This window comes from Quercus lobata, chromosome 1 (genome assembly GCF_001633185.2).
Source record: "Quercus lobata isolate SW786 chromosome 1, ValleyOak3.0 Primary Assembly, whole genome shotgun sequence".
Lineage (NCBI taxonomy): Eukaryota > Viridiplantae > Streptophyta > Magnoliopsida > Fagales > Fagaceae > Quercus > Quercus lobata.
The window spans coordinates 13,845,830-13,906,777 of NC_044904.1; the positions used below are offsets into that span (position 1 = coordinate 13,845,830).

General features: G+C 36.2%; 3 protein-coding genes across 3 annotated transcripts; all 3 read right to left on the reverse strand.

Annotated features, from left to right (window-relative positions):
• Positions 1 to 1,118: 1,118 nt before the first annotated feature.
• On the reverse strand, positions 1,119 to 8,328 carry LOC115980009 (glucomannan 4-beta-mannosyltransferase 2). The gene is made up of 9 exons (XM_031102186.1): positions 7,608 to 8,328; positions 7,384 to 7,482; positions 6,594 to 6,846; positions 4,510 to 4,620; positions 3,355 to 3,491; positions 3,082 to 3,195; positions 2,745 to 2,944; positions 2,420 to 2,644; positions 1,119 to 1,871 (listed from the first exon to the last, which is right to left on the reverse strand). The coding sequence occupies exons 1-9, from the start codon at positions 7,935 to 7,937 to the stop codon at positions 1,709 to 1,711; spliced, it is 1,632 nt and encodes a 543-aa protein (XP_030958046.1). The 5' UTR covers positions 7,938 to 8,328; the 3' UTR covers positions 1,119 to 1,708.
• A 42,127-nt stretch (positions 8,329 to 50,455) lies between these two features.
• Positions 50,456 to 57,691, reverse strand: LOC115980016. The gene is made up of 2 exons (XM_031102201.1): positions 57,553 to 57,691; positions 50,456 to 52,707 (listed from the first exon to the last, which is right to left on the reverse strand). The coding sequence occupies exon 2, from the start codon at positions 52,688 to 52,690 to the stop codon at positions 50,765 to 50,767; it is 1,926 nt and encodes a 641-aa protein (XP_030958061.1). The 5' UTR covers positions 52,691 to 52,707; positions 57,553 to 57,691; the 3' UTR covers positions 50,456 to 50,764.
• On the reverse strand, positions 55,587 to 56,344 carry LOC115995422. Its single transcript, XM_031119983.1, has 2 exons — positions 55,825 to 56,344; positions 55,587 to 55,693 (listed from the first exon to the last, which is right to left on the reverse strand). The coding sequence occupies exons 1-2, from the start codon at positions 56,342 to 56,344 to the stop codon at positions 55,587 to 55,589; spliced, it is 627 nt and encodes a 208-aa protein (XP_030975843.1).
• Positions 57,692 to 60,948: the final 3,257 nt, after the last annotated feature.

Below are 60,948 nucleotides of genomic sequence, written 5' to 3' on the forward strand. Positions count from 1 at the left end.
TATGCTTTATGTTTGTTTTTCCCTCTTTTATCAGAACCTATGGTGAATTACTTTGTTCTTTTCCTCTGCATTTTTTTTTTTTTGGGTTATGAGTTCCTAATGTGAGATAAATCACAAATGTACTTATTCAAAGGGCATAAAGGGCTAATGATTCATAGCAGTTGGACCCCTAAGTCCACTGTTTGTGACATTTATCTTTTCATGACAAGGCTATCAGAACAACTTGCTTTGGAAGTTTCCATAATATATGGCATGCATTAAAAAGTGATATTTTAAAGAAGCCAATTATTGGTATCTTTCCAAATTTTAATTAAAAACAATTCTTGCCCTTACCAGTGGTTCAAATAAACTAATGTGCCCTCTATGATACTAGCTCTAGTACCATAACTTTTGTACTACCTCCATTGGATATTATAATTGTGTGCAAGTCTCTCTCTGTCTCTCTCACTATCACTATCACTGGTTCAAGTAAAGGAAAAGGATACAAAAGATAATGACACTTCCACAAGAAGTAATGCATAAACCTCAAGTTTTAAAAATTCATTAAAAATTAAAAAGTAAAAACCCTCCCCAATTTTAAACAATGCTACCCGTGACATGATGGTAACAAGAAGTAAGCCAAAAGGTGACCACTGATAGCGTGGAATCATAAAACGCAATTCATGCCATCTTACCTATATATGATTGGGACAAGGCATGACAAGAGACATGAAAATGTTCCCTTATGCCCTCTTTTACATACAAATTAAGGGTACAGTTAATATATGTACATTAATCATCTATTTTAAGAAAGTTTTATGGAAAATTTAAAAAGTTATAAAAATAGTTAATCACTTTTTCATTTTTTCATAAAAAGTTACATAAAATGGTACACGTTAATAAAACCCAAAAATTAAAGCACATAATCTTATAGAAAGAGAGGTAATATGCCTAGAGAAAAAAACACCAACTGCAGAAAATATATCACATACTAGTTATCAATATCATTAACAACTTGGGAGCTTTTATATGATTGAGGAACGACTGATTTTTTTATAGGAGCAAAGAGTAAATATTCATTTGCAAGAAGAAAATCAGTTAAATTTGATTTTGATAAAAATAGACAAACTGTTGCAGTCTTTCAAAGGAAATCTAAGTAGCAATTGTTGCTTTTTGTAAAATATTCTCCACCCTTAACTATGGACTTTGAAACATTAAATACCAAAGCGGCATATGAAGGCTTAAGCCTATAAATACTTTGATTACAAGTTCACCCTTTTGATTGCTTGGATTATTCACCAAAACTAAGGAAAACTAACAAATAGAAAACCGAAAAAAGAAGAAAATCTCACAACTACAATCTATCAAAACAAATTAAATAACAGTCTCCTTGTTGTCTAAACAAATATGCTGTTTCAGCTTCTTCCTTGTACTTGGTTCTGTATAATGTGTTTTCCCAGTAATGTGAGCCTTTTCTTTTTGTTATTTTCCAATATCACTTGAGTAATTGCATGACATATCCTGAGGAAAGCACGGCAATAACCTTTCTTGTCAAATATGACGAATGAACTCTTCTTGAATAAGTTGACATACTACAAATCGCAATCAATGGTTGCTCAACCCCTATCCGCAATATATAATTCGGTGTTGGGATGAAAGATATGGACACGGCAGGACAAACACTAAAATGATGCACCAATTTAATGTATATAATTTAGGAATACAGCCACTAAGAGCTGGGGATGATGGTGCCAATGAAGCCAAAACCTGCAATGAGGAAGCTAAAGGTTTGGAGGAAAAGGTAGATGAAGTAGTTGTGCTTCCCATGGACATAGTCATAGCATCCACAGAAGAAGAGGAAAGCTGCAAATCCCAGCTCCAATGTGTTGAGCCTGTTCAAATTTAACCAAGAAAAAACAAAAAAAGGAAATGCATGTTAGGAAATATATACACACCCTTCACCTTGATTTTTACACTCACACACAACAATTGCATGGCCTAGAAGCAAAATTGTTGATGATAAACTATCATTTATACCAAAAGTTTAATTGCTGATGATGAACTATCACTTTAGGTGAAGATTAAATAGAAAAGAACTGTTGACTTTTTGCAATTGAAAATAGAAAAAGAAAAATAGGAAACTAATCACCACAAATTATTTTCTAGAGTTGTGGAGTTGGCTGTTTTGGAAAAATTTATTTTGGTCCAACACATGGAATTTCCTGTGTGGCCCTACATCATTTTGTGGCTAGTACATATTTCCCTCTCCCTGCCAGTATTCATGTGTGTCTCAAAAAGACTAGTAGAGAGGGGGGAGTACTATTTATTTATCAAGATCTCCAACCTGAAATGGTCGGAGAATCTTAAATTTTGTTTATACTAACTATCATGCTGATTGCAGTCTATACAGATAGATTTATGAGTTTAAACAAAATTTTACCTATCTGCAAATTTAAATCGTAGTCTTTTAGGAGCTGATTTGGCATTTGTCTTATTCTTTGAAGCATCTCCTGATTTGTTCTTGGTAGCAGAATCTCCAAGTTTTTCAGTGACAACCCATTCATTGGCCCTCCCAGCTTCTAGCAGACCAATCCAGGTTGCCTTGGTCCGGTGCATTGACATCACATTCTCAAAAAGAATCCAGTAGAAAAGTAAGTGAATTGACCTGCAAGTTTGAGACTACTTAAGCAAAAGGAGTTCTTGATTTGGGGACAAGAATATCTAAGAAAATGGATGATTAAACAAATTTATACAGTAAATCAGACCTTGGAGTTCCTACTGAATTAAGAATGGTGATGACTGAAGGAATATAAACAGCTCCCCAGATTGGAACATGAACTTCAGGAATCAAGATGGTCAGGGGAAGTACAACACAGTAAAAGGAGAAGGTAACCATATGGGCTATGATCTTCCGAACAAAGAAGAAACTGTAAATGACGTACACTTTCTTCCAAAACCCTACTTTCTGCAGCAATGTTTACAAAATAAATAACATTAGAACTTAGAAGCTAAGAAAAAGAAGGGCCCAAATTGTTTGCCAACAAAACTAGATAATTTTATAAGTCTTGTATTCTTCGATAGCATATCATAAATAGAACTGACCTTATTTCTAACTATCTCCATCACCATTTTCCTAAACAGATTAGCAGGACCACAGGACCACCGGTGCTGCTGGAAACGGAAGGCTTTGAAAGTACTAGGAAGCTCACTTTTCACCTACGATAAAGTTAATTGGTAATTTAGCAAATGCCATAACCCGCTAATATACAAGTTTATAAGATATGGCTAAGATACAATAGAAGGCAGAGTTCATTTTGTGACTTAGTTAAACTCAGACAAATAGAATAATAACTTCATTTTTGCAATGCTAGATACCTGGAGGTCGCCGAGGTACAAAAATTTCCACCCCTTAAGACTAGCGCGGACAGCAAGGTCCATATCCTCCACTGTAGTTCGGTCTTTCCAACCACCCGCATCATTGATAGCAGCAATTCTCCAGACACCAGCAGTCCCTTCATTAATTCATATGCATAAAACAATTCATTATAGATGGCAAAAACATTGCACATGATTGAAAGGGTGTGGTGATCGTCAATATAGAACTAATTTGAAATTTATCATCTCAGAATATTAGTGGTACACATATGAAGCTCTTTTTAAGTTATTGATATACATATAGCTTCCAAAGCACAGGTGTTCTGTCCTAGCAAATGCCTTTGGTTCATGGTTTATCGTTTGTGAGTCTTCTTAAGGTATTCTGAATGGTAGAATAATTTTGTTAGTGCTATACCATGTATAACATTAACATCGAAAGAAGTACATTGGAATTTTTAATAAATGCGATTTCTTATTATTTTCTTTAAATCCTTAACTACTCCTGGATAAGCAGTCAAAAATGAATTAAATTCCTGGTGGAAGTTAACAACATATGAGCACGACCATTGACCTAAATTTCCCCACAGATCATCATGACACATTCAATTTTGACTCATTGTGAAATTTCAAATCATTGCAATGGTTTAAATTTGAGCCCAAAAACATAAATTGCAAGAAAAATCGGTGTTCCAAGAATTTTACCTAAAATTCTTTCCAAGACTCATAATCCATATGTTGAATCATGATAATGATGATTATGACAATGACAGTGTTTACAAGAACATCATTTTCATACTCTGAGAAAATGGTATAAACCTACTAAATAATCTTATAGAGTTGGTGAATTCATCCTTTTCCTAAAGACTTGACCTCACCTGCTCCTATCACGTTCACTTACCAATAAATATATGTAGCTGTCCACATTATAAGTTCTCTTCAGTTCAAATACTTTGGACCAGTTCTGTCACATGATGTCCAATCTTGTAGGTTCTTTTTTTAATTATATACTATACTTTTAAAGCATAGTTGATATAGTCTACCTTGTGTCCACGGAACTAGTACATCAAAATCAATTCGATTCCTTAATCTAATCTGGCTTGTGAACATTGAACAAGTATAACTAGACATTAATTCATATTAATTTAAGGTGGTTACCATTAAAACCAAAGAAAGCATGTGTTGCAGACCCAACTTCTTGTTCAACTGTGAAATGGTAATCCAGTGACATCTCTTGCATCCTTGTCAACAGGCACTCATCAGCATTCACTGCAACCATTGAAATAAACAAAACCCATCACTACCACCTCGATATTGATTTCATTTATTATTAGATTAGATATCATAAAAATGGTACATATATTCATAAGCAAAGGCATGGTCAAAGAACTAGTACTTTGTGCTTAAAAGGTTTAAAAGCACACATAAAATGCCTATCTTGTTGTGCTAAAAAGAAGGGTCAAAGAGACTCAAAGTTAAACTAAACAAAGGGGGAGAAATCTGCCACGGACCCACCCTCACGAATCCCGTGAGACTGGTGGGCTGGCGATCTCCCATTTGATTCTAAACAATGTGACAAATACGCCATTGTCATTTGTTCACATATTAAAATAAAGATAAGAGAAAAAAAACAAAAAAAGAAGGAGAGGAAATAAAAAAAATCCTCACATGATGCTGAGCCATTTACGATTTGTCCTCACGTGACTCAAATTAAAATTTGCCACGTCATAGGGGAGCACGATGGAGTGAGCGTATACATTTCAAACAGTCCATGTGTCGGCAGCCAGAGTAAGGTCCACAACTGGGCCTATGGTACTGTCCACTTGCTATTTTTTCCCATTTTATTTTTTATATACCCCACTTTTTGTTCAATTATGTATCTCAAGAAGAATCACTTCTCTCCTCCCCACACCCCCAAAGAAGAAAAAGTATCACAAAAACTACCAAAATTGTCTGTTTTCACCTTTCATTAGCTATTTGGTAAAATCTCTAATGGTTAAATAAGAAATTTAAGGTTAAATTTCTAATTATATCAAAAATCAATTGATGTATTAGTCTAATGATAAAAATTATCATCATGCCATAAGTTATGAAACTCTTAAAAAAAACAAAACCTAGTAAAATATTTTGTGCTCGAATAAAAAATGTGAGTTTGTTCAATCCGAACCTAATTAAAAAAAAAAATTAATTGATATGAGAAAAATCTATGTAATACACTACCGACATAAGCTAAATCTATTTACCAAAACCTATCCAAATCATTTATTTATAATAAAGAGCACGTGGAAAGTGGTGCTGCTGAATTTGGTGCCCAAACTGAAATGACAAATTAACCCTTCAACCCATCAAAAAAAAAAAAATAACCCTTCAACTTTTACACTTTTCACTGTACCAAGAGAGTTGACCATGTGATCCGTACAACAGATCTGAATAGTTGGTAAAGGCAGTACATTTGCTACATTTTTACATAGAACCATTCTGGTTCTTTTCAACAAAATGACAAACCTACCCCAACTTTTAGTACTGTTATCCTGGAAAAAACTGAGTGATTCAACTCTTGGTCTAAGGTTTAGGACACTTGCGTCATTTCTGGACCAAAAAGAATTTCTCATTAACCTAATTAAGAGTTACAAAATTTGGTGTGGGGGGCATTTATGTCCAACAGATTAGCTGTTCCTAAGACTGGACACAAATCCTCATTATTAATTAATTAATGGTCACTAAATACTCCTAAGATTAAATAAAATACTATAACATAATATACTATAATACTATAATATATGTGTGTGTTTCTCAAATAAAAAAAAAAACTGATCATATTTTGTCTTTCTTTTTTTTTTCTTGAATCGTTGCGTACTTGCAAATCAAAGGGCTTAAGATGTATCCAATTATGGGACCCATGGCCCGTAATGTACGGCCTATAGACAAACAAGTGTCAAAATCAAGGAGCCCCAGGTCCCAGTGGACTCTACTGTTGGGTCCCACACCGTGATTTATGGTTGCACATTAGTGGGCCCCATCGCACGCCATTCAGGTCTGCAAACCATTCTAGCCGACTAGAAAGTAACAAAAAAATAAAAACTATGAAAGTCCAAATACTTATTATAAACCAAAAGAGAAAGAGAGAGCAAAGAGCACCGACACTTTATAATACAAATACCAAAGATAATAAAAACCTATTAAATGGACCGTGATTAATGGCCAAAATATGGATCAATATCTTTGTGTTTTTGAGGGCTTACCAAATCTCCAGCGAGCTTGAACCAGAGCAATTTCAGGGTTATGGATCAAGAAAGGAATGGCCCGCCTTAGAAAATCAGGCTCAGGCCTGAAATCAGCGTCGAAAATGACCACATATTCGCAGTGTTTAACGTAGCTTCTCTTGAGGCCTTCTTTGAGAGCACCAGCTTTGTATCCACCCCTGTTCTCTCTAATTTGGTACCTTATGTTTATGCCTTTGCTAGCCCATCTTTGGCATTCTAGCTCAATCATTTGCTGCAATTTTATTTTTTTTGGGTGATTAATATAATGCCAAAAATGAAACTTTTTTTTTTTAACATCATAAATTGGTCTTAGCAGTAGAACCCAGATCAGGAATTTGATGTTTACAAAACATTATAATGTTGGTTTTTAGAATTGGGCATGTAAAGGACTATGAAATGTGACACAACATAAGAGAAAATGCTCCTGTGAACTGAATTAAAAAAAAAAAGTCAAAAACAAATAGACCCAGAAGAGGAAAAAAGAAAAAAAAAAAAAAAAGACTGAAATCATTAGGAAGGAATGCAAAGATGCACAATTTGGGAATTGAATGCATATTTCAGCAAAAATGTAATTCAGAATTGACCCACACCACAGGAAAAAAGAAAATTGCAATACTTGTACAACAATTTAAGGAAAAGAAATTGTTAGTGCCAAATTAAAGACTAGCTAAGGCAAAATTAAATGACATTTTTTTTAATTTTAGGGAGTGATTTGATGGCTTTGACATATGGAGTACGTATACAGCAAAAAAAGACACACGGGAAATACCTTGACAGCAGGGTCAGTTGAATCGTCGAGGACTTGAATCACGAGACGATCCGACGGCCATGAAAGTCCGCATGCTGCTCCAATGGAGACCTTGTAAACCTGAGGTCAAAGACAACAAAAAGAACCAAACTTTAGAGCTTTCTCAGAAACCCAGAAACATAAAAACCATCAAAAAGAGAACTACAATGGTAAAAACAGCAAACCAAAGTAAACATAAACCGGACCTCTCTTTCATTGAACATTGGGATTTGGACAAGAACCACAGGGAAATTGGAGCTGCCCAGTTCCACATCATCTTGTATGAGCTCGTACTTGTAACGTTTTTCTGGTTTCTTCCAGAAGAGCTTGACTAGGATTATGACAATACCCATGTAAACTCTCTCCATGAAGAGCATGAGTGACATGGCTAAGCAAATGTACACACCGAGTCTCAGCAGAGGGACTATCAATGGTGCTTTGATAAGCTCCCACATCATCCCAATTTGTCCTGCAAGCTCATCTCTCACCCCTTGGAATGTCTCTGGCAACACAAGCTTTTGTGTAATTTCAGCCATTTCTCTCTCACTCTCTCACTGGTAAAAAGTTTTTTGTGCCTACTTAAAACCCCCCAAGTAGATCTCTCTAATTTGGGTTTATAAATGCACAGAATGTGGTAGAGTTGGGACACTAACAAGCGGCTCAGTGACTTAAATTGGTAAGGATATGCAGAAAAAAGTTGTGAGTACTAGTGCTACAGATCTCTCTCTTCCCAGAAATGGCAAGTACAGAAAAATCTCAATTTTCTGCTCTATTTAAGCCTCCTCTCTCACAATCTATGCCAGCCAATACTTACCCTTTCTTAATTTCTATAAATATGAAACAGAGGCAGAGCAATATTGGGGCATTGTAAGAGGGAGAGAGAGAGAGTGAGAGTTACAGAGAGGGAGAGAGAGAGATGAGCAATTGATAGAGAGAGAGACATAGGTTCTTTTATAGTCAGTTTCGGACTTTTTTAATACTATTTGATTTATGTTTTATTTCTTTTATTTCTTTTTTTGTCAGAATTTATTTTATTTTAATGGCTCTTTATAATCATTTTGTTGCCTTAAAAAAATTTGTAGAAAGCATAAAAACTAAAAAACTGTTCCAACCGCAAGTGTTGTTAGTGAATTGACTGCATAATTAATTGCAGTTTTTACCAGATTTGTCACTGATTTACAAGGGGGCACCATTGTCATTTATAGGGTCTGTTTGAGATTTGTTATTTTACTGGAGTTGAAATTTTTTGCTAAAAATACTATAAAGGTAAAAGTTAATTGAAATAGTTCAATGTACCCATAAATGAGTCAAAATCTTTTGTCTCACTTTTCCTACTACACATTATACTTCACCAATAAAAACTTGTCACATGTTCACCTAATTAATTAATTACTACCATTATTGATTTATTAATACTATTATTATTAATTAATGATAATAATTAATTAATTAATTATGTGAACATTTGTCAAGTTTTTATTAATAAAACATAAAGTGAGATAGGAAAAGTAAGACAAAAGATTTAAACTCTCTATAAATAGTAATAAAAATAAACTAATAATAAAATAAGTTGACTTTTTAACCGGTAAACAAACACACACTGAGGAAAGACATTGAAGTGAACCACTCCATGAAATTATTTAGTGGACCACTGCATGTTGCATGTGAATGAAGTGGCTTTGCACAGAAAAGAAAAACACAAAAAGAGAGTGTGGCTTCTTTTGATTGGCTAGTGATCTTGTCCAGTGGGGTAAAGAAGATGAAGCTCGTGGAATCCGCAAGTTTTAACTGTTAAAGACTGTCAGGTGTGCCAATTAATCGACAACTATAATTGCTTGATTTTTTAAGTGCATTGTGATTCTGTAACTGTAAAATGGGTCTAAACTTTAAACTCTTCATAATAAGAAGAAAATCACCATGAGTTCTCACATATCATGTAAAAGTACATTCTTTCCTTTTTCCACATTCATTCCAGAGAAGAAGTAGTATTCTTTAAGTTTCCTCCTTTTCTGGTTTTGAAAACAGAAAATTTGTCTTTAGGCAAGCAAATCTGGGACACTTCCTTTAGAAGTGACAAATTTCTTGATAAGATCTGACTTCATGAAAAGTACTAAATTTGGAGGGTGTAAGACGGTAAGCAATGTGTCACCATAGTTCGAATTTAACTCAATTTTGTAACAAAGAATATTGGGGGAGCAACAACAAATTTCACAACTTTTAAGATGACATTGTGATTGATATACAATAAAAATGATATAAGAGGTAATTTCATGTAAAAATGATATTGTATCTCACGTAAAAGAGATATTGCACTAATTAGGGCCAAAATGGGCATTTGCCCTTTTCGCCAAAACTTTCTAGCAAAATACTTATGTTTTGAAACTATTTAGCAAAATGTCCCTGTTAGTTTCAATGAAAAACTTGATTTTTAGAAAATCGAGTTTTGTGAAATCAAACTAAAAAAAAATACATGGAACTCGAGTTCCATGTAAAATTTCTCAAATTACTCGATTTTCATCAAATCAAGTTTTTCATTGAAACTCGATTTTCTAAAAATCGAGATTCAAAATCGAGGCATTTGGCTAGATAGTTTCAGAACAGTGGCATCTAAAAATCGAGTTTCAAAACAGGAGCATTTTTGCTAGATAGTTTCAGAACAGTAACATTTTGCTATATCTTTTGGGCAAAATGGGCAAATGCTCATTTTGGCCCACTAATTAGAAAATATCACATTTTAACAGTTATAAAATTTGTTATGTTTATAGCATTGTTGAAAAAAACTTTATACGAAGTACAACCACAATATATTAGTTCTATATTACAAATAGAATATCTCTCTAAATTGACTTGGGCAAAAATTCTCAATCACACTACGTGATAGTTCAAACGACTATTCATGTGTGTTTTTAAATTATGACTTATTTAACAGGTGTGCCCTTTGTTCAAGTGACTTAATAAGTCATGTGATTAAAATACACATGATTGATCATTCGAATTGTTGCCTAATGGATTAAAGGTGATTCATCCAAACTAGTTTCAAGGAATAATTTAACTATACTAAAGCACAAATAGGCTGACTCATTTTTATTTCCATGACAAGGAAGTCGTTTATTGCATTCTTTTGTTGATAATTTGATAGTCAATTTGAATTCTAGATATTTACGTTCAAAACATTAATAAATGTCAACCAATTGAATTACAAGGCTCTTCGTAATTACATAATATATAAAGTATAGTTTCCAATCAATTTCTTTTATATTTATATAAAAACATGGTTACTAAACACAAATTGACCCGATCAGTTGGATTGGTGAACTGTTGACTTGATATCTTGACTAGTACAAGTGTTTGATTAGACCATTTAATCGTATGAACTAGTTAATCCTAGTCAAAGTTGGTGAAAGTTCCTTGTAACCCGTTCAATTCGAAAAGGTTCTTTAAAATGTCCAAGTTTTTTCATGTACGCCAAATCACTTATCTACCTAATTTGACATTTTTCTTTTGAAAAAAAGAAAAAGAAAATCTATATTAAGGGGAAAAAAAATCAACTAATACAATATCTTCCACAATTTATTTGTGACTATGGGGAGTGGAACAGTCACCTCTCGGACAAACTAACCCAAGAAGCATTTGGGCCATGGGAAAGAATTGGGTCTAGCCTGTGTTTTGAAAGGAAGACTTAATGGGTAATAAACCCTGAAACGAGGGAAGCTGGGTCATCCCAAGTACCACGGAAAAAATGAGTCACACAAAAGATTATTTCTCGTGGAGATGGAAAGATGCCACCTTACCCGAAGTCCCGTGCACGAGTGATCCACGTGTGATTTCCAGGATATTCTTGGAACCATGGGAAAATTCTGGAACTTGCAAGAAGGTTGAAAATCTTTACCTCTGCATTAATGATGGAGCTCTAACCTCACCTCCACTGCATTAAATATAGAAGAGACAGCCTGAACAGTACCAACAACCCCCAAAAGTCAAAGTTCCAGGATAAAGGAAGAGAAATCCGGTAAAATTGAGAAAAATATCTTACGTAGATTGGTTAAGGAAGAATAAAATATTTTAATATTTTATGTTGTTTTCTTTTTCCTTGTTGAATTATGATTTTAATTGTTTTTCTTTTCCTAATTAAATTGTTTTTCCTTTCTTAAGTAGACGTAGAAGTAGGTTTATTATTTCTTTTCCTAAAAAGATTAGGAGAAATTCTATTCCTATAAATACTCTTTATAGAGGAGTTGATTATTGATGTTATGCGTTGATTAATAAAAGTTTGTTAGAGATGTTTTCTCTATTATTTTGCCTATTAGCCTAGTGTTCTTGTGGAACTTAGGTTTCGTGGAAAAGTTGTAGTAATTGTGTATTACAAATTCTACTTCTACACGCTCACACTGCATCAGTTGGTATCAGAGCCAGGCTAGGTTCCTACTATGCACAAAGAGGAGTACGTGGGGGAAAACCTGTTGTTGTAGATTACGTGTATGAACGCGATAAGGTTGCATGCAATGCGCAATTAGAGGCGTTCTTTCAACGAATAGAGCAGTGGTTTGATGCGCTTTCAAAGCAGCTCACTGCCTTAGTCGTTGGAATCAACCTCAAAACTACCATCCAAATCCATGTTTTGTGGAGGAGGAGGAGGATCTTGATATCAAGCAGGAGGGCTGCAATATCAAAGAGGATGATGAATATATTGAAAGAGTTTGTCTAGTAGATTGGGACTTTCCACCAATTTATGAAGACTATCCTGAAGATTTTAGTTAAGGAGAGAAGATTGAGCTTGATAAAAATAAAGTCATATACATACGAGTGAGCCCATAACTCACATCGTTGATAAGACTTTCGACATTCAGAAACAAAAGTTTATTGATCCCTTCTGGGAGGATTTTATTGAACAAGAATTGATAAAGGTCAACAAAAGGCGTGAACGAGTGATTTTAAATAATCTTTGTGGAGGAGGCAATATGAAGTTTATGGATGTGTGCATGAATTCTTTTTTAGTACTTGTTTCATATATCCCACCGTGGCAAAAGAGGTCAAGAATAAAAATCCGTGCATCAAGATTTATTATGAGTGATAAAAGATTGATAAGTAGTATATTGATTCGTCTTGTCTTGCACAGAAGAATAGGATGAAGAGGATTATTCAGGGTTCCAATTGATCGTGGAAGATTGCCACAAAACTCGAGGACGAGTTTTCCCCAACCCCGAGAGAATGACACAGATTGGTTAAGGAAGAATAAAATATTTTAATATTTTATGTTATTTTGTTTTTCCTTGTTGAATTAAGATTTTAATTGTTTTTCTTTTCCTAATTAAATTGTTTTTCCTTTCTCAAGTAGAAGTAGAAGTAGGTTTATTATTTCTTTTCCTAAAAGGAGTAGGAGAAATTCTATTCCTATAAATACTCTTTATAGAGGGGTTGATTATTGATGTTATGTGTTGATTAATAAAAGTTTGTTAGAGATGTTTTTTCTATTATTTTGCCTACTAGCCTAGTGTTCTTGTGGAACTTAGGTTTCGTGAAAGAGTTGTAGTAATTATGTGTTACAGATTTTACTTCTACACGCTCACGCTGCTTCTACCTGGCTCTGATACCAACCGATGCAGCGTGAGCGTGTAGAAGCAAAATCTGTAACACACAATTACTATAACTCTTCCACAAAACCTAAGTTCTACAAGAACACTAGGCTAGTAGGCAAAATAATAGAGAAAATATCTCTAACAAACTTTTATTAATCAATGCATAACATCAATAATCAACCCCTCTATAAAGAGTATTTATAGGAATAGAATTTCTCCTTCTCCTTTTAGGAAAAGAAATAATAAACTTACTTCTACTTCTACTTGAGAAAGGAAAAACAATTTAATTAGGAAAAGAAAAACAATTAAAATCCTAATTCAACAAGGAAAAAGAAAACAATATAAAATATTAAAATATTTTATTCTTCCTTAATCAATCTGCGTCAATATCCCTGAGATTTTGGCAGGCAACAAGACAACTGTAATGATAAGAATAAGGATGGAAGCTATAAAAGGGGGAGGAGAGGTAAAAGAAGAGGAGGCTAAAAAAAAGAAGGGAAAATGAACAAAAATAAGAAGAATAGAACAGAGAGAAAGAAAGAGAAAAGATAATACCACGGGTACATGAGAGTTGTTTATTGTCATATCTAACTTGAAGTTGTAACAGTTGAGTTTAGAAAAATCAACTGCTTGAGTTTTTTATTATGGAGTGTTTTTCCTTTTTGTTTACTTTTATATGCTGTTTAGATAATTCGAGTGAAAATCCGTGCTAAACTCCTTGGGGAATAGAATTTACGTCCCCATAGTGACTATTTCTAAAATTGTATCTATTAATTTACATAAACTTCCAATAAGTCTCATTGTATCTTTTACTTTATTTTATATAAAGTCTCAATATCTTCCTTGATTTGTTGTAATTATTTTTAAAAATTTGTAAAATATTCTTAATTTTTAATTAAATTGTACTTGAATCAGTGATATACTTTTTGAACTGGGCTAAGTTCTTGTCTCAATTTTAGTAACAATGTATAATAATAAGGAAATAAGGGAACTTTTTTTATCTCTGCTAAATGCTAATTTCATGGTTTGAACATTTTTCTCCTTAGATCTCCAAACACTTTGTGCATAGAGAGGTGTCAATTCAATTATAAGGCTCTTGACATCATTTTCCATTTTTCAAACGATGAATTTCAAATTTCATATTAACTATAAGAAATTTAAAGATATAACAACTATTACGTAATTTAAAATTATAATTGATATGAAAATTATGAAATAAAATTCATGAAATATAACCGTAGTAATCAAAGCAATTCTTGGTCTAGACCTGTTGACCCCCAATGAAAGCCATATTCTTGGCTTCATCCGGAAATTTTTGCAACGAAAGAAAGAGAGAGAAAGAGAGAGGTGGCTTATGAGAAGCTCGTCTGGGCACCCTCTGTGGCGCCTATTTGTCATTCAACCAAATATAGATCCATACTTCTGTCACGCCATTAAATTGTCTCAATTTTACTTTCACAATTTATATATATATGGGCCCTTGTCTTAGATTCTCATGTGCTTGAAAGCGATATGGGTGAGTATAAAACACTCCTAAATTTCTAATGGCTTATGCTTATTGACAAGCACGAGAGCTAAACCCCCTTAATTAGTGCCACTTCTTTCTGCCTGAATTTTTTTTTTTTCTTCCCATTTTCTTTTTGATAGGGAACTCAGGGAAACAATTGATAAATATTGTTTCAGTAATTTACGCTTTATAAAAAGAAAAGAAAAGGACATAACTAGGTATAGAGTTGTTAGCATTTATTGTAGTATTATTTTTATGGTCAATCCCATTTATTTGATTTTTATTTTTAATAATTCAACCAGAGAAATGTTATGTACAATATTTTCACAACAAATCATAATTGATAAGTTGTTACTAGTTACTATTGATGGATAAAAAATTAATTTTAGTTGTAGGTTTAAATTAGAATCAATAACAACTTACCACCTATAATTTGTTGTAAAAATATTGTGAATGTAGCACTTCTCATTTGATAATTGGGAGGAGAAAAGATTTTAAATTCGAACATATCTATCAAAAATACTAGAAAGTGCCATTTTTTTTTTTTTATTGAGAATCAAACACGCATATACAAGAGGGGGGAAATGAGTTTCTAATACAAAATACACTACAAACTCCACTTATAATCATTTTTAAGAAAATGCGAGGCAAGTTATATTACACACAATAATAAACTAACAAATATCATTTGATTCTAAAAAAAAAACAAAAAAACAAATATCATTTCAGCTACAATACTCTTTGGCTATTTATTTGAGATTGAAGTAATTGAGTTCAACCTGAGTTATTCTAGTCAGGGCTAAACCATCCAAAAATAAACTGAAACGAACATTAGTTCGATTTTCTCGGTATTCTATCACAATCGATGCAGTATTTTTTCTGTTTTAATTTTTTAAGAAGGAATTTCACGTTTTTGTCTATTTCATTCAATCACTCCGCCCTTGGTGGCATTTTATAAGCTGCTCAAATTCCTGTAGGTTTAATTCCAATAAAAAAGTCAAAAGTGGTGTAGTCAAAGTTTTGGTGACGGCGGTTGTTTAGATTTGCTTGCTACAACAAAGGTCACATCACATGCATTTGCAACGCAGCAAACATGATCACTATAGTTAAGTTCTATTCAATTTTATTACAAAGAAATATCAAAGTATTGTTATGCTTGTTTCGATATTAACATTTTCTGAAAAGTGAATTATTATTTTTTAAATATTTTCTAGAAAATTATCAAATTTTCTTATTGTGGGGCCCAAATGATTTACAGGTTAGGCCCATCTATCTGGGAAAAATCCGAAGGCCCAAGCCGAGGAGGGCTATGGCCCAAGCTCGACAAAATAGCCTGTGGATATCGCCGAGGACGGCTCAGTCCTCGGCAGACCCAAAGTTCCCCCCCCTGAAGGAAGGGTAAAAACGGTATAGGACCGAAATCAGGACGAAAGATCTAAAATATCCAGGGAAAGCTGCTCTCACTGCCATTCAATGCTCTGAACCTGACAGAGCCGCAGTCTTTGGCTTTTACAACCACCCCCAACGACTTTGAATATGGGCTGATAGGACAAGTATCAATTTTGGAAAGGTTGACCCTATACGTGGGCGAAGGACAGTGGACGCAGGCGAGTATAAAAGGAAAAATAAGTAACCTAAAGAAGGGGGTTGGGAAAAATGGCCAAAAACCAGAGCCTCCCAGCCCACCTCCAGGAGAAAGACTCCAGGGGTGTAGAAAAACTTAAACTGGTACGAACACCGCGAAAAACCCCACCGCCTATCGATCAAGGCCTAGCCTTCCAAACCCACGCTCTACAAATGATGTTGTTAGGGGCCTTTTCACGTGCAAACCCAACACTGTTACGATCCGCCACGAATCGCGTCCTTACAATTGGCGCCGTCTGTGGGGAAGGCTTGTGTGTTGGTATAGGAAGTGGGTCGATAGAGTTTCTTCGTTATATCTAACCGTTGGTTATAGAGTTCTAGTACAAAGTTCTGTTACGGACTACGTTTCTTGACTAGGGGCTTGGTTGAGGAGCTAACTCCCTTAAAGCCAAGGTCCCCCGTAAAGAGCAAACTAGGCACGTGGTAACGTTAACCGTATGGATAAACTCTAGGGGCTTGGCTGATGAGCTAACTCCCCTAGAGCTAAGACCCCGCACAAAGAGAAAACTAGGTTTTGGACAGAACCAAGGCATTGCATAGTCCTCGAACTCAAGCCTCTGGGGAAACCAACTACCTGGATGTGGAAAACTAGGTTTTGGACAGAACCAAGGCATTGCATGGTCTACGGACTCAAGCCTCTGGGGAAACCAACTACCTGGATGTGGAAAACTAGGTTTTGGACAGAACCAAGGCATTGCATGTCCTCGGACTCAAGCCTCTGGGGAAACCAACTACCTGGATGTGGAAAACTAGGTTTTGGACAGAACCAAGGCATTGCATGGTCTACGGACTCAAGCCTCTGGGGAAACCAACTACCTGGATGAGGAAAACTAGGTTTTGGACAGAACCAAGGCATTGCATAGTCCTCGGACTCAAGCCTCTGGGAAACCAACTACCTGGATGGGGAACCAACTATTTTAAAAAAAAACTATGGCACATAAACCTCAAAATTCATCCGAAGAGAGCTCTGCGTTAACAGATGGGTTAATACCTTGATTGCGCGGATTCCTCGGTCCACCCTCTGATCCCCCAATATCAAAGGGGTTGATGCGATACGGCGTAACATATTATCCAGAAGCACAACCAAAGCCCCTCGCTACTCGGCTACCCTCTCGGACGAATTACTTAGAGTTTGTCGTACTCGGACATCGCTCTTGCATGCATCGCGTAGCACTCAGCCGTTATCCCGGTTAGTTCCAAGAGTTTAATTTATTTGATGACTAACCTTGTTATGTTTGATAATATTTGTAAGTCTAAACTAGTAGGAATCTGTGTTAAGGCCTTTCTCTGCCTAGAATATCATTAAGGGCAAACTCATATTTAATATTCATGCATAAAGTAGTGGTTACGGAGAAGAAAGATATGTATAGAGAAATAAACACATATTTTATTAAGACAAAGGAACAGTACAGTGTACAATGGAAAGCTGAAACAAAGCCTACATCGAAGCTAACTACGTAAGTAATGAAGAATACAAGAGAGTAAAGATAAAGCCGAGGAGGCAGTTCAGAGGAGAGGTTGGCTACTGCCTCGAGACCTTATTCCCCCTCCATACTTTTGCACGCCCATAACTCAAGCAGCAAAAGAACCCAACTTGGGGCCTGCACCGGTACAGAAAAGGTGCAGGAAACCTGACCTCAGGCTAACACCATCTACAGAAAAGGTGCAGGGAGCCGGAAGTTGGGAAGCCCCCGCAAAAATTTGCCTGCTACAAGGCAGACGGCGCTGATGGCGGAAATTCCTTTTTCTGACATACCAAAAATCTGGCATGACCAGAACCTGCTTCGGATTTTGACTAAAAGAAGGAGGAATACCATCTTCCTCCTGTCAAGGCGGAGGACTGGCTTGAATCTGTGCCATCCTTGTCCATACCATATCACCTTGAGGATTCGGTGCCTCTGAAGCGCGCGGAGACCTTTCATCCCTATCCAAGCCTCAAACATCTTGCTTTGGGGCAGTGGCACTAGAAAGAGAGATCGCGGATATGGAAGAAATATAGTTCTGAAGGGAACGGGAGAGTTCATGTGCAAGTGAAGTGATCCCCTATCCCATTTATACCCAGAAGTAAACCGATGGCATTTAATTCGCGCAGCGTCCCAAGGAACGCTACAGACAAAATGTCTCTGGCTCGATTTCCAACGTCGTCTGCAACCCTGAGGATAAAGGAGTCTCGAGAGGGTGCACCTCGAACACTGGGACGCCAAAAGGTACCGCGTGATCAAAGGTTATGGAAACACCTCTTAATTTGTGGGCCCAGTAAATTCGCGGCCCAGGCCCGTTCAGCATATGGGCCCAGGGACAGAACCAAGGCCTTGTATGGTCCTCGGACCCAAGCCTATGGGGAAACCAAGTACAAAAAATTATAAAAATTACAAGTTTTGGACAGAACCAAGGCCTTGTATGGTCCTCGGACCCAAGCCTATGGGGAAACCAAGTACAAAAAATTATAAAAATTACAAGTTTTGGACAGAACCAAGGCCTTGTATGGTCCTCGGACCCAAGCCTATGGGGAAACCAAGTACAAAAAATTATAAAAATTACAAGTTTTGGACAGAACCAAGGCCTTGTATGGTCCTCGGACCCAAGCCAATGGGGAAACCAAATACTTGGATAAGAAAAGGTTTGAATCCCGTAAGATGGGTTACTTGATAAAAATGTCAGGTCACTTCATCCACGGCTTAAACACCATAAAAGGTTAAGGCCAATAAAGGTGTAAGGAAGGGGGTGGAAAGCCCCAGCACTTAGTCATATAAGAAGGCCGCTCATTTGGTGGGTGCTATATCTTCAAATGGTTATTCCTTACATGACATCAAGCCTTCGTTTCTCTCCTCGGCTAGCATGGGGTAAGTATTACTCTTCACTGATCGGCCTTATTATGTCAAGCATTTCTATTAAAGTTATGGCGACGTCTTTTTATTATCAAATCTTTTGGTCTTAGCCGTCATTGATTTAGATGCTATATTAATATGCCGAGCAGCGTTTGTAGATCCAAAAGAAAAAAAAAAGCATAGAGACAAAACATGCGAAATAAAATAACAACGATTTTTATTAATACGAAAAATTATTACAATGTACAAAGAAGGGCTTGAACGAGCCTATACAAAATGCGAACTGCCTAAGCGATAGTTACATCCGTAGTACAGATAACTAAACTCCCAGGCGTCTTCTAAACTCGTTTTCAAAGTCTCTCCAATCTTTGCCTCGATACTGCTCATATAATGATAAGAACCTTCTTTGGGAAGAAATGGCGGAGAAGGAAATAGTAAGGAAGAAATCAATGAAGAAGATGGAGGAGATGAATGAAGAAGATGGAGGACATGAGTAAAGAAGGAGGAGAAGAAGAGAGAAGAGATGAAAAGAAAGAAAAATGAGCAAAAGAGGGAGAAGTGAAAGCACCAGAATGGAACTGGTGCTGGGAAGACTAAGAAAGGGAGATGGAGAATAGCCCCAGTGAAGGAAGAGAGGAAGAAGTAGAGACGCTTAGTCCCTGCCTCGATCCTGACTCCCAACACACTGGAGCCATACTAGGTATGCTCATAGGAGAGCGGTTGGTACTGATGATGGGTGTTCTCGACTCAGTCACGCCGAAAGTTTGACGTGACGAGTCCCTGCTTCGGATTTTGACTGAAAGAAGGGTGAGGTTGATTTTGAGTCTTCGCCATCCCTGTCCCGATCGAGCCATAATGAGCTTTATTGGAACATGGCGTCTATGGGAGGGGTTTGGCTCCTACATCACTCGTTGTTATGATAAAGTGTATCACGATTTAGTTTGTGGACCAGTGGGTAAAATGAACCCTCGGGGAGGCCAAATATTTCAAATCTCAGAAAGATGAGAAGGAATTCTTTACAAAAACAATAACCTCCGCCTTTCCTTCTTATACTGAGGGTGGAGCGGGAGACATTTAATAGGTTCAGATATCCAAAGGAATCTGCCAACACGAACATGCCGGTTCCGTTTCTCCACCCCATCAAAACAAACCGCCAAATTAAAGCAGTCTCGTAAATAGTGGTCATTAAAAGCACGTTTTGGGATACCCAAACGATAAGAGCGCATCAAGCGCGAAATCAAAAGGCTGCCTCATAGACCGGCGCGTTTCTTGGACAGATGAGGAGCCGCCAGCATTATTAAAATGCCAAATTGATTGGGCCGTAGGAAGAGGTTTGGCATCACCAAAACCCCCCTTTCCAACCAAGAAGTTGGACAGCCGGGTTTTGAGGGGCTATTGTGGGGCCCAAATGATTTACGGGCCAGGCCCATCTATCTGGGAAAAATCCGAAGGCCCAAGCCGAGGAGGGCTATGGCCCAAGCTCGACAAAATAGCCTGTGGATATCGCCGAGGACGGCTCAGTCCTCGGCAGACCCAAAGTTCCCCCCCTGAAGGAAGGGTAAAAACGGTATAGGACCGAAATCAGGACGAAAGATCTAAAATATCCAAGGAAAGCTGCTCTCACTGCCATTCAATGCTCTGAACCTGACAGAGCCGCAGTCTTTGGCTTTTACAACCACCCCCAACGACTTTGAATATGGGCTGATGGGACAAGTATCAATTTTGGAAAGGTTGACCCTATACGTGGGCGAAGGACAGTGGACGCAGGCGAGTATAAAAGGAAAAATAAGTAACCTAAAGAAGGGTGTTGGGAAAAATGGCCAAAAACCAGAGCCTCCCAGCCCACCTCCAGGAGAAAGACTCCAAGGGTGTAGGAAAACTTAAACTGGTACGAACACCGCGAAAAACCCACCGCCTATCGATCAAGGCCTAGCCTTCCAAACCCATGCTCTACAAATGATGTTGTTAGGGGCCTTTTCACGTGCGAACCCGACACTGTTACGGTCCGCCACGAATCGCGTCCTTACACTTATATTTGATGGCAACCTTAAAATGAGTTGAAAAACTATCTTTACCTTAAAATGAGTTGAAAAACTATCTCTTTAACTTCCCTTATTTAGTTTCACGCAATATACAGTTGTTTTCCTTATTTACCTTAGCATGAGATATACTTTGTTTTCTATAACATTTTTTAGAAAACAACTTTATCTAATATGAAACTAAATAAGGAGAAATCATATCATATCATATCATATACTATATAATAAAAGTTGGGCTTAGAAACTGTGGTTGCGCCAAGTGGCTGCACTAAATTGCATAAATTTTTTTTAGAATTTAAAAAAAAATAAATATATATTTTTTTTGTACTTATCTTCTTCTCCTATAATTTCCAAATTATTGATAAAAAAATCTTAATTTGATTACAATTCAAACTCTTCATCTAATCCTTATATTATTATAATTTATAAGTTGATAAAAATTTCTAATTTGATTACAACTCAAACTCTTTATGCAATCCTATCAAAAAAAAAAAAAAAACTCTTTATGCAATACTTTTTTTATTTAAATTATATTACTGTGTAAAAAAAAAAGTACACGTAAAAGAACAAAAAACAACAACAATCTTCATCTATTCCTTTTTTTTAAATTTAAATTATATTACTTTGTGTAAAAAAAAAAATATTACCCGTAAAAAAAAAAGCAACGTATTCAATAACAAAATCTTTCTCTTCACACGAGACTTTTTTTTTTTTAGATAATTATTGTTTATACAAATTTACCAAAAATGTTTTGGATAAAGTTAAAAAAAAAAATTGTAAATAAGGTAATAAGTATTTAAGTTTAAACCAAACATCTTCTCTTTCTTCTCCCAAAAAAAAAAAATCTATATATAATAAACGTTTGTTCTTCTAAAAATAAAACGTTTTTTTTTTTTTTTTTGGTTATAAAAGAAAAGTTTCTTTTTTTCCATAAAAAAAAATGTTTTCTTTTTTCTTTCTATTCATATGACCTTTTTTTTATTCCACTTTTTATGGGATTTATGAGATAGCAACAAACAAATTGATTAGAAATCTTAATTCCAATTGGATTTAAATTCTATATCAAATGAAACTCTACCTATATATATATATATATCCTCTATAATAATTGGTTCAAATTTTAGTTACATACTCACACTTTCATCTCTCAAAATGATAGAGAAAACAAACAAATTTATTTTTTGTTCTTTTTCTAAATTTATATCTTAATTTATAATTTGTGTTAATTTCTTAATTTTAAATTATGAATAAGTTTGATTATATTCTTTATATTGAATGTAAATTGTTGTTTATAGGTTTTTGGTTGTGTTATATTCTTCGGAAAAAAATAAATAAATAAAATAAAAGAGTTTATATAAATTTGGCAACAAAGCTAAATAGATAAGCCTAAGAAATGTTTACTAATAATAGTTTTATCAGTAACTTTTTTATTAACATGATTTGTAAAAAATTGAATAGAGAGATAATTTATTAATGTGATTTAATTTTAAACTCTACTAAAACTTTTTTAAGGGATTTAAAAAAAAAAAATCAAAGCAATTTAACTACTATACGCTAATTTCTAACTACCAAAACCCACAATTGAAATACAAATTTGTATGAGATACCACTTCCAAAGATTAAATATCTTAGCTATTATATATTATACGTTGACTTTTTTTTTTCTTTTCAAAATAAGCGTTTCTCTCTCTCCCCGCAAAACAAAGGGATTATAATAAGAATTAACTAGACAGAGGTAAGACAACATCACCTCTTTTCTACAATAGATGTTAAATTTATATCATTTTTCATGCATATACACACGCTACACAAAGGGATTATAACAAGAATTAGCTAGATAAGGGTAAGACTATACCACCTATTTTCTACAATAGATATTAAATTCAGATCATTTTTCATGCATCTCTCCCCGCAAAACAAAGGGATTATAATAAGAATTAACTAGACAGGGGTAAGACTACACTACCTCTTTTCTACAATAAATGTTAAATTCATATCATTTTTCATGCATATACACACGCTACACAAAGGGATTATAACAAAAATTAGCTAGACAGGGGTAAGACTATACCACCTCTTTTCTACAATAGATGTTAAGTTCAGATCATTTTTCATGCATATCCATACACATGTAGTGTGCAACACACATGACTTAAACTTTAAGTTTAAATTTAAACTTGGTAGAGTGAAACTCACTCAAGTTTCAATATCTTCTTCCATGCTTTCAATGACAAAAATTAAATTCTCATGTGAGTCTCTCTACTTCAAATTTTTAAATGTTTAATAATTTAGATTGTTCGTAATTATTAAATTGAGGTTTCTACTTAAACATGATTTCAATTATTGTTTTGAATAGTTTTTAACTATTAAATTTAAGGGTTTTTCATTTAAATATATGTGATTAATTGAGCATTAAAGTTCAATGTATTATTGAAAATCATTTTATAAATATTTTTTAGATACCTCTATCATCTTCCATTCAATTATATATATTGTGGGGACGCAGGCCCAAATATATATTGGGCCTTAGGCCTTGTTCGAGGAGGCACAGTAGTCCGAGAATAGATCAATAGTGAGGAAGAAGTAAGATTTTGAACTTCACGAGCAAGCTATGACTATAAAGGTTGGGAGAGGTAGGCTGAAGAGGAGTATCTCCTCAACTAAATGAAGAAGGGGTCAGAAAGTGTGTTCTGTCGTCCAGAATGACGTTCTAGGAAGTTCTATTGATAAGGATATGCACTACGAACGTACAGGACAAATGGGAGCCAATAAATATCTTAGCAAAAGCTGTTATCACTGTATTAAATGCTCTGCAGCTAACTCTCTGGCCGCATTTATGTGGAGAAGACCCCTGAACAGTGTTGCCTTAGTCGTCCCAACTCACAGAAGGCCTTTAAGGGTGTCCGATGGGTTAAGCACTCAAGTAGTGGCTTGGATGATCGAAAAGTAGAGGGTCAATATCATTCAAAGGGAGATATATAATGTAAGAGACCCCTGAGGAAAGAGGGATCGAAAGATAGAAAGAGAAACACTGTAACAATCAAGAATTGAACTTGTAATCAAACTTGAGAATCAATATATAAGAATCGATCTTCTCGGACTGTGCCGATGACAGTTTTCTTTAGATTGAACCAATCTATTTACCTTTTCTTGTCATCTGAATTCACTTTATTTGTTGACCGATTCATTAAAACCCAATTTTCCAACCCACTCTCTATAAATTCATTGTATTGGCCTAAGTTCATTTATCCTTTGGGCTAGGGACTCAAATCTGGTCCTTACATATATATATATATATATATATATTTATGATACCTTAGTCTTACAAAACACGCATTCATTATGTAACTTAAAAGTAAAATATTCATTTATTTTTATTATTTATTTTAAGTAGATTAATAAAATAATTATTTACATATGAATTTTGATTAAGCCGTGCATCGCATGGGTATAATTTTCTTAGATTTTTTTAAAAAATAGATATAATTTTTTTATTCTTATCTTCTTCTCCTGTAATTTCTAATTTAATAAAAATCTTAATTTGATTATAATCCAAATTGTTATAACTTAGAAGTTGATGAAAAATCTTAATTGATAAAAAAAATTGGGTACTTATCAATTTGCCATATGTACTACTTTTTTTGAGATAGAAGATAGATATTGTATTGAGTAATAAATAAGTATTTTTTGTCCTTATCTTCTTCTCTTGTAATTTTTAATTTGATAAAACTTTTTATTTAATTATAATCCAAATTCTTCGTCTAATCTTTTTATTTAAAATAATAAAAACAGAGAGAGAGAGAGAGAGAGAGAGAGAGAGAGAGAGAGAGAGAGAGAGAGAGAGAGAGAGCATGTGGTAATTGACATTCATGTGACGTGAGTAATTGCAATGTCAATGTCATTGCATTACAAGTCAAGCTTAAGCAAAAGCTAACGTGTAGAGCTAAATCCAATCCATCTTACACCAAAACTTGAGAGGCTAAAAAAAAAAAAAAAAAAAATCAAACCTTAAAACTACTAGGAGAATTGTCTAAGTGTTTCAGATCATACACAATACACACAAACACTTTTTTTTTCCTCGTCATTCGAGGTCTTTCCGAAATCATAGGTTGCTGTACTGTGATTTCGCCACCACTGACCTACAAGTAAGATATTTTTTTTACAATCTATATGCACTTAATTCTTCTTTCAAATAATATTTACCGTTAGTTGTTTGCGGCATATATTGTTTGGGTTAAATAGTTGAACAATGTTAATATTACAAGACTGGCAAGATTAAAAAGAAGATTGATTATGAATGAACAATGATTTCTCTATTAGGAGTGACATTACCTAGAGTTACAAACAATTTCATGGTGTAGGTAGAATTAGAAAGACAGATCTACATAGTTCTAATTTGAAAGTAAGTCCATAAAACAAATATATATTTTTGGCTTTTAAATAATACTATTTAAACACTTTTAATGAACAATGTTTTTGGAGTGATTATATTTATATAAGATTATAATTATTTAATCGTTCTTTAGTCATTCAACAACATTAGTTATATTTTTAGACTAATATAAGTTCATTGAGTCGATGTTACACCAGCTTATGTCCTTAATCTTATTGGGGCATTTTGATTGAAAAATATAATATAGACATACATGTAGCATGATTTTTGCTTTCAATCATATAATAATAATAATTGTGAGGCACAAAAATTTAAATAAGGTACCTGTGCCACGTGTTGTATCCATGGCCAAGGAGTCCATTATCATGCCAAGGAGGCCACATGCTCAGACAGTAAAGCCACATTAGTGGCACATCGCTAGAGGAGGTCCTATTGTTGAGAAAAAGTTTCGGAGAGGGGGTTAGCCCTAATATAACTGAAGGGAACGTGGCCACTCCCACATTTAATGCATCCCACCAAACCTACTAGCTGCATTTATGTGGAGAAGACTCATGAACAGTGCTGCTTTGGTCGCTGCAACTCACAAGGGATTTGGAAAAGTGTCTGATGGGACAAGCACTCAAGTGGTGGACTGAACGATCAACAAATGAAAGGCCAAGATCGCCTAAAGTGAGCGATATAATGTGAGAGACCCTCCAAGCAGGAAGGGTAGAAAATCTGTAGAGAAACACTATAGCATTAAGAATAGCAACTATAATCAAATCTAAGAGAAATATATTCAATAACTACTCTCCTCGGACATTGCCGAAGAAGAATTTCTATGCACCACATTTGTCTATTCATTATTTTTCCTTGCTCTCCTACCATCTTTAGCCCATTAAGGGCGTTGTCCACTTTATTGAAACCTCTAGCTCACTCTCTATAAATTTATTGTATTGGGCTCTTTAGGCCTTAATCCATTTATCTTTTGGACCTAAGAACTAAAGCCCGCCCCTACAATAATAATAATTCATTTAGCTATTATTTTTTTAAATAAAATTATACGTTTTATGAGTTTACGCTTAACTTTGTTTCAATCGTTTTATGGATTCTTTCTAAATATTAAATTTATATTTTTTTCATGCATATATATGCACACACATGTAGCATGATTTTTACTTTCAATTATATAATAATAATTCATTTAGCTTTTTTTTAAAAATAAAATTATATTTTTTATGAGTTTATACCTAAAACCATGCAACACATGGGACTTAGATTTTTTTTTTTAAATAGATATTATGTTTTTTTGTTCTTATCTTTTTCTCCTATAATTTCTAAGTTAATAAGTCTCAATTTGATTAAAATCTAAATTCTTCATCTAATTTTTTTATTATTAAATAAATTATATAACAGTCATAAGAGAAAAAAAAAAAAAAAAAAAAAAACAGCAACGTTATTGGAAAAAACAAAAGATAGAAGTTTTTGTTCATACTTGTGGGGCCCGGCCCAGAAATAATGGGCTATTCCAAATTCAGGCCCGTCCGAGGAGCGTCCTGTCCGAAGAGAAACCACGTATGAAGCATTACTCAATCCCATAAACGCCAAGGAAACCTGTCCGAGGAGTAACTCCTCCTCGGACATCACGAAGCCCAGACGAGGAACTCTCCCCAGCCACTTCGGTTCGTCCTCCCAACATATAAAATGAATAAAATCCAAAATATCCCATGGAGAGCTACCACCACATTAATTGCACCCCAACCACCCTCTTGGCCGCATTAATGAGGAAATGACCCCTAAACAGTACCGCCTTGGCCTCTGCAACTCACATGGGGAGAGATGAAGGCGTCTGATGGGACAGCCACTCAAGTATGTGCTTAGATAGTCAACAAGTGTAGGGTTGAGATGAGAAAAGGGAACTATATAATGTAGTGGAGTCCCTTAAAGAGGGGGACGAAAATTTCTGTATGAGGAACTAAAGAAATAAACTTATACGGGAGAGATCCATTTTCATGTCTTTATTTTCTGCAACCATATTGCCCATGCATCAGACTGAATAGACACTCTGAGGCCAAGTTCTTTGACCCATCCTCTACAAATATTTATTGTGGGTTGCGCTTTGGGTCAGGACCTGATCAATCGAATTTGGGTCAGGAAAATCGTGCAACTACAATTGGCGCCGTCTGTGGGAAGAACTAGAGCATCAGCTAGCACAACAGTCAAGCATGGCAGAACTAGGTCCGCACCAGGAGAATCCTCACCAGGCTAACTCCCAACAGACACAACCCGCCGAGTCCCAAAGGCAAAATAATCCCGTCAACCCAGGCCGCAGGGGAAATCGTGAGGGAAGTGTGCATACTATCCGGACAAGCCAGAGTCACACTCAGATAGGTAGTCACGTGTCCCAGAAGCGAAATAGTCACCAGGCCATGCAGCGAGAGATAGATGATCTGAAGAGGAAGCTACGACGAGCACAGCGAAGGTGATCTCCTTCAGACTCAGACAAGTCCTCTAATGCGGAGGATGTGAGTTACCGACGGAGGTCAAGGACCCCTCTAAGTGAAACCTTTACCTACGAAAAGGAACTACGCCCTGTGCGGAAGTATGAGAGCCCATCTAGTAAGGGTTCGGGAAACGACGCCATGAAGAAGGCGTTGGATCAGGTTTCAAGGTCCCCCTTCACGTATAGAATTGAAGGGGCTGAGCTGCCTCGACGGTTCAACCAACCGGCGTTCGCCATCTATAGCGGTCGATCAGACCCGGTAGAGCATGTGAGTCAATTTAACCAAAAGATGGCGATCTACTCGCAAAATGAGGCCCTTATGTGTAAAATCTTCCCGTCCAGCTTGGGATCAATGGGGATGAGATGGTTCAACGGCCTGAAGACAAATTCCATAAGCTCTTACAAGCAGCTCACTCGGGATTTCTGCTCTCGCTTTATCACCAACACCAGAGTCCCCAGGCCCCTTGGTTCGCTATTGTCCTTATCCATGCACGAGGGAGAGACTCTGAAAGCATACTCCGATAGATACTGGGAAGTATATAATGACCTGGATGATAACCACGATGCTGTCGCTATCAGCACATTCAAAAGCGGCCTCCCCACCGACCATGGCTTAAGGAAATCCCTCACTGGTAAACCGGTTGCCAACGTTGATCAGTTAAGGGATAGGATAGACAAGTACAAAAGAGTGGAGGAAGATCAGCTGCAAAGGAGGGGGAAGGAGAAGGTTATCCACCCCAAAGCAAATGATTTCAGGTCGGAACGGCACAATCATGGTCAGCCGAGGAGAGATTTTTCGCGACAGGCTGGGCAGAGTAACCCGCAAACAGTGAATGCCATATTCAGAGAGCCCGTACAACAGGTACTGGAGAAAGTAAGAGATGAACCCTATTTCAGGTGGCCGGGAAAGATGGCTGGAGAACCTTCCAAACGTAACCAGAACCTGTACTGCCACTATCATCAAGACCATGGGCACACTACCGAGGACTGCAGGAATCTGTGGAATCATCTGGATCAGTTGGTCCGAGAAGGAAAGTTACGTCACCTGCTGCACCCATCGAGCGGCCACACCGGCCAAGCAACACAAGAACCTCGAAAGGACGTGACCTTAAGACCACCCACCGGGACGATACATGTCATCTTCGCTGCACCAGGAAGAACGGGACCACCCATCCCCAGGGTGTTAGCTGTTGATCGGCTCCCCTCCGGGAGCAGGCAGAGGGAACACAAAAGGTCAAAAAAGGGAAGCTCTTTGATACTGGGGTTCTCGGATGAGGATAAGAGAGGAACTATTCAACCTCACGATGATGCCTTGGTGGTCACTCTGAGGATTGGGGGCTTTGACGTGAAAAGGGTGTTGGTGGATTCGGGAAGTGCAGTAGAGATAATGTACCCTGATCTATACAAGGGGCTGAACCTGAAGCCAAAAGATTTGGCAGTTTATAACTCCCCCCTTCTTAGCTTCGAGGGAAGAATGGTTACGCCAAAAGGACAAATCCGACTACCCATACAGACTGGGACGGAGGTGGTGGAAGTGAATTTTATTGTCGTCGACGTTTACTCACCCTACACCGCGATAGTCGCCAGGTCATGGATCCACGCCCTGGAAGCCGTAACCTCCACACTTCATCAGAAGGTGAAATACCCATCCAAAGGACAAGTGGAAGAGATCCGAGGAGATCAGGCCGTGTCCAGGCAGTGTATGGTGGCCGTCGTCTTACATCGGCCCCATGCCGAGTCCTCGGCCCCTGAAAGTTTATAGCAATCAGCCGCCTCGGCAGAGCAAGACGACGAACTGGCCGAGGAGATAGGGTGTGAAAGTTTAGATAAAATCGCTGTCAACGACGACCCGGAGAAGTTCTTTCTGGTCGGCTCGGAATTGCCCTCTCAAGAAAAGGAGGAACTGGTCGGATTTCTTAGAGAAAATGTCGACGTGTTCGCATGGGAAGCCTACGACGCCCCGGGCGTCGATCCCAGCCTTATTTGTCACCACCTGAACGTCAACCCCTCTTCCACTCCGAAGAAGCAGCAACCCCGACGCCCTTCAAAGGAACATGCTAGTACCGTAAAAGACGAAGTGGCAAAGCTAAAAAGAGCGGGGGCTATCAAAGAGGTCTTTTACCCAGAGTGGTTGGCAAACACGGTGGTGGTAAAGAAGAAGACAGGGAAATGGAGGGTCTGCGTAGACTTCACGAACCTGAACAAGGCATGCCCAAAGGACCCATTCCCCCTACCCCGAATTGATCGATTGGTGGATGCAACCGTGGGGCACCCTCGAATGTGCTTCCTGGACGCCTTCCAAGGCTATCATCAGATACCCCTTGCGCTAGAGGACCAGGAGAAAACGGCTTTCATGACGCCCATCGGAAACTATCATTACAAGGTGATGCCGTTTGGGCTAAAGAACGCAGGCTCAACCTACCAAAGAATGATGACTCGGATGTTTGAACCACAACTGGGCAAGATTATTGAGGTTTATATAGATGATATGGTCGTCAAGAGTAGAAGGGCGTCCGAGCACGTGAAGGACCTCGGAACAATCTTCACCATATTAAGGGAGCACCGGTTGCGGCTGAATGCCTCCAAATGTTCATTCGGGGTCGGGTCTGGGAAATTCCTAGGGTATATGGTCACCCACAGGGGAATAGAAGTAAGTCCCGATCAAATCAAAGCCATTAATAGCCTACAGGCACCTCGGAATCCGAAGGAAGTACAGAAGCTCACTGGTATGATTGCGGCATTGAACCGGTTCATATCGAGATCGGCGGATCGATGTCGGCCTTTCTACCTCCTGATAAACAAGTGGAAAGGGTTTGCATGGTTGGAGGATTGCGTTCAGGCTTTCCAGCAACTTAAAGACTACCTGTCCCGACCACCCATCATGTCCAGCCCTGAGGCAGATGAGGTGCTGTTTGCCTACATCGCCGTAGCTCCCCACGCTGTAAGCCTGGTACTAATACGGGATGATAATGGGGTGCAGCGACCGGTGTACTATGTGAGCAAATCACTACATGAGGCCGAGGTGCGATACCTACCTTTAGAAAAGGCAATTCTGGCAATAGTGCATGCAACCCGAAAACTTCCTCATTACTTTCAGGCGCACACGGTCATCGTTCTGACTCAGCTTCCCCTCCGAGCAGTGCTTCGAAGCGCTGACTATACAGGAAGGATCGCCATGTGGAGTGCGCTCTTGGGAGCCTTTGATATAAAATATATGCCCAGATCCTCCATCAAAGGGCAGGTCCTCGCAGACTTGGTAGCGGAGTTTGCTGAGCCCTCCATAGAAACAATAACCGAGAAGAGGGACATGGATGGGAAGTCGGTTGGTGCGATCTCAACAGGGAGGAACACGCATTGGAAGATCTACGTAGATGGCGCAGCCAATCAGAGAGGGTCAGGAGTTGGGATAGTTTTAATATCCCCGGACGGTGCTGCCATTGAAAAATCATTAAGGCTCGGATTCTCGGCTACGAACAACGAAGCCGAATACGAAGCCTTACTTCAAGGGATGACGATGGTTCAAAGGTTGGGCGGAAAAATGATAGAAGCGTTCTCGGACTCCAGACTGGTAGTCGGACAGGTGATGGGTGAGCTGGAAGCCCGAGATACTAGGATGCAAGAGTATCTGGGATAAGTCAAGCGGCTGCAGACGAATTTTGAGTCCTTCAATCTGACACACATTTCCAGGAGTGGCAACACCCATGCGGACTCGCTGGCCACTCTCGCCACGTCCTCGGCACATAATCTGCCGCGAGTTATCCTGGTTGAAGATCTAGCCCAGGCAAGTCCCATCAGTAGAGGCCCTGCCAGAGTCCATCAGATCAGAAAGAGTCACAGCTGGATGGATCCCATAAAGAACTTCCTTCAAAACGACGTCTTTCCGGAAGAGAAATTGGAAGCCGAGAAGATACGAAGGAATGCTCCTCGGTTTTGGCTGTCAGAGGACCACAAACTATATCGGCGCTCCTATTCTGGACCGTACCTACTCTGCGTACACCCGGAAGAATCCGAATCTCTGCTTGAGGAGTTACACGAGGGGATTTGTGGAAGTCATACCGGAGGGAGATCGCTGGCGCACAGGGCACTTACCCAGGGGTACTGATGGCCGAACATGTAGAGAGAGGCCCAAGAATACGCTAAGAAGTGCGATCAGTGCCAAAAATTCGCCCCGAATATCCACCAACCCGGAGGAGTTCTCAACCCCCTCTCGAGTCCATGGCCGTTTGCACAATGGGGCCTTGATCTAGTTGGACCCTTCCCCAAGGCCGCAGGGAACAAGCGATACATAATAGTCGGAACGGACTACTTCACTAAATGGGTGGAGGCTGAACCATTGGCCAACATTAGGGACGTGGACGCCCAAAAATTCATCTGGAAGAACATCATCACCCGCTTCGGGACCCCGTGTACACTCATTTCCGACAATGGTCTGCAGTTCGACAGTAAAAACTTTAGGGAGTATTGCCGCGAGTTTAGAATCATCAACCGATATTCCACCCCCGCCTACCCTCAGGGAAATGGGCAGGTCGAAGCCGTGAACAAGGTCATAGTGAACGGACTGAAGAAGAGGTTGGACGAGGCGAAGGGGAGATGGGTAGAAGAACTCCCCCATGTCTTATGGACTTATCGGACGACGCTGCAACGATCGACCGGTGAGACCCCCTTCTCGATGACTTACGGGGCTGAGGCCGTGCTCCCGATTGAGAACAACTTTCCCACACTGAGGTCTAGATCGTTTACCCCAAGCGATAATGACGAGTTATTAGAACGGAGTCTAGACCTAGCCGAAGAAAGAAGGGAAAAAGCGATGATTCATGTGGCCTATTATCACCAGAAGCTGAGACAAGGGTATGATGCTAACGTCAAACCACGGCCTCTGGGGCCAGGTGATCTCATAATGAGGAAGATTCTTGGCAGCGCAAAGAACCCCTCTTGGGGCAAGTTGGGGCCCAATTGGGAGGGACCATACCGTGTCACATCCGTGGCCGGAATAGGCGCCTATTACCTAGAAGATTTAGATGAAAAAGCTGTACCTCGACCATGGAATGTAAATAACCTCAGAAGATATTATTATTAATGAGAATGGCTTAGCACACGTTTTCTTTCATGATTATCCGCTGCTTGTTGGGCTATTGACAACTATTCATAATTTTAAACAGAACCCAAGTCCTGCATGGCTCCTCGGACCACAGACTTGGGGGAAATTATTACTAATATAAGTTTTAAACAGAACCTAGTCCTGCATGGCTCCACGGACCACAGACTAAGGGGAAATTAATACTTAAGGCAACTATCCATAGTTTTAAACAGAACCCAAGTCCTGCATGGCTCCTCGGACCACAGACTTGGGGGAAATTATTACTAATATAAGTTTTAAACAGAACCTAGTCCTGCATGGCTCCACGGACCACAGACTAAGGGGAAATTAATACTTAAGGCAACTATCCATAGTTTTAAACAGAACCCAAGTCCTGCATGGCTCCTCGGACCACAGACTTGGGGGAAATTATTACTAATATAAGTTTTAAACAGAACCTAGTCCTGCATGGCTCCACGGACCACAGACTAAGGGGAAATTAATACTTAAGGCAACTATCCATAGTTTTAAACAGAACCCAAGTCCTGCATGGCTCCTCGGACCACAGACTTGGGGGAAATTATTACTAATATAAGTTTTAAACAGAACCTAGTCCTGCATGGCTCCACGGACCACAGACTAAGGGGAAATTAATACTTAAGGCAACTATCCATAGTTTTAAACAGAACCCAAGTCTGCATGGCTCCTCGGACCACAGACTTGGGGGAAATTATTACTAATATAAGTTTTAAACAGAACCTAGTCCTGCATGGCTCCACGGACCACAGACTAAGGGGAAATTAATACTTAAGGCAACTATCCATAGTTTTAAACAGAACCCAAGTCCTGCATGGCTCCTCGGACCACAGACTTGGGGAAAATTATTACTAATATAAGTTTTAAACAGAACCTAGTCCTGCATGGCTTCACGGACCACAGACTAAGGGGAAATTAATACTTAAGACAACTATTCATAACTCTAAACAGAACCTAAGTCCTGCATGGCTCCTCGGGCCACAGACTTGGGGGAAATTATTGCTTATGGTAGATTGGGAGATCATTACTTAAAGGGAACCATTTTAATACGTGCGCGCAGTCTGGCACCATCGCAACCCTCAGATGCGCAGCCCAAAAACCCATTTTTATCTTGACCGTTTATCTGTATCTACATAGTTACAAATGTTTAAAGAAGAGCGCTACTGACGTGCATCCATAGTAAGCAAAACGAACATTTTATATTAATATTCCGAGTACATTAGAAGGAGAGGTCCTTACAAAAGAGCGGGAAAATTGGACGACTCTCGGTCAAAAAAGGAAAGAGTACAAAGATCAAAAGCCTAGAAGGCTAAGCCTCAGCAGGAGGATCTCCTTTCTGCTCGGGCTGAGGAGGCGGAACCTCGATGGTAGAGTCTGCGACGGGATCATCCGCCATATTGGGCACAAGGACAGCATCAGGCGTCGCCAGATCCTGCTCAGAGGCAGCTTGAACACCATCAGGATGCGCTCGGATCTCTTTAGGATAGAAGATGCTCTCGAGCAGTCTCAGCGCCGAGTCAGCAGGAACTCCTGCAGCGTCGAGGGCACGAGACCATGAGATATCGCAATACTCCCGGCATACCTCGGGGATTTCCTCGGATAGCCTGGCCTCCGTCTCTTCTGCCCCGAGCTGGCGTGCGACACTCTTCTCAGCCTCTGTGGCTTCTCGGATCAGTTGGGCCTCCTCTTTGGCCCGTCGCAGCTCATCCTCGACCCTTTGCAGAGCGGTCTTGAGATCCTGCACTGCCTGTTTCTCGGTGGCAAGGTTAATCTGGGTCGAGAACAGCTCCTTGCGCTGGTCCTCCGCCTGGGCCTCAGCACTCTTCAAACCAGCCTCTGCAGACTTGCGCCGGTTCTCCGACTCCTTGAACTTGTCCATAAGTTCAGTGTAATCGTGCTGGAGGGACCCCAAGGTTTTCTCCACCTCCGCTCGCGCCTGGTTCTCGACCTTAGCCTGACTACTATTACCACGGCAAAATTCCTCAGCCACGAACACCTGCTGGGTAATCTACAAACGAAACAAGATTGCTGTAATCTAAGGTCAAAGAAATTAATGAAACAGTAAAAGGATTACTTACCATCGCGAGATCCCTTTTAAGGGATAGGAAGATCTCGGGCTGAGAGAACCGCCTATAAGCCTCCATATCCCGAGGAAGGAGTAGGGGCTGCTCTAAGGCCTCGGCCACGTAGCCCGCCCGGCCTCGATTGTACTCTCGGATCGAAGCATTGTAGGGAATGGCCACCCCATCCAGCTCCTATCTGGGGCCCCATACACGCGGGGTAGCACGTACATCCGCAAGAGTCTCCTCGTCTCGACTCTCCGAGGAGTTTCCCCTTCTGCTCCTTGGCGCGCGAGTGGTTTTTTACTGCTTGGTCGGTTGGGCAACCACCTCGCCCTCCTCAGGAGTGTCGGCCGGCTTTTTCTTCTTTAAGTCCGGATTAACCTTAAGGCCAAGGTCTGAGGTGTCCGTAGGAACCACAGGAGGGAAGGTCTTGCCCTGTGGTGGAGTTGGTGCCTTCGAGGACTGTCCTTTCGGCAACCAGCCTTTCCCTCGGGAGGCCATCAGCTCCTTTAGAGTTTTTCCCTTTTCTGCCATGGGCTCTACCTCCTCGTCCGAAGTATCGTCCGAGCAGAGAACGATGGAAGGAACACCAACTGCAGAATGTCGGTCCCGCTCTCCTTCGGGATCAGAAAATTCCACCAGGGGGGTCTGTTGAACTTCCTCAAAATAAAACTCGTCTATTTCTGCCTCAAGGGAAAGACGAGATGATTCAGCTTCCTCTTCGACCTGAGCGGCAGCACCAGGCTCGTTTGGCGGAGGTAGCTGCTCTGCCAAGTAGGGATCTCTAACACCGGGCAACACAACTGGTGGCAGATCGTGTTCAGCTAGGAGCCCGTCCCTGGACACGTCAATCCGAGCCAACCTCGGACTACCAGCCCTTATGGCGTGACCGATAGCTTGGAAAGAGCTGCTCAGGGGTTGATAGCCCAGAACCAGATGGGCAGCACGCAACTGCCCGTCCTCGGAAACGTAGATCTCCGACCTAAGAAGATAGTTCAGCGCTGGCACGTTCACAAAGTTTAGCCGAGGGGCGACGTGAATTTTATCTGCAAACAATCAAGGAAAAGGGGATTAGTCCACGAAATCTTCCAGTTATAAAGAAAGCAAAAAGTGTAACCCCTCAATGCTAAATCCTATCCCAAAAGGGACCGATCCTAGAAACGCCGCACCTGGGTTTCCTGCCCGAGTTGGACAATGAATACCGTCGAACCACTCCCCAGAAGCAATAAGGAAATCATTCTTCACTGTCTTATTGGATATTGGGAGACAAGAGATCAACCTAACGTCCTCGCTTCGGGATTTAAGATAATACCCCTCATCCCCGAGGCGGTGACATTCGTACAGATAAGCCACATCGTGCCAAGTAAGGCCTAGATTCATCCGCTCGTTTAAGACATCTACACAGCCTAGTATCTTGAACATATTCGGGGCACACTGGTACGACGTCAACCTATGGTTGAACAAGTACTCCCTTGTAATCCTACGCATGGGAAGTGTCATCCCTCCCTCTATGAAGGCAATCATGGGGATAACGACTTCTCCCGCACGCCTATCTGTCAATATTCCTTCAAGAGGACAATACCGCAGCCCAACCCCCGGGGGAATGTGATATTTAGCCCTAAAGGCTTCCATAGCGGCGGGGGTGTTAACTAATTTCTCAAATCTACCCATCTGGACTGAACCGAGGAACAAAAGTAAAGACTCAGAAAAAAAAAGTAGAGTCCGAGGAGGAAATTGAAACAGCAAGATGAACGAAATGTACTGGTACCTTCACAAAACGTTCAATGAGGTGCCTGGGAATCTATCGTGGACGAAACGCTTCACAAAAACGGCTACGATGGCGTAACGGTCGCAAGTGTTCGTGTATCTCTGGGGTTCGATGGAGTTCTCTGGAAGCCTCTAAGGTTTGTGAAATGCAGATAAAAGAAGAAACTGAACCCTTATGACGTCTTATATAGCCAGGAGGAGCGAGAAAAGATCGCTCCTGCCTAAAAATACGGGAAAAAACGATAGCCGTTCGATCTACGCCACACCGTTGGATGAGGGAACATAACGCCTCCAGAAGTTAATGGCCGCGCCTCGTAAATTGCAGCGCGTCAGAAGTAACGGTCCGCACGCGCGCCACACGCTCTCCTTATTTCCACCCTCTCCCAAAATATCAAAACCCCGTCTTTTCCTCCTCGGAGGGAGATAGAAACCGGAGTTTTGAGGGGCTAATGTGGGGCCCGGCCCAGAAATAATGGGCTATTCCAAATTCAGGCCCGTCCGAGGAGCGTCCTGTCCGAAGAGAAACCACGTATGAAGCATTACTCAATCCCATAAACGCCAAGGAAACCTGTCCGAGGAGTAACTCCTCCTCGGACATCACGAAGCCCAGACGAGGAACTCTCCCCAGCCACTTCGGTTCGTCCTCCCAACATATAAAATGAATAAAATCCAAAATATCCCATGGAGAGCTACCACCACATTAATTGCGCCCCAACCACCCTCTTGGCCGCATTAATGAGGAAATGACCCCTGAACAGTACCGCCTTGGCCTCTGCAACTCACATGGGGAGAGATGAAGGCGTCTGATGGGACAGCCACTCAAGTATGTGCTTAGATAGTCAACAAGTGTAGGGTTGAGATGAGAAAAGGGAACTATATAATGTAGTGGAGTCCCTTAAAGAGGGAGTCGAAAATTTCTGTATGAGGAACTAAAGAAATAAACTTATACGGGAGAGATCCATTTTCATGTCTTTATTTTCTGCAACCATATTGCCCATGCATCAGACTGAATAGACACGCTGAGGCCAAGTTCTTTGACCCATCCTCTACAAATATTTATTGTGGGTTGCGCTTTGGGCCAGGACCTGATCAATCGAATTTGGGCCAGGAAAATCATGCAACTACAATACTGATTTAGCAAAAATGTTTTTGGATAAAGTTAAAAAAAATTGTAAATAAAGTAATAAGTATTTGAGTTTAAAGTAAACATCTTCTCTTTCTTCTCAAAAAAAAAAAGTATCTATAGATAATAAACGTTTTTTTCTTCTTAAAAAAAAAAAAAGTGTTTGTTGTTTTCTATTTTGGTTATAAAAAATAAAATAAAAAAGTTTCCTTTTTTCAATAAAAAAGGGTTTTCGTTTTTCTTTCTACTCATATGACATTTTTTTTATTCCACTTTTTTATGGGATTTATGAGATAGCAATTGTTGGAGCATTTTAATATTAAATAATTAAAATGAATAAATGCTACAACATAAATGTAAAGATGTGGGAGTGAATATGGAAGATGAGGAATTAGTGAAAATGTTTAATCCCACATTGAAAATGAGAGAGACTATTTTATTCTTTTTAATTGTGGTAATTAATGGACTAATATGAATTGTCTCAGATATTGGGCTAGATACATGCACAAGGGGGAGGTGAAGAGTGGAGGTATAAAAAAAATAGACTCATTCAGACCCAATCCAAGTTACTGCAATATATACTAAAAATAAATAATAAATAATAATAGAGAGGTTCTTGGCAATGAAGGGTGTTCTTTCTGGTGGATCTTTGGGTTCGCACCTCAGTCCAAATAGTGTTGTGCAATTTCTCTCTTTAAATTAATAAAATTGAGAAGTATTATTCAGTTTCTCTTTGTCTTATTTCCATTATCATTGTATTTTCACCAATAGCAACAAAAAAATTGATTAGAAATCTTAATTCTAATAGGATTTAAATTCTATATCAAATGAAACTCTACATATATATATATATATATTTATATATATATATATCATTTTTGAAGTGAAGTTTATTCCAATATGTAAACACCTAAATCCCATGACAGGTATACATTCTTTCTTCATTATTATTTTTTCATTCTATTTAAGCTATTTTTCTTTAACTTCAAAAAAATTAATAAAAATGTCTCACATACGTTTTAACCCAATTCATAATATTAAACTTTTGTATTCATTTATTCTCTTCTACAATAACTGGTTCAGGTTTTAGTTACATACTCACACTTTCATTTCTCAAAGTGATAAAGGAAACAAACAGGTTTATTCTTTATTCATTTTCTACATTTATATCTTAATTTATAATTTGTGTTAATTTTTTTTAATTTTAAATTATGAATAAGTTTGATTATATTCTTTATTTTGAATTTAAATTGTTGTTTATAGGTTTTTGGTTGTGTTATATGCTTCGTAAAAAAAGGAAAAAAAAGGAAAAAAAAAGAGGTTATATAAATTTGGCAACAAAGCTAAATAGATAAGTCTAATAAACGTTTACTAATAATAGTTTTATCAGTAACTTTTTATTAACGAAATTTAAAAAAAAATAAAAAATTGAATAGAGAGTTAATTTATTAACATGATTTAAACTCTACTAAATTTTTTTTAAGGGATTGGTTTAAAAAAATTTCAAAGTAATTTTCTAATTATTAACTACTATGCACTAACTTCTAACTACCAAAACCCACAATTGAAATACTAATCCGTATGAGATATCACTTCCAAAGATTAATATCTTAGCCATTATATATTATACACTAACTTTTTTTTTTTTTTCAAAAGAAGCGTTTCTCTCTCTCCTGCAAAACAAATGGATTATAATAAGAATTAGCTAAACAAGGGTAAGACTACATCATCTAAGACTACACCACCTCTTTTCAGCAATAAACGTTAAATTCAAATCATTTTTCATGCACATAGACACACATGTAGCATGCAACACACAAGACTTAAACTTTAAGTTTAAACTTAAACTTGGTAGGGTGAAACTCACTCAAGTTTTAGTGTCTTCTTCCATACTTTCAAGGACAAAGATTAAATTCTTATGTGAGTCTCTCTCTACTTCAAATTTTTAAATGTTTAGTAATTTAGATTGTTCTTAATTATTGAATTGAGATTTCTACTTAAACATGATTTCAATCATTGTTTTGGATAGTTTTTACTATTAAATTCAAGGGTTTTCCATTTAAATATATGTGATTAATTGAGTCTTAAAGTTCGATGTATTATTAAAAATCATTATATATATTTAGGTACCTCTACCATCTTCCATTCAATTTTATATATATATATATATATATATATATATATGTATTTTATGATATATTAGTCTCACACAATATGCATTTATTATGTAACTTAAAAGTAAAATATTCATTGATTTTTATTATTTATTTTAAGTAAATTAATAAAAAAATTATTTACATATGAATTTTGATTAAGTTGTGCATTGCACGGGTATAATGCTAGTTAAAAGATAATTTTCCCTTAATTCATATATTTTTTATACTAACAAACATAAGAAAATGCAAAACAATTATCTTAATATAAGGATTTCCATGAAAAAAAAAATGGAGTTCTTGTTAATAAGATGATAAATACATTGTTCATTAAAAAAGAAGAAGTTTTGGTCTTAGTAGCAATTTAGCAAGGTAAAATTACATATGCAGGACCTAATCTACATCTATCAATTTGGGCTTGAAAAATAGGTTGTAAGGTATGAAGATATTAAACACCCACATATCTTGATGTTAAGATTAGTATCCTACTATTTAACAGTCCATAAATCTATTAAGCAACTAAATGCATTCACATCATGTATTCCTAAAGATAAAAGAACATTACTTCAATAAAGGACAAAATAGAAAAGCATATTTTGAGAATTTTAATTGATAAAAGAAATCCCTCTCAAAGAATCTCAAGGTTTAAACTGTAGATATCGACATATCGAGTTTGTTTGGGATCCGTTTATTTTGCTGAAACTAAAAACTTTTTGATGAAAGTACGGTAGATAAAGGTAAAAGTTAACTGAAATAGTATAATGAGACTTATGAATAGTACCAAATAGTATAGTGGGGCTCATGAATAGTAAGAAAAATAAGTTGAATAGTAAAATAAGCTAACTTTTTAATTTTTGCCAAACACACACATCATCCTCGTATCTTAAGGGACTTACAATCAGTACAAATTTAATTACAAAAAAAAAATAGATTCTATATTAAAAAAAAATAGTTACAAGAAAAATTAAAAGCAATATGTAATTAATATGTAAATAAATGTCGTTATAATACTGTTGTAACATTATATCAAAGTTATGAAATTTCATAAAAATAAGTAATTTTGTTATTACCACTAAAACGCACACTATATATTCTTTAAAAAAAACACACATACTATGAGTTCGTTTGGGAACAACTTATTTAGCTGAAACTGAAATTTTTTTGTTAAAAGTATTGTAGGTAAAACTAAAAATTAGCTGAAATATTATAATGGACTTATAAATAATATCAAAAAGTGCAATAAGACATATAAATAGTAGTAAAAATAAACAAAATAGTAAAAGAAACTGTCTTTTCTCAACATATCCCAAACGCAACCTATATATTATATATTATGTAAGCTCATTTTTGAAACCATACAACATCACCTTCAACTACTATCTTACTAAGGGTAAGATATTCCGATGGAAAATTTTGGAAGGAAAAGTGGAAAGGAAAATTTGGAAGAACTAAAGAGATATGAATGGGATGAAAAAATCATTATTCCACCATTGATCAGAAACATGAGAAATTGAGAATTACTTTTTAGAAAAATTAATCATAAAACAGTTTCAAATTTTCAAATGGTTTTCCATAGAGTCCTATTTTACCATTTTCCATTTTTTTTCTTAAAAATAATTCTCATATTTCTCTGAAATATTGTATATCTTTTCATAATTTTCTGAGTCAGCCTCAAGATTTCTTGATACAAAATACACCTTGAAATCTTTAGGGATCTTTGCGTAAGCAAACTAATTCAATATCCAATTTATGAAATTTCTTTGTATAATATAACATCAAAGCATGAAATATAAAATATCATTAATATTAATAACATAATTGGTTAGCCAAAAGCAAAATCCCTAGCACGATTATCCTCACCGCCTACATGATCTTGTTTGGCATTCGAACTCAATTCGATGAACATATAAAAAATCTCTTGAAATCCACGTGTCAATCTCTCATTGTTAGCTTGAATTGCCGCCCCAAAGGTTTGCACGCATCAAATACGGAAGTTACTTTTGTCGTTGCCTTTTATCATATCATGATGCTAATGAGCTCTAATACAAAAATGATGCAAAACAAAACCACTATAAGAATTAAATCTCGTTATAGCTAAACACAAACCCTTTGATTCATAAAAGATTCCTCGAATCCACAATTAAGAACTCTAAATCCACCAAAGATAAATTAAAAATAAATATAAATAAAAAAATAAAATAAAAACTTCAATTTTATCAAAAGTAAATTGTTATTTATTCATTTTATATATTACAAGCTCCAAAAAAACTTATTTTCAAAGTAAAAATATTCCTAAACATATCTTAATTGATACATTAACATAACAAGACTCTATTTTGACCTGCAGAAAAAAACTTTAAAAAATCTAAAATCAAGGAAATAAAAACCTATATCCTAATATTACGAAAATACATCAAATAATAATAATAATAAATTCCTACATAAAAAAAAAATGTGGTATTTAATAGTTTGTTGACATGTGTCCACTGGCTGCAGTATGGTTATCTTGGAGTGTTGGTTTCTTATCTCATATTTACGATCCATGAAAAGTGATTAGTGCAAACTCCGGCGTGTTTTAAGCCTAGAGCCCTGTGTCAATTCTCTGGGCTATGTCTCCAGTCAGCAATAGCATACTGCATATCTTCCTCTTCTGGATTTGATTTCTTATCTTTATGAGGAAAAAAAATCCAATTTTTGCACAAAAAAGCTAAACACAATTTGGCAAATACATTTTAATATATTATTTTTCCAAGTGCCCACTTCCGAGTAAGGTTTTTTTTTTTTTCATTTTCCATAAGGAAAAGGAATACCAAACAGACAAAAAGGGACCACAAATTAGGTATTTATGTCCAAAGCAATTCTATACACTTTGGAGAAATCCCTCTGAGTCATCTCAGAGCCCATTTAAGAGGACAATTAACAGCAATGTTAATACCCTTGTCTGATTCAACAAAAGGTGAAGTTACTTTTAGTGCACGAAATCAATATTCATAATTTATATTCGCTTCCCACAAAGTTTGGTTACAAATTTGAAGATGACATGTATTGATGCATGTGACTCACTTAAAATAATTGTATACAATCACTAAAATATAATTTAGTAAATCATATACATTACATATGATAACTACTCATGTTATCTTTCTATTATTAGTTGTAGTATTTGTAGTCAAATTTTGTTCATTGACTTCTATTCTTTATTTTAATTTCCTTTTCTTTTTTTGGTACATAGAGTTACAATAAGATTATGTAATCTACAAATGTCATAATTATTTTCTTAAACTTTTGTTTACATCTTTTTCTTTTTTGAATAATACAATAATTTCAATGAAAAAGTACAAGTATGTGAAGCAGAAAATCATATATAATTCTTACTTAGTAGCCTCCAAAGCCCTAATTTGCTAAGATTTTGCCCTTAGAAAGTCCACAACTGCGGCGCACATAGAGTGTGCATGCAATTTCTACCATTTTTTTTTGCTTCTTTCTCTAGTAACCCTACTCATGATCATGCCGAGTGCCGACCATTAATGACATAGATTTTAGAGCTCGGGCTTAATGACATTGATTTTAGCAAAAAAGAAAATGTCTAGTGTTGGAATATATTAGGGAATATCCTAATACTAATTCCAACATCCAGAATGGTTTTATATACAAGCCTTACCAATTAAGCTTGCTAAAGCCCTGATTTAGGGATCCTATTGCTTGTATGTTAGTGTGTGAACATTTTTTTGGTCCTCTGTGTGTTTCTCTTTCTAGATTAAAATAAAGAGTCATATTAACAGGTGCCTTTAGGATAATTGTTAATAAACCATATTAAGGGTTAAATCATTTTGAATTAGATTAGACTAATATCGTAGGAAAATTTTGACACCATTTTTATGAGAAATATAAAAATTTATCAAAAAAATTAATTATTTTATCATTTTCTCATAATATATTTCTAAATATGGTTCATAAACCAATGTCCTTAGGGTATCAGTTAACTTAATTGGTAAGATATTTTATTGTTAAATAAAATATTTGAGGTTTGAAATTTGCCTACATAAAAAAAGCAATTAGTGTCTTGGACCCTTGGTCAATGATAAAGAGCAATCATCATTGACTAAAATGTTCATTTTTAGGAGTTCTTCTATAAACACGATAATAATTTACAACATTTTAAAATTAACTTTCCCCCATACACATGGAATATTAAATAAATAAAAAAATTTAATTACATATTGTGATAGATCTATGTGTAAGATGGTTGGTAATTTTTTTTAAAAAAAATTGTGAATTTTTATTATGTATACAGTATATGTATTAATTTGAGAGACAAATATCGGGAGTGCATTAAAATTGAGAAAAACCAAAACATGTGCGAGCGAGGCCTACCATTTGCCAATTGCTGACTAATCAAAGATCTACCATAACACAGCCACCGACAAAGTGAGCGGCTTAAAAATCTGATGCACCATGACAACTGACAAGAAAGAAGGCAAATGAAAAGTGAAAACCTAGGACAAATATTAAGCAGTTTATAGCATGATGAATATGCAAAGTAATTAATCAGTCATATAATAGACCCTAAGGACAACAATTCACAACTAAACTGTCGGTGGATGTATAGTAAGGGTCCTTATCTTGGTGTGGCAGCTAACTCCGAATTCTTCCAATGCTTGGGGAATGACGGAAGGTGGAGGGTAATAACAAAGATAATGCCAAAAGTGAGACATGCGGACCTACCACACTTTGATTTTTGACACTCTCTCTCATGGGAGAGGGGATGTCTTTTTTTTTTTTTTTTTTCATTTATATAATAAATAATTAATAACTAGAGGTCAAAGTTTTTCATTTATAAGATTATTTGTGTTAGAGATATATTATCACGTTAAATATTAGTATTGTTACACTATATTGAACAAACTTATTCATGTGTAAACAAACTTCTAATATATAAATACAATATAACAAATATATTATTTTTATGTGGATTTTGTTTTATCAAATATTGTTTGGTATTCCTACCAATGGACTTCTATTATTCAATTTTTTTTAAAGAATAACTATTATTCACATTGGTTACAAGTACTGGTATGTGTATCTGTGAGTCACTTCTAAGTTTTGACACCTTGAAATCATATCCAGGCTCCATCGCTGAATATATGATAAGGAAAAAAAAAAACCAAACAAACAAACAGCATCATCTTTTTTTAAAGAAAAGAAAAGGCATTGACAAGAATTTTATAAAGAAACATGAGGTGGGCTTCAAGTACACTAATATTACATGTGTTTCTTGTACAAAAAACCAAGGTAAATAATCTAACAAAGAAAGATACCATCATACTATACTAGTGAAGCTTCCATCAACAACTTTTATGACCTTTTACTTTTCTTAATAGGTCAGGACTTTGCCACTCAACTGACTTTCCATATGGTCTATTATTTAACCATGGATGACTATTCAATGTTCTGGTTCTTTTTCATTCTTGGTTGTGATTTTTTTTCCTTACTGAAATATTAAAAAAAAAAAAAATTAAAGAAAGCCTTATATAATGCATGGAATAAAGTGGAAAAGGAAGCTTTTTTTGGACAAAGTAATCAGATAAAGAACCATCGGCACAGGTTTTGTCATTTATCATGGAGTCATGATTATTGATAATATGAATGCAACGTTGATGAGCTAGTTTTTGAGATAAGAAAAGTATATAAAGTTTTCCATCAAATGTGAGAAAGACGTGAGAGGAATTATTAGATTCTATTTAGTTTAACTGGTAAAATATTTGATGATTGAATAAGAGATTTGAGATTTAATTTTAACTTACACAAAAAATCGATTGGTGTCTTGATCTGATAATAAAGATCACAATTATCATAAGCGGACGAGATATATTGAAATTCTATCAAAAATAAAAAGAGTTTATTAAAAAAAAAATGTGAGAGGGATTAACCTTGGTATGTAATATGTATGGGCAGACACTCTTGCTTTGACATCGACTTCTTCTTCTTCTTACTTACATGTTAGCATTTGGGCCTTTTGGGAAGACTAAAATTGGAGCCCAATGTGGGCAACCCAATTAGACAAAATCATAGATCTAGGTTTCACAACGTGTGCTATATTGCTTTGTAAGTGTACTGTTATGGACAGTCTAATAATGTGGCGCACACAAACTCTAGCCTTCATCCTCACCTATAATAAAATTAATTTTAAATTGTAAGAACAATAAAATCTAATTTATTAAAGAATTATTGCAACTCTACTTAAATGGGTTGGAATTTTTGTGTTCGGAGTCCGACTTTTCAAGATATTAATTGATTATTATTATTATTAATTTTTTTTTTTTTTCTGTGTGGAGATGGATTGGAATTTTGGTAGTTTGGATTCAAGATTCTGGGGCAACACATCTATTCACTTAATAACTACTTGGACTAAGCCCACTAAGGCTGGGGCCTGAGGCCTAAGGCCCCTTATTATAAAAGGCCCAAATTTATGAAATGATAATTTTTTTTTTTAAATTAAAAAAAATTAGGTGGGTTGTGCATGTTTTCTCTCACCTTCAAGAAATTCATCAAAATATTAAATCAATAGAAATCTAATTTTATTGAAATTCTTTTAAATTTTTTTAAAAATGTGATATATATATATATAACAAATTTTGATTATATAAAAAAGGTTTGTGTTTTTTTTTTTTTCCAAAATGCATGTTTTTACATAAAAATCCTACTTAAGATTGTATCACAAGGAAGTTAAGTAGATTAGCTATTATCAATTGAAAATACGATTGCAAAACATAATGACAAAAATATAATTAGTAATTTTGCATCAAAAAAACAAGAAAAATGGTTTTAAATAAGAAAATATATAATATAAAATGTTTTATAAATATTATTTAATTTAATTAATATTTAATTTTTTTAAAATGATCTATTCACATTACCTTAGGCCTCAAAATTATATCAAGTAAACCCTATCCCAAAGGTTTGAAGTTTTTATGAGATTACACTTTATGCGTCTAAACATCTTTTTTTTTTTTTTTAATACTTTAAAAAAAAAAATAATTTATAACTTGGGTACAACATTAAAGCGACTTTTAGGTTATCATTAGGTATTTAATTATTTATCCATATTTTTTGTGATTCTAGTTGGTAAAATCTAGTATTTTTGAATTAAAGATATGAGTTTTGAATCCATCTATCTAGAAAAGAGAATCATTGGTGTTTTAACCTAATGATAACGAACAATAATCATAAATCGTTATAAATTTAAATATTATCATATTGATAATTGTAAGGGCACAATTTTTATCCCTAAGTCCAAAGGGTTAAAGGATTTAGGCCCAAAGAGCCCAATACAATAAATTTGTAGAGAATTGATTAGAAAATTAGACTCTAATGAATTAGACAACAACTATAGTTGGACCAGATGACAAGAAAGCAAAAATAAACTAGTTTTATCCAAAGAAAATCGTCATCTACGCAATCCGAGGAGATCAGTTCTTGTATATATCTCTTTTGAATTTGGTTACAAGTCTAGTTCTTGTTTCTACAATGTTTTTCTCTTAATTCTCCGATCCCCACTCCTCAAGGTATTCTTTCTCTTTTATATTGTCTTCCCTTTTCCATCTTCACCCTCCACATGTAGATCAAGTTTCTGATATTGATTCATATCCCATCAGCACATTCTTGAAATCTCTAGGAGTAGTTGTAAGGTTGAAAATTACTGTTCAGGTATTACTTCCACATTAATACGGCTAGAGAGTTAGCTACAGAGCATTCAATGCGGTGGTGGCAGCTTTCTCTTAGATATTTCATAGTTCCCTTTTGTCCTGTGCCTTCATGACGTGTATCTTTTTCAATAGAATCTCTCAGAACGTTGCCTTGGATGGCAGACCACACTTTCGGACCTCTACTTTGCTTAGTCGAGAAGGCATTACTCCTTGGACCACCTTCTTTGACTCTTATGACCAAACCCCACCTCTTCATTCACTAACGCGGACTCCCATAACAGCATTTATCCGTCCTCGGACTACTAGTTGTCCTCGGATTGGGCCCTCGGCCTAACATATATATAAATATATACTACTGGGCCTATCACACCTACAATAATAATAAATATATTGATAATAATAAAGAATTAATCATTTTCGTCATGTGAAAACAAAGAAAGCCAACAATTACTATACATAAGTAGACAAGTCCTTTTTCTTTTTGGCTCTCTCTCTCTCTTCTTTTTATCTCATTTCCAGATTCCTCACATTGAATTCTTTATCTGCTTTATCAGTGCTTCGACTTTATTTCCATTGAAAAAGCAAGCTAGCTTTGATTTTCAACATCCCACAACCATAACCCCCCCATTTATTTTGACTTTTTATTAATGAAAACCGTCCTACTTCGTGATGTCGTATAGCCTCTAATCCTTTTTTTTTTTTTTTTTTTTGGGCCTCTAATCCTTTAGATATCATTCCACTCTCCATTTCTTTATAGCTTATCTACTAGCACTTTTTCAATTTTTCAACCACATTTTTGTTTGTTAATAGGTGATTTTCTTTTATATATTGGAAAATTCTGCCTTTTCTTTGTATATGTGTAAAGTAGATTTCTTTGTCATATAGCCACAACAATATTTAAATACCACTTTTCATTAGCACTAGCACAAGAATATATATATATATATATATATATGCTTGTATAATTTTTTTTTTAAAGCTTATAAAAAAAAAGCACAAGAATATATATATAAAATAAGCAAATAGTATATATTTATCTAGTGACTATATCACGTTACATGAAAATCAACAAGAATAACCATTTCTCATTTCTCATTCTATTAAGTTAAGTATATATAGTTCATTGAATCTAAATCACTAAACAACATGTTTCCTCTAACTTTTGAGGGGTTTTTAGGTCCTCCAACCTAAATTAGATAGTGTCGAACTAGAAACAAAAGTTTCAAAGATTAGGTACACATGAGAAAAGCGTTAAAAACCCAATAACATTTGTCATCAGATGGTACCTTATTTTGACTATCCATTGTGATGCTATATAATGAAAATTAAATTAGGGCATCTAACCTAGTTTTTGGGGCCCATAAGGCCATGATACATTGCCTACAGTCGAAACAAAGAGAAATGATATGTTTACAATATTTTTACAATAAATCCTAAGTAGCAGGTTGTTATTGGTTGTTATTGTTGGGGCAAAAAAGTAATTTTAGTGTTAGTTTCAAATTTAAACCAATAACTAATCACTTGTGATTTGTTGTAAAAATGTTGTAAACATCGCATATCTTTGAAACAAAACATGTCTATGTATTTTTTTAAGGGAAAAGTTAACAGATGTCCAAAGGGTATTGATTTAGAAACTATTTTTAGAAGCTTTTTATTGAAAAAGAAAAAGAAAAATTGACTTTTTTAAAAGTTTTTTATATTTCCTATAAAAGTTTTATTAAAACTTTCTTAAAATGGTTTATTAATAATTGTCATAAGGACACATGTTAACCTAACTATTTTTTTAGACATTTGAAATAGGTGAGTTTTTAAAGAGTTTGCGATAGAATTTACTCAAAATTCTCAAGCAACCCAAAGCAACTACACCTTTCATTTTACTTATCATAATCTAGATCTCATTGCCTGATTAGGAATGATGTGGGCCATCCTTTGATGACGATTGGATTTACTTTATTGCCAAGCACACAAGGAATACCCACTATTACTCCTTTATATCATTTCAGCAGCAAAAATCCACCAAAATTTGGCATTTGGTGCGTAAACGTTGTATAGGCAGAGTCGGCAGAGTTTTGCGTGTGTATTCAGAAAATGCACTGATAGCATTCCTTATTGAGTAATGCTAGGACCATATAAAATGGCACAATTTGTGTCACAACTCACCCATGTGGTAAATTGTGAGTAATAAAGATGTAATGATAGTGGGATAGTTGTGACACAAGTTATGCAATTTTATGCGGCGGTAGTGGGATAGTCTTCCTTATATATTGCACTAATGTGCACCTACAATGTTTCAAGCGGGTGAGCACTGTGCTCGCTGTTGGACTACGAATCTTGGTGAATGCATGCATACACGTCGAATGGTGCCCTCAAATTGCTTTTGGGCTCAACGAGTATGCTTTCAGATTTTACCTTAAGCATATGCACGAGCCACACTGCTAGGAATTCCTCAGTACCCAATCCATTATTAGCTTTCATGGGTTCAGAAATTCCATTGTCCAGAGCCATGGGCCCAGTTTTTATGCCACAATAAATTAGTCCTTTGATAAGTTTCTCTTTTCTTATTCGGTTATTCCTTCACCAAGTTTTTTAATCTTAGGGATAGCAAAATACACAACTAGCCACCAAGCCAAAGAAGGTTGTTTACTTCTTCGATAATGTCATAACTCATAACACAAAACTCAGTTATTCTTCAACGGGAACATAAGGCAAAGAGAAATGTTCCAGGATATTACATATTACTCCAAAAAGAGTACAAACTGACCATGCATTTCTCAAATTAATCACATTTTGTATTAATAATTTTCTAGTAATGAGAACATGTATAGTATTTTAGCCACTAATTCTCAGGTTAATGACCTGTATTTTTTGTTTATAGCTGATGACAAGGGAAAAGATATCCCACTGACCTTTTCAGATCTTCAATAAGCTAGGCTCCAATTAAGCAAAAAACCAAAAGAGCACATAATCTATCACAAAGTGTCATGAATACTAAATATGCCCTTTGTTTGATCAAGAAGAGTGCTATCCCGCATCTTAATTCTGGATGGGCTGCTTGAGCTTAAGTTTCTTTTACCAGATGGGGAGCTTGAAATTCCATTTCTTTGTCTATGAAGTCTAAGGTTGTTTCTAACAAAAACAAGATCTTCCACTCTCTCCACCCCCAACCTGTTGGCTGTTTCTTGACATGGAAAATCATTATCTTGCCATATCTCTTCACATGTCCCAACACTTGAAACCTGACTCAGAACTTTCATGGCTAGTGTCTGTAAGTGGGGTGTTTCAAAACCAAAGTTCTCCCACCAAGCAACAGGGTCCATTTTATCTCTACAATCCACAGCATCTTCCTCTCCTAAGGATCCTTCCTGTCTCCAGTAAGAGCTAAACTGCTCTCTAAGAACCCGTCTCACTGCACTGTCACCCTCATATCTTTCTAGAGTGGCTTTCCAACCCCGCATTACAGTTCTATCCTTTGTTTGACCTTTCCCAAAATATTTAGGATTAAGAATATAACCTGCAGCATGAAGAGGAGAAAATAACACATCCCATCTGTTTTCTATCAACTCCTCCAATTGATTCAATGCACTTTCCTCAATTCCTTTACTTCTCATGGCTTCAAGAGCCTGAACTCGCCAATCATAAACATCACCCATTACAGATCGATCAATATTAAGCACAGCAAGGAACCTCAGGTAAGGCTCACATAACTGCAAGAATAAATGGGCCCTGCTCCAGAAATCATCCCCTGTAATGGCAGCTTCAACCTCAATACCTATAATGTCCTCTGGAATACAAAGCTTCCATTGCTTCCAGTCTTCACCAACAACTACCTGTTGAAGTTCTTCCTTTAGCTGAAAAATTCTCTGGATAATGCCATAGGAAGGTGCAAACTTAGTAGAAATTAAGTCAGAGCTCCCTTTCAATTTTTGAATTAAAATACCTGGAGAAGAACGCTGAAATGTCATGATGCATTCCTCAATTTCCTTAGCACACAAGATAGCAGGTTTAATCCACTCCAATTCAGCTATTTCTTCCATTAGCATGCAGATAGAATGTGATGTGCAAGGAGACCAGAATAAGTGAGGAAACTTTGACAATATAAGGGATTCAGAAGATTTACAACAGGCTTGGCCTAGCTGTGAGCCTAGATGTGAAATTATCTGAACCACATTTGTAGGCCCAACTTCTTCGATTGCATCACTAAGGACACCAGATAACACATCATCCCCCTCATCAATAACATCTATATCTACTGCTTTCAAAAATATAAGCCCCCGTGGGCTAGAGACAAATACATCAATGCGGAAGCAGCCCTGCAAGCCATCTAAGTGGCCGAGACAAAGTATCGTGCATCCTGTGTGAGGCCAGGACTCCCTAACTAGACCAACAGATTTTTCAATTCTTCCTTTCTCTTTACTTAGAAAAGAATCAGACAGTTCATCTTTTGTTGGGGGTTCATATCCAGGGCCAAAAGCAGCAATTGCTTTTGCCATTTCAAGAAAGTAAGGAGAGTTGACAACTTTGATATTCAATCCATCAGCATAGAAAAATCTTGCTAAAATGTCATCCACATCTTCTTTGGTGACACAGGTAAGACTTGGTCGTGAAGTACGAATGCGCTTCCCAGGCTTCCCATTTCCAGAATTCCTTTTCTTTTTCCGAGCAAGGCGCTCCTCCTCTAATATCTGAAATGCCTCTCTCAAAGACCGGTCTATTGCTGGGCAGCTTTTGACCCCAACACCAGTGAACCCGAGAAGGTGTGCTCTAACACGTGAATAAGATCCATTATACCGTAGATTACAGTGGTTGCATTTCCACCTTTTTGTACCACTTCCCTTGTCAAATCCACCAAACACACTGACGTGCTTCCATCCCCACTTATCAGATTCCGATGGCATAATCTCAATCCAAAAATCTGTATAAAATAAAATGGGGTTGAAAAATAAGAACAAAATAAATATGTTAAAATAAGTACACCAAGGTGAAATGTTGTACTTAGATCTTCAAAAACCACTGCTCATATTCCCAATCAGGCTACAAATCTAAGGCAGTAAACTTCTTAGATCTTCTCATCAAAATAAAGAAAATATGGCAGATAACCATAGCCAAGAAGGAAAGGGAGTCTGATGCCTACTACTTTTCACAGATAATCTCACACAATTTCTAAATACTTGAAATAGAATTAGATATATTCTGTTAATAGGAATGCCATAAAAGCTTTGAAAAACTAACGTCTGTCATAAAAGCTTAAACGGATTATAATCATTTAACTATCATTCTAACACCACCTCGCTTATGGGCCTAGACTCCCCCCGATAAGTGGGGTCCTATAAGTGAAATTTTTAAATCTTTTAAAATGGGAGGTAGAGTGGGGAATGGGGACAAAGTTCAAATTAAATCCATCATTTCCTATCGACTCAAGCTTTTGGAACAAGCTGTAATTTTTCATTCTTCCTCCCATATAGGCATATAGAGTAGCATCAACTATATTAGCCAACTCTTACATGACAAAAATTGGAATGTTAGGCCATTTATATAATTGGAGAAAGTGGCTATTTCTTTTCTACGCCTCCAGTCCCCCCTAAAAAAAAAACACAAATTTGCCGCTATTGATCTTGGATTACTTGGAACCTGACTCCTAGTGGTTTTCATTTGATTGTGTGTGTACATTTGAAAAGCTGTGATGTGTTAAAAAAAAAATTGTTCTTAAAATATTCATCCATGCACAGGTGCTGGCTATTAATTAATTTCTTGCTCCTCTATACATTTCTACTCCTAAAAATTACAACCAATATAATTTACTTATAATACAATAAAAATTATATTAGCTGCAGGTATTGGAGGTTCTGCAGCATGAACAATAGCAGCAGCAACAACAAGAAGCCTTGATCCCAGTTCAGTATGTCAACCCTGAATCCTTTATCAACTAATTGGGTAGAAATATTAATGAAATACTAATCATACCAGACAGAATGCCACTCTCACAACGACACATTTTTATTGTGAATTTGGTACTTATCCTCTACCAACTGGAAAGACAAGATGGCACAACTTTGAAGCCATTGCCATAGTATTCTATACAAAGTTTTCTAAACACATAGATCTAAGTGCATTATTTCAAGATGCAAGATAACAGAATGCTACACAAATTCTACAACACATTGGTAAATCAGTAGAGGGGCTGGTTTCCATAAGATGGTAAATCAGGTTCAGCTCAGTCTAAGAAATTTTAAGAACAAAATGAACAATACCAGAACCAAGGGAAACAGAATGCCTCAAAAAGCTATTCTTCTGTTTCTTTACACCAACTATTGTAGTGACTAGCCTAAAATAACTACACTTAGTGCTTGACAATCTCTGAGCAATGGAAATCATGTGGCTGGTCATTCATGATCTTCAACCAATACAACAAGTTATTATTATCCATTACAAGGTGCCACATCCAAGACACATTATACAAAGAACTCTTACCTTCGCCCTTCTCATTGATTCTTGGGTTATTATGATGTTATTTATTGAGAAGTCATTAATAAATAAGCAAGAATAAGATCTTAGAAGAAAATTCTTTCATTCTTAGGATCTGAAGCAATAATCATCACATGTTCTCTACGTGAAGCCAAGTATAGTAGTGTATTCCATAAAACAGCAGTGAAATTAGTCAATAAAAGAAAAAAAGAAAAAAAAAGTCAGTGCAGTTGATGTTTGGCTGCAAGCCTGTAATAAGTCCCATCTGCCCTCTAGACGACACAACTCAACTCAATTCAACAAGGCCTTAATCCCTTTTTTTTTTTTTGATAGGTAAGACAAAATTATATTAAAAGAGAAGAAGCAAGTAAAAAATACAAGATTCACAATAGTGAACAAGTAGAAAAGAGGGAAAAGAACAGCAAACAGGCATTAAGTTAGACTAAGAGACAAAAGAAAATCCGTGATAGTAGAAAGAGGCCCCAACACCGAGACCAATCAAAGAGGGTCCGTCTGCATAAATCTAGCAACTGATCCAATAATTTTGCCATATCCTCAAAAGAACGCCGATTCCGTTCAACCCAAATATTCCACATTAAACAACCCGGAACCAGATTCCAAATATCAGAATTATGTTTCCCAAGCCACTGATACCAACAAAAAAATAAGTCTATAACGGAACCTGGCATGACCCAATCAATGCCAAACAGCTGAAGCATATATATCCACAGAGCATGAGTAACCGGACAAGAAATCAACAGGTGATCCACAGATTTCTCATCACAGCAACACAAACAACAATGATTTACCAAAGTAAGGATCTGACCATGAGCTACTGTCCACATAAAGAACGCCACCCTTTTAGGAACCTTTACTTTCCAAATGCCTTTCCAAGGGAAAGAAGAAAGAGTTTCATTTCGAATCTAATGATAAAAAGACCGAACATCAAACTTCCCACTTCCATTAAAACACCAAGAAAGTTTGTCACTACCTCCACCCCTAGGAATTCGAGTTTGAATGAAGTGAAGCAGGGAATAGGAAGCTGCCAACTCCCAATCATTAAATTCCCTATAAAATCTTAGACTCCATACTCTATCATTATCACCAACAAGAGGACTTAACATTTCAAAAATATAAGCTTCCTTATTGGCTGAAAATACAAATAGCTGGGGATAAAGAGATTTGAGAGAATTATCCCCAGTCTACTTATCATGCCAAAAAAGAATAAGAGAACCATCCCCCAACACAAAAGACACATGCCTAGAAAAACTTTCCCACCCGTCACTAATACTTCTCCATAAACCACAACCATGAGCCATTCTACAAACTCTAGTGCTCCAACCCCATTTCTCCTCCCCATATTTCGTGGCCATAACCCTCCGCCATAGATGAGTAGTTTCGTGTCCATATCTCCAAAGCCATTTTCCCAATAGAGCCTGATTAAACGACACCAAATTTCGAATTCACAACCCACCCAGCTCACGCGGTAAGCAAACTTTTTCCCAAGCCACCAAAGGTTATTTGAAAAACTCAGTTGAAAAACCCCACAAAAAATTTCTCTGAATACGTTCCAATCTCATTACTACAGCTTTTGGAACAGTAAAAAGGGAAAGATAATAGGTCGAGAGGCTTGACAATGTACTTTTCAACAAGGTGAGTCTGCCACCCTTTGACAAATAAAGCCGCTTCCAGCCTGCCAACTTCTTCTCCATCCTCTCTAGAATTGGATTCCAAATAAAGGCTGTCTTATACGAGGTACCCAATGGCATTCCCAAATAAATCATGGGCAAACTGCCCACCCTACAGTGAAGAATGTTAGCCAAATTGTGAATGTTGCTCACCTCCCCAATAGGGACAATTTCACTTTTCCCCACATTCACCTTCAAACCAATAAAAGCTTGAAAACAAGTCAAAACCAGTCTAATGGATAGCAACTGCTCCCTAGAAGCATCACAGAAAATAATGGTGTTATTAGCAAATAAAAGATGAGAAATACGAATGCCAGTAGAGCTAATAGGTCCCACATGAAAGCCCTGAATAAGGCCACTGTCCTCAGTTTTCTTCAAAACCCGGCTTAAAACCTCCATGATCAAAAGAAAAAGAATGGGAGACAACGGATCACCTAGTCTAAGACCTCTAGAACTACCAAAAAAAGCAAGGCCTTAATCCTGATTACTGAATTCGACAATTTACGATTAGCCAAAGCCATATCCTACATTAAATTCTAAGCAATTGCGTCTTTTCGTGGTCTTGATTCTTGTACACCCCAACAACTTGAAACTACTTGCCTCCCTAAACTATAACATTCATAAATCATGTTGTACAAGGCCAAACAATCTTAGAATACTTTTCCCCATCCTTCTCAGTGAGTGCACCTTTATTGATTCCATTCCAACATTGTCAATCATCCATCTTAGCATCCCTATTTCCACTAATCATGGATTTCTTGAGCCAATTATATCTTAACCACCCAAAATTTCAAATAGCATTCTAAGTTTTCCACTTGCTAAAGAGCTCTAGTTCAACTAGCACCTCCTTTATTAAAATAAATAATAAATAATAAATATATAAAACCCCTAAATGCAGCTCCTTCCTTTTAAAGTTTTAAGTAGAGGGTGAAATCGTGAATTCAAGACTAAATGGGTGTGTGTATAAACTTACAAAATTAAAAAACAACAATGCTATAGACAACAATTTCATAACTTGTTGAGTGTAACATCTTTTTCATTGTGACCACCATTAACATTACTTTTATTTTATACCAACCACAACCTGCCACCATAGCCACTGTAAAAAAAATGTTGTAAAACAGTGTGCAAACAGCAATGGCAACAAAACTCAAACAGCTGTGTCTCCACACCATCCATCTTACCCCCATTTTGGAATCAACATCATTCAACCCAAACACATTCACTTTTCACAATTCCTCATCATCTTAAGAATTCTCTCACCCCCCATTTAGTCTTTGGAAAAAATACAAGGGAAACACTAACAAATTAGCTATTCAGAATTTGCAATAAGAAAACAACATATATGCTTCTTAAAAAAAAAAAATTATCACACAGCAAAATGTGTTACTTACTACGACATTACTTTGTTAAAATGTTGAAAAGACAAAACTGAGCAAAAGCATATAATTACCAAGACACAGAAACCTTAAAATGTATCAAATTTAATTATTGTATTAATAACATAGCATTTCATATTTTCAAATATTAGATTGAAGTTCTAATTGGAAGAGAAAGAGAGAGGGAGAGAGAGAGAGAGAGAGAGAGGGTTGATTTTGTTTACTTACAAGTAGTGAGAGTATCGATCGTATTTTTTTCGAAACCTGCGTTTCTTTTGTTTTTGTTGAGTTTCTGAAGATGAAACTTCGAAACACTATTTAGGAGGAGGCGAGAGAAGGCGGATCCGTTTCTTGAGCTTCCGTTTCTTTTTCACATTTCCTTGCCCTGGAGATTGTTTGGTTGCTCGATTATATTATACCCAACCCAGGGTAGGGCAAGCGCGTACTAGAAATGGTGTGGGCTTTATTTAGAAAATGCTGATGTTTGCATATAAGGACGGTGGGAAATGAACAAATGAAAAGTTTTTATTGAGAATTGAAAAAACTATCAAATTTTTTCAATTCTTGATAATCTTTTTTTTCAAAAATAGTATATTATTGTGTACCCTTAAGACACACGTTAATAAAATCTTTTATAATAATATAATGCAATAGGTACAATAGGGGAAGCAGGGAATTCAAACTCTTGATCTACACTGAGAATATCAAAAAGTGTTAATTGAATTACAAACTCTTAATAAAAGAATTACTTGGAGAGAGAGAGAGAGAGAGAGAGACTTGCAACCAAATTAAATTCTTAAAAAGGATCATGCTAACGAGTGTCATTGGTTAACAATCCATTTTAGGAAATTTTTGACTCCACTTTTATAGAAATGAAAAAAACTGTTAAAACATTAAAGGAGATGATAAATGCTAAGAGTTTTGTAATTCAATTGATAATTTTTAATGTTTCTAAAAGATGTTTAGGATTCAAATCCTCCTATTCTCGACTATCAAAAGATGATGCGATGATATACCCATACAATATAAATATATATATATATATATATATATATATATATATATATATACATATTGGTGTTTTGTATTATTTTATGAAAGACACATATTTTGGTACACAACATTAAAGAAATTTCATATTTTCTAAGTATTTTTCTTTTTGTAATTACAATATCAGGGAGGGAGGTTTCAAACTTTGGCTCTCTAAATAGCATTGTACATTTGTACTTAGTGAGGAACCACGCATTCTAATTACATAATTTTTTTTGAGTAAATAGTAATACTTATTAGAACACACATGAAAATAGTAATATTAGTGTTTTAAATTGGGTTTATAATATATTATTTAATCAGAGTACAACTACAAAATGATCTAACCATTGTAGTAATTACATAATCTAAACTGACATGAAGTCAAATATGTACATAGATTACAATAACACTTGAAATAAAAAATAAATAAATAACACCTCGTGTTCCCACTTTCATCGCAGCCTATCATGGGAAGACTAGAATCAACCCTGGTATCATTATTATTAACTATTAATTAATTATTAATTGTTGTTATGAATCATGATTAATGGCAAGCGTAGAACTTGAATCTGAATCTTTTCCCGTTATTTTTACTTTTACTATACCTCCGTAATCCGTTGACTAGGTGCGTGCTTAATTTATTAGTAATTGGTTATAGGCTCATGCATTGCACAGTTTTATGAAAAACTTATAAAATAAATGTATAAATACTTATATATTTTAATAGATTCAATAAAGATAAAAGAAAAAATTATCAAGTGTAAATAATTATCTCACTAAAATAAGGGGTAAGATTTCTTCCTAAAACTAAATTAAATTGATAATTCCAAATTGAATTTAAAATTGATAATTATTTTTAAAAAACATACTAAAAAATTGATAAATTTAAAATTAATATAATCTTTGTAGGGACACGTTTTGCAGCTCAAGCCCAAAATGTATGGGATCTTGGTCCAGTGAACCCAATATAATAAATTTGTAGAGAGTGGGTCAAAGAACTAAGTCTTAATGAATTTGACAACGGCTAGTATGGATTTAAAAGATGATCAAGCAAAAATAAAGAAAGTAGAGCTGAATGAATTCACTGTTCGAGGAGGTATTTTGTCATACAAATCAATAACAGTTGGGTACAAGTATAATTATGATTGTTACAATATTCTTTCTCTATTTTCCGATCCTCTCCTCATAGAGGGTTTCTTACATTATATAGCTCCTTTTGGACCATCCTAGTCCTACACTTGTCGATCATCTGAGCTCTTACTTAAGTATCTGTCCCATCAGACACCCTCTTTGGCTTTCTGTGAGTTGTGATAGCCAAGGCAATACTGTTCAGGGGTCTTCTCCACATAAATGCGGCCAGAAAAGCAGTTACAGTGCATTCAATGCGGTGGTAGCAGCTTTTCTTTAGATATTTCCAAATTTTCTTCAACCTTGTACATTTATGATACACGTCTCTATCACTGGAGGTTCAAGGAAGGTCACCTTAATTATTAGGATACACATTGAAGCTGTTCTCAGTTTATCTGAGGAGGCATCCCTCCTCAGACTCAAACTATCTTCCACTCATTTCTCACTTATGAGACTCTAAGCTGGAATTGCCTATAACTATTTGTTCCTCTTCGGACCATTCATGTTCTTGGCCTGGGTCTAAGACCCAATGTATGATTTAGGCCCTTAACCCTACAATCTTGATAATATTATAAATTAAAATTAAACTTGATAATTCAAGAATACATGTGTAGAACATCTTGATAATTTGATGTAACATAAAAATCAAATAAGAACATTGTTAAAACTAATCTATTAATTCTAACCATATTTAATCATTAATTCTAAGACCCTAACCCTAAGCATAAAAATTAGATCAAAGCTAAGAAAATTAGTTTAAACAAAAGGCAACCAATACACAAAATCTAATCAATTTAATAAAAACAAAATACAAAAAACAAAGAAGGTGCCTTTAGAAACTTGACAATGTTTTTGAATGTTTTGAATTCATTAATTAAAATCACATGAAGACAAAAAACCAATAATAACACTAAAGAAAATAAATAAAATGAAAATAGTAATAATAAAAGAAGACAAAATGCATACCTACATTGTCATGGGATTTAGGTATTCACATATTGAAATAAGCTTCACTCCAAAAAGGATATATAGAATTATATATATTGGTAGAGTTCCATTTGAAATATAATTCATTTAAATCTTATTGAAATTAAAGATATCTAATCAATGTGTTTGTTTTTATCCCATAAAAATTGGAATTAAAAAAAGGACATATGAATAGAATGAAAAAAAAATAATAATAAATTGATTCAACATAACGTAACATATAAAAAAAAAAATTTTAAAAAAAAAAGAGAGAAAGAGAACATGGTTGGTAGCTATAAGGAATTTTGATATATATATATAAAAAAAAATATATATATATATATATTTTAAATGCCATCAACGTAGAAATTATCAAATTAATGGAGATACATATTGTTTTTTAGGATAGATAGAGATTATCAAATTATTGGAGATATATACTGCTTCTTGGGATAGATTATATTAATCACCTCTTGAAGAATTCAAATTGTGCTTATC

What these genes read in the sequence shown, in the direction of transcription:
- LOC115980009 (XM_031102186.1), bottom strand. Translation starts at nt 7,937, where the DNA reads ATGGCTGAAATTACACAAAAGCTTGTGTTGCCAGAGACATTCCAAGGG. An exon ending in CAACTGACCCTGCTGTCAAG is followed by an intron (nt 6,847 to 7,383) that starts GTATTTCCCGTG and finishes ATAAAATTGCAG; the next exon opens with CAAATGATTGAGCTAGAATG. An exon ending in TGCTTTCTTTGGTTTTAATG is followed by an intron (nt 3,492 to 4,509) that starts GTAACCACCTTA and finishes GAATTAATGAAG; the next exon opens with GGACTGCTGGTGTCTGGAGA.
- LOC115980016 (XM_031102201.1), bottom strand. Translation starts at nt 52,690, where the DNA reads ATGCCATCGGAATCTGATAAGTGGGGATGGAAGCACGTCAGTGTGTTT.
- LOC115995422 (XM_031119983.1), bottom strand. Translation starts at nt 56,344, where the DNA reads ATGGAGGTTTTAAGCCGGGTTTTGAAGAAAACTGAGGACAGTGGCCTT. An exon ending in TGTAGTAATGAGATTGGAAC is followed by an intron (nt 55,694 to 55,824) that starts GTATTCAGAGAA and finishes TCGTTTAATCAG; the next exon opens with GCTCTATTGGGAAAATGGCT.